At 48.1% G+C, this 70,599-nt stretch overlaps 2 protein-coding genes across 5 annotated transcripts in view; one reads left to right on the top strand and one right to left on the bottom strand.

Moving 5' to 3' along the window:
• The first annotated feature begins 10,064 nt into the window (after nt 1-10,064).
• NRBP1 (nuclear receptor binding protein 1) lies at nt 10,065-51,398 on the top strand. Of its 2 annotated transcripts, XM_082251308.1 has the most exons (18): nt 10,065-10,295; nt 21,748-21,870; nt 22,015-22,116; nt 22,428-22,517; nt 25,354-25,394; nt 31,035-31,129; nt 34,050-34,073; nt 41,674-41,757; nt 42,296-42,354; nt 42,965-43,063; nt 45,016-45,148; nt 45,264-45,366; nt 45,658-45,708; nt 45,954-46,089; nt 46,175-46,228; nt 48,348-48,411; nt 48,851-48,906; nt 50,741-51,398. In XM_082251308.1, exons 1-18 carry the CDS (start codon nt 10,107-10,109, stop codon nt 50,837-50,839), a joined length of 1,602 nt encoding a protein of 533 aa, XP_082107434.1. In that variant the 5' UTR covers nt 10,065-10,106; the 3' UTR covers nt 50,840-51,398. The 2 variants fall into 2 exon arrangements, with proteins under 2 accessions (XP_082107434.1, XP_082107435.1); XM_082251309.1 differs by lacking the exon at nt 34,050-34,073 and having other exon boundaries at nt 10,066-10,295.
• Nucleotides 51,399-66,927: 15,529 nt separating this feature from the next.
• Nucleotides 66,928-70,599, bottom strand: part of IFT172 (intraflagellar transport 172) — a 91,761-nt gene continuing 88,089 nt past the window's right edge. For all 3 annotated transcript variants that reach the window (XM_082249410.1, XM_082249411.1, XM_082249412.1), the window contains 3 exons: nt 67,403-67,556; nt 67,222-67,313; nt 66,928-67,136 (listed from right to left, as the gene is read on the bottom strand). In XM_082249410.1, the coding sequence (XP_082105536.1) occupies nt 67,047-67,136; nt 67,222-67,313; nt 67,403-67,556 (336 nt within the window). In that variant the 3' untranslated portion in view covers nt 66,928-67,046. The remainder of the gene's footprint in view (nt 67,137-67,221; nt 67,314-67,402; nt 67,557-70,599) is intronic.

Genomic DNA, 70,599 nt, shown 5'->3' with positions numbered 1-70,599 from the left:
CTATAGGAAAGGACCTCTTCTACAGGACCGATCTCCTTCTATAGGAAAGGACCTCCTCTACAGGACCGATCTCCTCCTATAGGAAAGGACCTCTTCTACAGGACCGATCTCCTCCTATAGGAAAGGACCTCTTCTACAGGACCGATCTCCTTCTATAGGAAAGGACCTCTTCTACAGGACCGATCTCCTCCTATAGGAAAGGACCTCTTCTACAGGACCGATCTCCTCCTATAGGAAAGGACCTCTTCTACAGGACCGATCTCCTCCTATAGGAAAGGACCTCTTCTACAGACACTGATCTCCTCCTATAGGAAAGGACCTCTTCTACAGGACCAGATCTCCTCCTATAGGAAAGGACCTCTTCTACAGGACCGATCTCCTCCTATAGGAAAGGACCTCTTCTACAGCACCGATCTCCTCCTATAGGAAAGGACCTCTTCTACAGGACCGATCTCCTTCTATAGGAAAGGACCTCTTCTACAGGACCGATCTCCTCCTATAGGAAAGGACCTCTTCTACAGGACCGATCTCCTCCTATAGGAAAGGACCTCTTCTACAGGACCGATCTCCTTCCTATAGGAAAGGACCTCTTCTACAGGACCGATCTCCTCCTATAGGAAAGGACCTCTTCTACAGGACCGATCTCCTCCTATAGGAAAGGACCTCTTCTACAGGACCGATCTCCTCCTATAGGAAAGGACCTCTTCTACAGGACCGATCTCCTTCTATAGGAAAGGACCTCTTCTACAGGACCGATCTCCTCCTATAGGAAAGGACCTCTTCTACAGGACCGATCTCCTCCTATAGGAAAGGACCTCTTCTACAGGACCGATCTCCTCCTATAGGAAAGGACCTCTTCTACAGGACCGATCTCCTCCTATAGGAAAGGACCTCTTCTACAGGACCGATCTCCTCCTATAGGAAAGGACCTCTTCTACAGGACCGATCTCCTCCTATAGGAAAGGACCTCTTCTACAGGACCGATCTCCTCCTATAGGAAAGGACCTCTTCTACAGGACCGATCTCCTCCTATAGGAAAGGACCTCTTCTACAGGACCGATCTCCTCCTATAGGAAAGGACCTCTTCTACAGGACCGATCTCCTCCTATAGGAAAGGACCTCTTCTACAGGACCAATCTCCTCCTATAGGAAAGGACCTCTTCTACAGGACCGATCTCCTCCTATAGGAAAGGACCTCTTCTACAGGACCGATCTCCTTCTATAGGAAAGGACCTCTTCTACAGGACCGATCTCCTCCTATAGGAAAGGACCTCTTCTACAGCACCGATCTCCTCCTATAGGAAAGGACCTCTTCTACAGCACCGATCTCCTCCTATAGGAAAGGACCTCTTCTACAGGACCGATCTCCTTCTATAGGAAAGGACCTCTTCTACAGGACAGATCTCCTCCTATAGGAAAGGACCTCTTCTACAGGACCGATCTCCTCCTATAGGAAAGGACCTCTTCTACAGCACCGATCTCCTCCTATAGGAAAGGACCTCTTCTACAGGACCGATCTCCTTCTATAGGAAAGGACCTCTTCTACAGGACCGATCTCCTCCTATAGGAAAGAACCTCTTCTACAGGACCGATCTCCTTCTATAGGAAAGGACCTCTTCTACAGGACCAATCTCCTCCCTATAGGAAAGGACCTCTTCTACAGGACCGATCTCCTTCTATAGGAAAGGACCTCTTCTACAGGACCGATCTCCTCCTATAGGAAAGGACCTCTTCTACAGGACCGATCTCCTCCTATAGGAAAGGACCTCTTCTACAGGACCGATCTCCTCCTATAGGAAAGGACCTCTTCTACAGGACCAATCTCCTCCTATAGGAAAGGACCTCTTCTACAGGACCGATCTCCTTCTATAGGAAAGGACCTCCTCTACAGGACCGATCTCCTCCTATAGGAAAAGACCTCTTCTACAGGACCGATCTCCTCCTATAGGAAAGGACCTCTTCTACAGGACCGATCTCCTCCTATAGGAAAGGACCTCTTCTACAGGACCGATCTCCTTCTATAGGAAAGGACCTCTTCTACAGGACCGATCTCCTCCTATAGGAAAGGACCTCTTCTACAGCACCGATCTCCTCCTATAGGAAAGGACCTCTTCTACAGGACCGATCTCCTCCTATAGGAAAGGACCTCTTCTACAGGACCGATCTCCTCCTATAGGAAAGGACCTCTTCTACAGGACCGATCTCCTCCTATAGGAAAGGACCTCTTCTACAGGACCAATCTCCTCCTATAGGAAAGGACCTCTTCTACAGGACCGATCTCCTTCTATAGGAAAGGACCTCCTCTACAGGACCGATCTCCTCCTATAGGAAAAGACCTCTTCTACAGGACCGATCTCCTCCTATAGGAAAGGACCTCTTCTACAGGACCGATCTCCTTCTATAGGAAAGGACCTCTTCTACAGGACCGATCTCCTCCTATAGGAAAGGACCTCTTCTACAGGACCGATCTCCTCCTATAGGAAAGGACCTCTTCTACAGGACCGATCTCCTCCTATAGGAAAGGACCTCTTCTACAACACTGATCTCCTCCTATAGGAAAGGACCTCTTCTACAGGACCAATCTCCTCCTATAGGAAAGGACCTCTTCTACAGGACCGATCTCCTCCTATAGGAAAGGACCTCTTCTACAGCACCGATCTCCTCCTATAGGAAAGGACCTCTTCTACAGGACCGATCTCCTTCTATAGGAAAGGACCTCTTCTACAGGACAGATCTCCTCCTATAGGAAAGGACCTCTTCTACAGGACCGATCTCCTCCTATAGGAAAGGACCTCTTCTACAGGACCGATCTCCTTCTATAGGAAAGGACCTCCTCTACAGGACCGATCTCCTCCTATAGGAAAAGACCTCTTCTACAGGACCGATCTCCCTCCTATAGGAAAGGACCTCTTCTACAGGACCGATCTCCTCCTATAGGAAAGGACCTCTTCTACAGGACCGATCTCCTCCTATAGGAAAGGACCTCTTCTACAGGACCGATCTCCTCCTATAGGAAAGGACCTCTTCTACAACACTGATCTCCTCCTATAGGAAAGGACCTCTTCTACAGGACCGATCTCCTCCTATAGGAAAGGACCTCCTCTACAGGACAGATCTCCTTCTATAGGAAAGGACCTCTTCTACAGGACCGATCTTCCCCTATAGAGACCTCTTTAGAGCTCAGAGTTTTAGTATCCCTTACTAGGGATGTGGGAGAGGCGGGCCGAGGGCAAAGGGGAAGAGGAGCGATAAGGAGGCGGGGCTTTCTGTCACTCTGAGAGGATTGGTCCTCCCTTGCTCCCTCGTTATCCGCTCCTCCCACTTTCTCCGTCCCTCTGTGAGTGGAGTCCCCGGGGTCCCGCCCTTCGGAACGTATTCCGTCATTTGCGTGTGACGTCACTCGACGGCGCTACACCCCACAGCTGTGAGGATAGAACCGGAGCACGGGGCGAGGTGCGGCCTACAGTGACCGAGTGAGAGCGGAAGGTGAGGAGACTACCGGGGTGCGCCTGTGTGACCGGGGACACCGAGTGTGTCTGCATTATACTCTCCTCCCCCTCTATATATGATATATACACTCCCTCCTATATATATGATATATACACTCCCTCCTATATATGTGCTATATACACCCCCTCCCCCTCTGTATATGATATTTACACCCCCTCCACCTCTATATATGATATATACACCCCCTCCCCCCTATATGATATATACACCCCCTCCCCCTCTATATATGATATATACACCCCCTCCCCCTCTATATATGATATATACACCCCTCCCCCTCTATATATGATACATACACCCCCCTCCCCCTCTATATATGATATATACACCCCCCTCCTCCTCTATATATGATATATACACCCCCCTCCTCCTCTATATATGATATATACACCCTCCCCCTCTATAATGATACATACACCCCCCCTCCCCCTCTATATATGATATATACACCCCCCTCCCCCTCTATATATGATATATACACCCCCCTCCCCCTCTATATATGATATATACACCCCCTCCTCCTCTATATATGATATATACACCCCCCTCCTCCTCTATATATGATATATACACCCCCCTCCTCCTCTATATATGATATATACACCCCCCTCCTCCTCTATATATGATATATACACCCCCCTCCTCCTCTATATATGATATATACACCCCCCTCCTCCTCTATATATGATATATACACCCCCCTCCCCCTCTATATATGATATATACACCCCCCTCCTCCTCTATATATGATATATACACCCCCCTCCTCCTCTATATATGATATATACACCCCCCTCCTCCTCTATATATGATATATACACCCCCCTCCTCCTCTATATATGATATATACACCCCCTCCCCCTCTATATATGATATATACACCCCCTCCTCCTCTATATATGATATATTACACCCCCTCCTCCTCTATATATGATATATACCCCCTCCCCCTCTATATATGATATATACACCCCCTCCCCCTCTATATATGATATATACCCCCCTCCCCCTCTATATATGATATATACACCCCCTCCCCCTCTATATATGATATATACACCCCCTCCCCCTCTATATATGATATATACACCCCTCCCCCTCTATATATGATATATACACCCCCCTCCTCCTCTATATATGATATATACACCCCCTCCCCCTCTATATATGATATATACCCCCCTCCCCCTCTATATATGATATATACACCCCCTCCCCCTCTATATATGATATATACACCCCCTCCCCCTCTATATATGATATATACACCCCCTCCCCCTCTATATATGATATATACCCCCCTCCCCCTCTATATATGATATACACCCCTCCCCCTCTATATATGATATATACACCCCCTCCCCCTCTATATATGATATATACACCCCTCCTCCTCTATATATGATATTTACACCCCCCTCCCCCTCTATATATGATATTTACACCCCCCCTCCCCCTCTATATATGATATATACCCCCCTCCCCCTCTATATATGATATATACCCCCCTCCCCCTCTATATATGATATATACCCCCCTCCCCCTCTATATATGATATATACACCCCCTCCCCCTCTATATATGATATATACCCCCCTCCCCCTCTATATATGATATATACCCCTATATATATATATATATATATATATATATATATTAGGCTTGTGACGGTATCAGATTTTCATGCTGTGATTAATTGATTAAGGTTTTGCCACGGTATACGGTATTATCACGGTATTCTATTATTAAATTTCCACCTCACTTCAATTTCATTGCTGAATTTAGGGGCTTTGGTTCACTTATGCACATTATTATATAGTCAGTCAGTACAGACTCTGTGAACCAGGCCTAAAATAGGTCATCAAGCAGTGTCTGGCCTAACTGGTGATAACTGGTCCTGGCGCTCGGCTCCGATCCGATGGCCTGGTCATTAAGAGGGCAAATCCTTGTGGTCAAGAAGTGGTTAAACCTGAAGGAGGTGTTGTTTATAAATTACTTTACTATTGCTTTAGGCCTGGTTCACATGTATGCGGGTTGGTGGTTCGCATGTATGCGGGTTGGTGGTTCGCATGTATGCGGGTTGGTGGTTCACATGTATGCGGGTTGGTGGTTCACATGTATGCGGGTTGTCGGTTCACATGTATGCGGGTTGGTGGTTCACATGTATGCGGGTTGGTGGTTCGCATGTATGCGGGTTGTCGGTTCACATGTATGCGGGTTGGTGGTTCACATGTATGCGGGTTGGCGGCCCACATTTGCACAGGCATAGCAGCCCATTGATTTGAACGGGCTGCTATGCCCTCATTTTCCGCAGAAAAAAGGTGCATGCAGCATTTTTTTTAAAATTCAGTGGCCTTGAAATCCATCCTGCTTTTGCACCATGCGACTAACCTGCAGTTCCTGCTCTGGCAAGCTTTCTGCATTTTTTGTATACGTGGGCACGGCATTTAAAAACAGTTTGCGTGTGCAGCAACGGCAGGTAAGTCGCATGGCGCAAAAGAAGGATGGATTTCATGGCCACTGCATTTTTTTAAATTCTGCATGCACCTTTTTTCAGCTGAAAACGCAGGCATAGCAGCTCAAGCCCATTCACATCAATGGGCTGCTATGCCTGTGCAAATGTGGGCCGCCAACCCGCATACATGTGAACCGCCAACCCGCATACATGTGAACCAGGCCTAAAGCAATAGTAAAGTCATTAATTGGTTAAACCTGCAGGAGGACCGGTGTTTTTATCTATTAATGACTTTACTATTGCTTTAGGCCTGGTTCACATGTATGCGGGTTGGGGGCCCACATTTGCACAGGCATAGCAGCCCATTGATGTGAATGGGCTTGAGCTGCTATGCCTGCGTTTTCAGCTGAAAAAAGGTGCATGCAGAATTTAAAAAAATGCAGTGGCCATGAAATCCATCCTTCTTTTGCGCCATGCGACTTACCTGCCGTTGCTGCACACGCAAACTGTTTATTTTTAAATGCCGTGCCCACGTATACAAAAAATGCAGAAAGCTTGCCAAAGCAGGAACTGCAGGTTAGTCTCATGGTGCAAAAGCAGGATGGATTTCAAGGCCACTGAATTTTAAAAAAATGCTGCATGCACCTTTTTTCTGCGGAAAATGAGGGCATAGCAGCCCGTTCAAATCAATGGGCTGCTATGCCTGTGCAAATGTGGGCCGCCAACCCGCATACATGTGAACCGCCAACCCGCATACATGTGAACCGCCAACCCGCATACATGTGAACCGCCAACCCGCATACATGTGAACCAGGCCTAAAGCAATAGTAAAGTCATTAATAGATAAAAACACCGGTCCTCCTGCAGGTTTCACCACTTCTGGATCGCAAGGATTTGCCCCTTTAAAGACCAGGCCATCGGATCAGAGCGCCAGGACCAGTCATCACCAGGTAGGCCAGACACTGCTTGATGGCTATATAATAATGTAATGTGGGCTGCTAGGCGTGTGTGTGTGTGTGTGTGTGTGTGTGTGTATGTATATATATATATATATATATATATTAGAGCTGCACGATTCTGGCCAAAATGAGAATCACGATTTTTTAGCTTGGAATAAAGATCACGATTCTCTCACGATTCTCTGTGTAACAAAAAAAAAAAATTGGGATAACTTTACTGTTACGTTTTTTTTTTTATTCATTAAAGTCTAATCATTGCGTTTGAAAGACTGCTGCGCAAATACAGTGTGACATAAAATATTACAACAATCGCCATTTTATTCTGTAGGGTCTCTGCTAAAAAAATATATAAAATGTTTGGGGGTTCTAAGTACTTTTCTAGCAAAAAAAAAACTGATTTTAACTTGTAAGCAACAAGTGTCAGAAAAAGATCCAGTCTTTAAGAGGTTAAACTTCCTTTCTCCCTGGCAGAGGGAAGGAAAAGATACAATGTAATCATTTTTGTTTATAGTTAGGAGACTTAATGCTGAAAGGTGTTAGCTGAGTGAGTGAATGAGTCATCCACCTCACTGAAATGTATCAATTCACAAGTCAGGCAGACTTGACAGAGAAACTCGGTATTTTAAAAATGCCACAATAACAATACCGTGGCTATGCAATACCGCGATATATCGAATTACCGAAAACCGGCATATGTCTAATATATATATATATATATATATTTATATACCCCTCTATATATGTGTGTGTTTGTTATATCCATGTATATCTCTATAGATTGCACTCCTCTGTTCCTTGTTTTCCTCACTCATAAAGGTCAGCTCCCCAGCATTCTCTTGGTTTCTTTTATTAGGGTGTGATCCTCGGGTTCTCTTGGTTCCTGTCCTTTATTAGGGTGTGATCCTCGGATTCTCTTGGTTCCTGTCCTTTATTAGGGTGGTATCTTTGGGTTCTCTTGGTTTGCTCTCTCTCTCTCATTAGGTTGGGATCTTTGGGTTCTCTTGATTCCTCTCCCTCATTAGGGGGTGATACTTGGATTGTTTTGGTTTCTCTGTCTCATTAGGTTGTGATCATTGGGTTCTCTTGGTTCATCTCCCTCATTAGGGTGAAATCCTAGAGTTCCCTTGGTTCCTCTCCCTCAGGGTGCGATCCTAGCATTCTATTGGTTCCTCTCCATCATTAGGGTGTGTTCCTAGCATTCTTTTGGTTCCTCTCCCACATTAGGGTGTGTTCCTGAGGTTCTTTTGGATTCTCTCCCTCATTGGGTTGGAATCTTCGGGTTCTCTTGGTCCCTCTTCCTCATTAGGGTGTGATCCTTGGGTTCTCTTGGTTTCTCTGCTTCATTATGGTGTGGTCCTTGGACTGTCTTGGTTCCTCTTACTCATTATGGTGTGATCCTTGGATTGTCTTGGTTCCTTTTATTAGGGTGCGATCCTTGGGTTCTCTTTGGTTCCTTTTCCTTATTAGGGTGTGATCCTCTCTTTTGGTTCCTCTCCTTCAGTAGGGTGAAATCCTCCGGTTCATCTGCTTCATTAGGGTGTGATCCTTGGAATGTCTTGGTTCGCCTCCCTCATAGGGTTTGTTGCTTGGGTTCTCTTGGTTCCTCTGCCTCATCAGGATGTAATCCCCAGGTTCTCTTATGCCTCGTTTCCACTGAGCGGATCGGTTCGGGTCGGTTTGGTACGGTACGCTAATTTGAGTGTTTCCATTATGAAAGTGGCCCATACAACTGAACCAAACCGCACCATTCCTGGTCCTGCTTCAGATGTAGGGCCATAGGAAATGGTACGGTACGGTTAGGGCGGAGCTACTGGCGTCACACGATAGAGTCCACTGATTGGCGGACAGGAAACCATCAATGCTCACGTCAAATGAAAGAGCAAAACAAACACCTCATTTGGTGTAAACCCCGCATGGTCCCTGGTGGCCCGACTTGCAGTGGAAACGCTCACCTGAATAGACCGGACCATTCTAACCCTTCCAAACTGTACCGACCCGAACCGTTCCGCTCAGTGGAAACGAGGCATTAGTTCCTCTGCCTCATTAAGGTGGGATACTTGCATTGTCTTGGTTCCTCTGTCTCATTAGGATGTGATCCTTGGATTGTCTTATTTCCTTTGCCTCTTGATGTGATCCTGAGGTTCTCTTGGTTCTTCTGCATCATTAGGGAGAGGTCCTTGGATTGTCTTGGTTCCTCTGCCCCAGGGTGTGATCCTCAGGTTCTCTTGGTTCCTCTTCCTCATTATGGTGTGACCCTCAGGTTGTCTTGGCTCCTCTGCCTTATTGTAGTGGGATCCTTGGTTTTTCTTGGTTCCTCCTACTTCCCTATGGTGTGATCTTCAGGTTGTCTTGGTTCCTCTGCCTCATTAGGGTGTGATCCTGTGGTTCTGGTTTATCTTCCTCATTAGCGTGGGATCCTTGAATTGTCTTGGTTCTTCTGCCTCATTGGAGGTGTAATCTTTGTGTTTGCTTGGTTCCTCTGCTTCATTGGGGTGGGATCCTTGGGTTCTCTTGGTTCCTCTGCTTCATTGGGGTGGGATCCTTGGGTTCTCTTGGTTCCTCTGCTTCATTGGGGTGGGATCCTTGGGTTCTCTTGGTTCCTCTGCTTCATTGGGGTGGGATCCTTGGGTTCTCTTGGGTCCTCTGCTTCATTGGGGTGGGATCCTTGGGTTCTCTTGGGTCCTCTGCTTCATTGGGGTGGGATCCTTGGGTTCTCTTGGGTCCTCTGCTTCATTGGGGTGGGATCCTTGGGTTCTCTTGGGTCCTCTGCTTCATTGGGGTGGGATCCTTGGGTTCTCTTGGGTCCTCTGCTTCATTGGGGTGGGATCCTTGGGTTCTCTTGGGTCCTCTGCTTCATTGGGGTGGGATCCTTGGGTTCTCTTGGGTCCTCTGCTTCATTGGGGTGGGATCCTTGGGTTCTCTTGGGTCCTCTGCTTCATTGGGGTGGGATCCTTGGGTTCTCTTGGTTCCTCTGCCTCAGTAGACTGCTTGTCAGATTCCTTTTGTTCGTCTACTTCTGTTTTCCTGAGTTCTCCTCAGACTTTTGTTTTATTGGTTTCTCCTGTGTTGTGCCCTCCTTAGGCTGCAGTCTTGTATTATCTCTGAGATCTGTGTGTTTTTGTGTTTTCCAGGAGCTGGTCCTGAGTTTCGTGGAAAAAATCTGTGAAATTTAAATCTGAGCGATGTCAGAAGGGGAGAATAAAGCGGCGGGCACAGGCTCTGACCCTAAATCGGAGAGTGTGGCGTCCATGTCCCCTCCAGTAAGTGCCCCGGCGGTGGCAGCCGCAGAAGAGGAAGAGGAGGAGAGTGAAGACGAATCTGAGATTCTGGAGGAGTCCCCCTGTGGACGCTGGCAGAAAAGGCGAGAAGAGGTGGGTGCCTGTCTAGGAATGTGAATGACTGTCAAGTGAGACATCGGTGTTGGTTTCTGTGGATGGATGGTCAGCTGACTATCAAGAGTTTGTCTTAAAGCCCAGCTCCAGCCAAAACTACTTTTTATGTTTTTTTTTTTTTTTCTTTAGATAGACTTTGAAAGAGTAAGTGCTGTCAATTTTTATTTCTGTTCTTTAACCTGTTGGGGAGATTTCACTTAATGTCTGTCCTTGACGGCCTGTGTCACCAGGAAAAAAAAGGGGGGGAGCTGTTGTCACTGGCATTGGAAGAGGCGGAAATAACTTGTTTAGATGTTCTGCCACCCTCCCCAGTCTGTGTCCAGACTGATGAGTTTCCCTGTTCCAAAATTAAATGGGGGCAAAACTTAATCTGCCTTGGTTTTTGGTCTAACCACTTGTCAACCAAGTTATGTTTATAAATGTCACCTTAGACAAGTGATTAAATAAACTCATGGCTGTGGCCAGCTTTAAGAGCCAGTGAAGGGCTTTCAAAGTGCATCTCTCTGTAGGTGGTGCCCACAGGGTATCCCGGGCTCTCCTTTTATTCCATGGAGCCCAGGCCTGCAGGAAACACACTTCCAGGGGTCATATCCGTCATTCCTTGACTAGTGTGGCCAAAGATGCAGCTTTTCAAGCATGACTTGTGTTTAAGTAGCTGCTCTGGTGGGCAGGGGAAACATTAGGAGTCTAATTAGACCCCTAATGTACTCCATGAAGGAACATGTTTCGAAGGACAACCCTTCTTTCTCCATACTTGGAGAAAGAAGGGATGTCCTTCGAAACATGTTACTGCCCAATAAAAGTGATCACTTTTATGGGGGCTTTCAAAGTGCATCTCTCTGTGGATGGTGCCCTTGGTGGTTCCCGGGCTCTCCTGTTACATCATGGACTGCAGGAAACACACTTCCAGGGGTCATACCTATCATTCCTTGACTAGTGTAGCCAAAGATGCAACTATTCAAGCATGACCTGTGTTTAAGTTGCTGGTCTGGTGGGCAGGGGAAACATTAGGAGTCTAATTAGACCCCTAATGTACATGTTTCGAAGGACAACCCTTCTTTCTCCAAACTTGGAGAAAGAAGGGGTTGTCCTTCGAAACATGTTACTGCCCAATAAAAGTGATCACTTTTTAATGGGGGCTTTCAAAGTGCATCTCTGTGGGTGGTTCCCTTGGTGGTTTCCGGGCTCTCCTGTTACTCCATGGAGCACAGGACTGCAGGAAACACACTACCAGGGGTCATATCAATCATTCCTTGACTAGTGTGGCCAAAGATGCAACTATTCAAGCATGACTTGTGTTTAAGTAGCTGGTCTGGTGGGCAGGGGAAACATTAGGAGTCTAATTAGACCCCTAATGTACTCCATGAATGAACATGTTTCGAAGGACAACCCTTCTTTCTCCAAACTTGGAGAAAGAAGGGGTTGTCCTTCGAAACATGTTACTGCCCAATAAAAGTGATCACTTTTTAATGGGGGCTTTCAAAGTGCATCTCTCTGTGGGTGGTGCCCTTGGTGGTTTCCGGGCTCTCCTGTTACTCCATGGAGCCAAGGACTGCAGGAAACACACTACCAGGGGTCATATCAATCATTCCTTGACTAGTGTGGCCAAAGATGCAACTATTCAAGCATGACTTGTGTTTAAGTAGCTGGTCTGGTGGGCAGGGGAAACATTAGGAGTCTAATTAGACCCCTAATGTACTCCATGAATGAACATGTTTCGAAGGACAACCCTTCTTTCTCCAAACTTGGAGAAAGAAGGGTTGTCCTTGGAAACATGTTACTGCCCAATAAGAGTGATCACTTTTATGGGGGCTTTCAAAGTGCATCTCTGTGGGTGGTGCCCTTGGTGGTTCCCGGGCTCTCCTGTTACTTCATGGACTGCAGGAAACACACTTCCAGTGGTCATATCTATCATTCCTTGACTAGTGTAGCCAAAGTTGCAGCCATTCAAACATGATCTGTGCTTAAAGTGGAACTCTGCCCAAAAGGAGAAGTTCTGCTTTAAGGAAGGACTCATCCCCCACTCCTTCCTACTTGCACAATTGGCACTTTTGGGCCCTCGGGGGGAGCAGGTACCTGCTTCTACGCGCTCGGCAACGGAAGTTCTCCTCCTTCCACCTGCATTCTTCTTGGACACTAACCGGTCCCAGAAGACTGCAGCCACCAATCCAGGATGCGGCGCGTGACTCGCGCATGCGCAGTGGGCCTCCGGCAAGCTGTCACATTAAGGTGCCCATAGTGAAGATGCCGACACCGCCGAGGGAGGATAAAGACGGGGCTGGGGTGAGCTCACTGCTGGACTGTGGGACAGGTGAATGGCTGTTTTTTTTAAAAAATCAGCAGCTACACTTTTTGTAGCTGATGGCTTTTATTTTATTTATTTTTTATAGGTGCCTGGAAAATAGCTGCTCTGGCGGGGCAGGGGAGACATTGAGAGTTTAATTAGAACCCCAATGTCCTCCATAAATGAAAATGTTTCGAAGAACAACTCTTCTTTCTCCAAGGTTGGAGAAAGAAGGGTTGTGCTTTCGAAACCTGTTACTGCCAACACGTGGAGGTCACCAGGGTCCATTAGGAGTACCTGTCACCTGCTCATGCTATCACTTGTGGGGGGGGGGGGGGGTTGTGCCACACGTGAGGTATTCGGAGAAGTTAGAGTAATAGGTCTCGGGCCAAAATTCACTGTTCACTCTAAAGGAATAACCTGTAAAGGCTTCTAAAGCGTCGCCTATGGAAAACTTTGGATGCCATCATTTTTCTGCGATTCCACAGGCAGATTTAGGACTAGACCTGTTTGGAATCTGTTTTCTTGGTTTCTTTTATACAACCCCCAATTCCAAAAAAAAAAAAAGGGGAGGGATCGAGATAAAAACGTAATGCAATGGTTTGTAAATCTCATAAACCCATATTTTATTCACAATAGAAAAAAGAAAACATAGCAAATGTTTAAACTGAGAAAATGGACCATTCTAAGAGAAAAATAGGATTATTGTGAAATTGATGGCAGTAACGAGTGTCAAAACAGTTGGGACAGGGCCTTGTTTAGCAGAGTGTGTCACAAACTTCTTTTACCAGCACTGTAAATGTCTGGGAAGAGAGGAGACCAATTGCTGAGGTTTTGGGAGAGGAATGTTGTCCCATTTACCCCCTTAATGACCAGGCCATTTTTTTGCGATTCAGCACTGCATTGCTTTAACTGACAATTGCGCGGTCGTGCGACGCTGTACCCAAATACAATTGAAGTCCTTCTTTCCCCACAAACAGAGCTTTCTTTTGGTGGTATTTGATCACCTGTGCGATTTTTAGATTTTGCGCTATAAACAAAAAGAGCGACAATTTTGAAGAAAAAACTATTTTTTTACTTTCTGCTATAAAAAAAACTCCCAGTAAAAAAATGAAAAAAATCGAATTTTTATCAGTTTAGGCCAATTTCTATTCTGCTACATATTTTTGGTAAAAAAAAAAAAAAAAAATCCCAAAAAGCATATATTAACTGGTTTGCGCAAAAGTTATAGCGTTTACAAACTATGGGATAGAATTTTTGGACTTTTTTTAGTTTTTTTAGTTTTTTAATTAGTAATGGCGGCAATCAACGATTTTTAGTGGGACTGCGACATTGCAGTGGACAAATCTGACACTTTTGGCGCTTTTCCAATGCATGGAACAGGTCGGTTTGGCTCGCTTTGGCGCTTTTCCACTGCATGGTACCGCATGGTACGGTGTTAGAACGGTTCGGTACGGTTTGGTACAGCGGCGCTTTTCCACTACATGATACGGCTCGCTTAAACAGTACCACCTCGGTTGTGGTTCCAAGTGTTCCGTACCGATACCATATCCCACAATCCTTTGCATGCAGCCTTGATTGTTTGTCACTACTAGCCACTGATTGGTTGGAGAATCGTTTTAATCCCACCCACTTACTACTTTAGTGTAAAAGCAAACCGAGCCAAATAGAGCCTGTACAGTGCTGAAAGGTGCCGACTCGTACCACGCAGTGGAAAAGCAAACCGGGCCGAGCAGTGCCGAGCGGAGCAGAGCTGGTACTTGCAGTGGAAAAGTGCCACAAGTGACACTTTTTGGGGACCAGTGACACCAATACAGTGATCAGTGCTAAATAATATGCACTGTTACTGTATCAATGACACTGGCAGGCTAGGGGTTAATACTGGGGGTGATCAAAGGGTTAAATGTATGCCTATTTGTGCTTACTGTGTGTGTGTGTGTGGGGGGGGGGGGGGCTCTGTGACAGGCACACAGCGATCAGTGTTTCAGCTTAGCTAAGACACAGGATCTCACTGTGCCTGTCTGACAGGAGAGCCGCCTGCTTTGTTTACATAGGCAGGTGGCTCTCCTGTCAGTTTCTCTGAAGATCACAGGAGGCTGGCGGCGATTGTGCCCGCTCCTCCCGTGGTCTGGCACCCGATGTGTTTAATCACAGCGGTAGCGCGGCGCCGATACCACATGCACATAATCGCGTAGGTCTACGTGATTATACGCAGGCGAGCCGCCTTGCCGCAGTAAATGTGCGTGGGGCGGTCGGCATGTGGTTAATATAGGAGTCTAACTGCTCAACAGTCATGGGTCTTCCTTGTCTTTTTTTTTTTTCGTTTGAAGATGCGCCAAATAACCCCCATCAAGTTTTGCGGCATGGAGGTCCAGTTCTTTAGATATTACTTCTGTACCTCATGGGCCATCTGATGTGTTGCAGTGACCATCCCAAAGTGGAATTGGGGGCTTCCACATCCTTTTTTTACATGACTTATTAGACTTTATAGGTGGCTGAATGATACAAAGTTAAAGTGTTTGTAAAGGCAGAAGGTTTTTTATCTTAATGCGTTTTATGCATTAAAAGAATATGTAGATTCCGCACTGGGATATGTGAATAAACAAGGGCTGCTTCCTACCTCAAATACCCCAATAATAGGAAAAAAGGGGGAGGATGCAGTGGCGCTGCCTATGAATTAAGTGTCATATGTGCAAAGAAGTGCAAAAAAAAAAGGGGATATGGTGGCGTAGTGTATAAATTTATAGTCCATAAATAAAGTGTCATATGTGCTTAACAATCTCTATATGTGAAGTATATAAAGATATACAATAACTAAATCAAAATCCCTCACTGCATACGAAGTTTACCCACTTATGGACCGCCCACCGTGTATTTACGTCGTTACTTTGATGTTAAATACCGGGGTTATGGCAGCAAATAGCTTCCAGAACTCCAGTTTTTTTTTTTTCTAAACAGCGGGCGGTCCACTTTAACATAAGGGTGGTCCCAGCGGCCGATTCGCCGCAGGATCACCCTTGTGGTCAGTGGGAGAGGTGCCCCCCCTCCCGCTGCTTCCTGGTCGTTTTCCCCACTTACTGGACCCGCCGGTAGCTGGGAAAATGATCCGGTCCTTTCTCCTCAAGTGAGGGCAAGATGACCTCCACTCTATGGCCTTGGAGGACTGGACGCAACGGATTTAACCACTCCCCCCTAGGACGACGTCATATGACGTCGTAAACTTTGCGGGGGTATATACCGGGATGATGCCTCTAGCTAGAGGCATCATCCCGGTACCGTTGTTTGAAGCCGACGGTCAGCTTTCCGTCGGTACCGATCGATGCGGCTCGGGAGCCGCTCGATCGTTACCCTGGGGGGCGGGAGGGGACGCCCCCCCCCTCCTGCCGCCTTCCGCGGCTTTTACCGGGGCTCCCGTCCCACCGGGAGCCCCGAGCACCCAGCCGGCACGTCCGCCGGCTGGATGGAGTCCCGATGAATGCCGGAAACGGCATCGATCGGGTCTCCGATGACGAAACCCGGAGGCGGCGTCCATGACGTCACTTCCGGGTTAGTGTGCTGCAAAACGGCGCCAAATTTGAAAAACGGCTGTATGCAAAAACGCCGTTTTCGGCGTTTTGCATACAGGGAAGTGTAGTGGAGGGGTCTAGGGTCTTTTAGACCCTGGATCCCTCCATAAAGTGTACCTGTCACTACATATTGGTGTCACAAGGGATGTTTACATTGCTTGTGACAGCAATAAAAGTGATCAGATTTTTTTTTTTTTTTTTAAAAAACTGTAATAAAGTTAAAAAAATAAATGGGAAAAAAAAAAAAAAAATTTAGCCGCCCCGATCACCGTTAGCTCGCGCACAAAAAAAACCGTATACGGAAGTCATGCCGCGAATGAAATTGCTGTTCAAACCACACATGTGAGGTATCGCCGCGATTGCCAGAGCGTGAGCAATTATTTAAAAAAAAAGAGCTACACTCTAACTCTAAACTGGTAACCGTTAAATAAATTTAAAGTGTCGCCTATTAAGATCTCTATTGACCGTAGTTTGTCGCCATCCCACAGGGGGGCGCAATTTTAAACCGTAACATGTTGGGTATCTATTTACTCGGCGTGACATCACCTTTCACAATATACAAAAAAAATGGGCTAACTTTACTGTTTAGTATTTTTTAAATGCAGTGAAATGTAATTTTTCCCAAAAAAATGGCGTTTTAAAGACCGCTGCGCAAATACCGCATGACAAAAAATATTGCAATGACCGCCATTTTATTCTCAAGAGTCTTTGCTAAAAATATATATATATATATATAATGTTTGGGGGTTCTAAGTAGTTTTCTAGGAAAAAATACTGATTTTAACTTGTAAACGCAAAGTGTTCGAAATAGGCCTGGTATGGAAGTGGTTAAAGAGCCCATTTTTTTTTTCATCATGGAATAAAAAATACTTTTTTTTTCTTTTTCAGTGTAGATGTGAGGTGTGAGGTCTTTTTGACCCCAGATCTCACATTAAAGAGGACCTGTCATGCTTATTTCTATTACAAGGGATGTTTACATTCCTAGTACAGGTGGTCCCCGGGTTACAAACAAGATAGGGACTGTAGCTTTGTTCTTAAGTCGAATCGGTAAGTCGGAACAGGTACGTTTTTTTCAATTTGGCTCCAGCCAAAAGAATAACTTTTAATTTTTTTTTTTTTTGTTAGCATAGGGAAGGGTTAACACCCCTGTACCATATGTTTTGCTGTCTGTACCCCCCCCCCCTTCAGAAGATTTCATCTCACTTTCTGTTCCTATGACAACTGGTATTTTGAAAATTTTGGGTTTTTGTGGAAACAAGGATTGGTGATAAAGCTTCAGTGGAGACATCTTTTTCCCATGAGAACTCTTCCAGGAGTGAATTTCCCTTCCTAGGGGGGAGATTTCTCCTCACTTCCTGTTGTCTCTCCCTGTTTGTAAGTCAGATGTTTGTAACCAGTGGACCGCCTGTAATAGGAATAAAAGTGTTTAAAAAATAAAAAATAGTGTCAAAATAAAAGATATAAAATAAATAGGAAAAAAAAAGAATTAAAACGCCCTGTCCCCGTTCGCTCGCATGCAGAAGCAAATGCATACGCAAGTCGCGCCCACATATGTAAAGGGTGTTTAAACAACACATGTGAGGTATCTCGCATACCATTGGCTCCTGCTGCTGTCAATCAGTCAGTAAGCCAATAAGGGGGGGGGGTAGGGCCAGGTTGCAGCTCTGTCTAAATCAGGGTTTCTCAATTTCTCAACCAGGGTTCCTTGAGCAATGGGCAATTTCTGCCTCTCGGATAACCTTCCAATGACACCATTGTTCCTTTGAGCTATCTGTAAGGGGGTAATTCTTCCCAATGATGACCAGAGTAAGGAGCATTCTTCCCACTGACTGTCACACTAATGTGTCATGCATTGTAGATTTTTAGCAGGGGTTCCTCGAGACCAGAAATGTATTTCAAGGGTTCCTCTGTGTTGACAAGGTTGAGAAAGGCTGCTCTAAATGAACACGGGGTTGCAGCTCAGCCCATGTACCCCCTTAGTAAGTTGTTTGCTGTGGGGACTCTCGTCAGGAAGGAAGGACCCGAGAAGAGGAGGATATGGGCTGCTCTGTGCAAAACCATTACACTGAGCAGGTAAGATTGGTGTTAAGCCCCATACACACGCGTCGAAAATCGGCAGGGAATTTTCGTATCTGTAGGTCTTTCCTCTATGGAAGCTTCTGGAGAGGGAATTTTTATAATCTAGAAGTCCTTCCTTTATAGAAGTCTCCGCGGAGAGTTAAGCCCTGTACACATGTAGCGATTGTCGGCCGTAAATATTCGGCCGCCGACCGATCTGCCGATCCTCGGCTTGTTAGTATGATGCTTCCGACAACCAACTCCGACTTTTCGGCCGAAAAAAATCTGGTGTGCAGGCTATAAAATTTTTGTCCGCCGTCAAAACACGTCCGATTTTCGTGCAGTCAGTACAGATTTCGACAGGGAAAAATCTAATGAGAAAGTCTGGGCATGCTCAGAGAAAAAAGAACACAAAGAAAGCAAACCAACACATGACATCACTTCTGAAGTAAAATTTTGTTGGGCGAGAAAATTCGTGTGCAGTCTAGGCACATTCCAACCAACAAAACACCACTCTGGACAAAAGACGGACGATCGGTCGGCCGATAATCGTTGCGTGTGTACTAGGCTTTAGTTTTTAGCAAAAATAAAAGATGTTGGATTCACTTTAAGGAAAAGCAAAGGTCTATGCTCTACGTATTTGCAAAAGTAAAGGAAAGCGGACTGCGGATGTGCAGGTGGGAAGCCAGGAGTGCAAGCCCGTGGATTTTCGAAGCGCTCTTTCATTGCTACCATCTGTGGGAAAGATTAGGGAGTGAACTTCCCCTTTTAAGAGAGTTTTATTACTGGTTTGGTATTATCCGGCCAAGCTGTCCAGCAAAAGTTAGTGAACTTTGCACTCTGTAGGTGTGTCTGTGTTGGGTGCCAGGTTGTGGTTGGTTGGTCGGTCTGTACAGGCTCGGGATGTGATGTGTCTGTGGGGATTTATAGCATTTTTCTGGTGTGTGTGGGGGGGGGGGGTCCGTCTGTAGTCATGTGGTGGTCGGTAAATGGTCACGTTCTGGGAGTTTTCTTTCACACATTTCTCGTTGGAGGAATTTTTTCCCCTCTTTTGGATGATTTTGTTTTCTTGGTTTGAGAATTTTTGTCAGGGATTTTTAGATGGAAAGGGGGGTGGTAAGAATTTGGGGGATGGATTGCTATTTGTAAATGTGTCCAATGTTACAGTGCCCACTTCTGTACTGTAAGGCCTCATGCATACGGGTCGTTTGAAAAAACGAGCTGCAAAGCCAGTTCTGACGCCAGGAAAAAGCAGGTACTGTAACGGAACTGCGACCCACACTGTGTTTGTGGGCTTCCGTCAGTATACAGTTTTCTTTTAGTCTTGAACATGGATATCAGATTTTCCAGCTGCCCCCATACAAAGCTAGCCGGCAACTTAGCTTCTTCTGGAACCTTCTCCTTTATTGAACAGTCACACCGTTTTTATACAGCACGGACCTCCCCCTCCTGATCATATTACCACACACAGATCAGGGGTTGCCAGATTACATTATCATATGCAGATGAAATTGTATACAGAAATAGAACTAACCTGAACTAATTATCTAGCCATCTGGACAGAAACAATATGTGAGTTAATTACCAATTAACAATGGGACAGACAGGCTTAACAGAATCCACATCACACCTCAATACACAGACAATAGGAAGAGACCACCAGTGAAAGATTGTCTCTCTGACATTGAAGTACAATACACATTATCATAAGTGTAAACACAGAACCCATTTGAAGCAATCCAAACCATATTCTCAGTGTCCATTAAGTATCTTGTCTTTCACTCCCAGTGACAGTGAGTACCATCACAAATGCTTTTGAAAGCATTTTGCATTAGCTTTTAGCCACGTTTAGCAGCGTTAGCGTTTAGCAGCCTTTCTCTGCCCTCTTCTATTTTCCAACCTCAAATCCAGCTACTACAGCTTAAAATGCTTGACATGGCTTAACGCTGTATACAGCATTTAGCAGCATCAGGCGTTTTTACAGCCTAATGCTGCTGCTCCAGAACGCACTGGCCCTGGGATTTGTTTACAGCTTGAAAAGGCCAATGCCACTTCCTAAAAGCCTGTGTGTGCATGAGGCCATAGAATGACATGGAGGGGCGTTTTTAAGCTGGACAAAAAAAAAAAAAAAGTCTAACGCTCCTAAAAGCAGCTATAAAAAATCCCTGTGTGCATGAGGCCTAAGAAGTAAAGGGAATCTGTCCATCTCTGCAAGGCAAGTGCAATTGGAGGTTCTCTTATGGCCAGTAGGGGGTGCTAAAAATGTTTTGCCTCGCTCTTTTTGTCAGCTTTTCATCCTCTTTGCTGGCCTCTTGCTCTCTGGCTGCTTTCCATTCTCTATCTCCTGACCGCTCTCGCTCTCCCTCGGCCCCTTGCTCTCGCTGATTCTTTCTCTCTCTCTTCCCCAGCGCCTCGCTCTCTTTCTCGTTCAACTGCGCACTCTTCTAGTCTTCTGGCCCCTCGCTCTTCCAAACCCTCCCCGCCCCCCTCACTCTTCCAAACCCTCCCCTGGCGCTCGGTGTCTCTCCCCTCGCCCCTGGCGCTCGGTGTCTCTCCCCTCGCCCCTGGCGCTCGGTGTCTCTCCCCTCGCCCCTGGCGCTCGGTGTCTCTCCCCTCGCCCCTGGCGCTCGGTGTCTCTCCCCTCGCCCCTGGCGCTCGGTGTCTCTCCCACAGCGGGCCCCCCCAAGGCCCCTTGCTCATTTTCCCCCACCCCCAGGCCCCTGCTCTCTGGTCCCCTCCCCCCCCCCGCCTCTTGCTCTCTTGTTTTTTTCCTTCCCCAGGTCTCTCGCTCTGTCATGCTCCCCCCCCCCGCTCCTATTATTCTCCCCCACCCCAGTACGTGTGCCTCTCTACCAGGATGTCTGTCTCCCCTTCTGCTGTTATTAAAGAGTTGATATGTCCAATCATTCATTGAAGTGGTTTAATGTGGTTGGTACAGAGTTAAGTACCATGCTGTTGGCACAGTGCCGCCCTCTCTTCTGAGTCATAGCTGCGTTCTTATACGTGCCAGTCATGTTCATCGTTCTGATGCAGAGACTCCTCCGCTGCATTTGCCTGCCCTGCCGCCCCCTCTTCTTCCCATGGTTCTCGCTGTATGGGGGGGTCTCCAGTGTAGGTGATGTGTGTGTATGGCTCCCTTTGGATACTGCTTTGTACACTTCTTACATTTTGTATCCGCATTTATTGATTGCTTATGTAGAATGTTGTGTCTGGGGAAGGGTGTGTATGGATCTGGTTCTCTGGGTGGTGTCCAGCACTGTTCAGAGCTGTCTAAATAAAGTGGCTGTTAGCAGAACTAAAGGGATATCAATGGAGAGATGGACATCTGGGGGTGCTCTTATGTAATGTCTCGGTTAGGTGTTTGATGTGTTGAACCAGAAGGTGTGAGAGAACCTGGGGTGGGGGGGGGCTCTGTTTTCCCATGTCACACCCTAACGATATTTACTGTAAATGCTTGATAAACCCTCGTGTTTACATATCTGTATAAAAATGTCCTCTAATGGTGTTCTATCTCTTTATTCAGGTGAACCAGCGCAATGTACCTGGCATCGACAGTGCCTATCTGGCCATGGACACGGAGGAAGGGGTGGAGGTGGTCTGGAATGAGGTCCAGTTCTCCGAGAGGAAAAACTTCAAGCTGCAGGAGGTGAGTGACTCCTATGTAGTGCAGCTTGGAATTTTCGGAAAAGTTAGAGCGCCAGATCCATGAACACCGGCTAAGTCAGGAGAGCCTGATCTATAACAGTTCTGCCTTGGTGAATTCTGGGTAATTTTCCCTCTTTTTCTGCAGGACAAGGTGAAAGCGGTGTTCGATAACCTCATTCAGTTGGAACATCTGAACATTGTCAAGTTCCACAAGTATTGGGCGGACGTCAAGGAGAACCGGGCACGGGTAAGTGGACTATATAGGATATTCTAATATTTCCTGTGTTGTGTTTCATCATAGAAGTTGTATTGTTGTTGTAACACACCGTACTGGCTTGCCCACAATTCACGTAGTGTGCTGTAGTGCCGCCACCATTCAGTTATAGGGGATTAAGGTAGAACGAGAGAGGGGTTCTGAAATGTTCCCTTCTGTTGCATGTAGCTTTATGTGAACAAACAATAGGATTATCACTATACTGAGGTGTGCTGGTGAAGATCCTTATTTTTCTGTGTATATCTCGTGTCTTCCATGGTGCTGATGAGATGTGTTCCCTGCAGGTCATATTTATTACGGAGTATATGTCTTCTGGAAGCCTCAAACAGTTCCTCAAGAAGACCAAGAAGAACCACAAGACCATGAATGAAAAGGTAACTGGTGACTTCTCCTTTATGCACTGTCCCCACCAGGGTCATTCTAGAACACTTGACTATTTTTTCTGCATACTGTCTGGTCCCCACCTCCCCAGTATGTCGCTGCCTGTCTCCTAAACACTCCACCTTGTCCTGCAAAAGACACCCCAACCTCTACATCATGTCCTATCGCTGCCTGTTGTCTCTACACATACTTGTCCAGTGCTTCCAACAAAAATAAACCCCAACCATCTCTACATCGTGTCCCTGTCTTCTCTAAACATTCTGCCCTGTCTAATACTTCTAACAGGCTACACACCAACAATCTCCTCTACATAATGTCCCATCTCTGCCTCATTCATCTACACACACTGTCCTGTCCAATACTTGTCCTTCAGAATGTATACAAAAAACGTGATGCGCCAGAAGTACACAAAAACTCTCAGGCTCGGTTCACACTTATGCGAGTGCGGGAAGGCTGCGAATCCGCAGCCTGTTCCCGCATCGCACACGCACCCCCCGGCAGTTCACACTGCCATATGCGATACGCTGGGGGTGTCAATGTAATCTTAACGACACCCCCAGTTTGATCGCATATCGCAGTGCGATCGTGCAGTTCGCACAGGATCGGATCGCACAAGTGTGAACCGATGTGCGATCCGATCCTGATGCGGCTAGAAAAAAGGGTCCCTGTGCGTGTTTGGTGCGGCTGCGGTGCGAATTTAGCCATACAAACTGTATGGCTAAACTCGCACCGCACAGCCGATCGCATGTAATGTCGGAGCAGTGCGCTCCGACATTACATGCGAACCCCGCACACGCACAAGTGTGAACCGGGGCTTAAAGTGATGATATATTATATTAATAAAGTAAATAAAGTCCATATAAACACTCCACAGTGCTCGTGCTCAAATCCAATGAATTGTGTATAAAGTGTCCAAAAAGGATTCAATCTTGTGGGAAATAAAGGACGTAAACACCAATAGTGTGAGATCCCTCCACCAGATGAATTAGCCTCTCACCTCAATGTAGGACCCAAACGGGCCAGCATAAGCGTATATGAGGGTATTAGACTCCTGGGAATGACTCTTCAGCCTCTCACCTCCGGAGGTCACGGGACATGTGATTGAAAAAATAAGGGCAAAATCTAGTGCTCTCCGCTTGAAAAACTTATAGGCTTTATTAAAGTGAATTACAATCAACTCACGTGTTAAGGGCACTCAGCCGTGCCTGCTGGTATGGCAAATAGTAGCGTGTATCACCAGAGAGATAGTCGGTGTCGGCCACGCAAGCTCCGCCCCCCCTACTAATAGTAGACACTTGGACACTTTATACACAATTCATTGGATTTGAGCACGAGCACTGTGGAGTGTTTATATGGACTTTATTTACTTTATTAATATAATATATCATCACTTTAAGAGTTTTTGTGTACTTCTGGCGCATCACGTTTTTTGTATACATATGAGTTTATTGTGAGGTGTGAACACGATTGGTGTATGCTGCCGGATATTTCTTTATACACGTTGATGGTTTATATTTATGCACTATTTATTTCACGCACAGTGATTTAATTTGCTTTAGTGTTTTCATCACTAATTAGGCTTGCGCTGATAGTTTATTATTTTTGTCCTTCAGAATACATACCAACCATCTTCCATCTCTGCCTGTTGTCTCCACACTTCATTCTATCCAATATTTCTGTAGCTCCTCAATCGTCTCCTCTCCGTCGTCTACCATTGTCTGTTGTCTCCATACGCTCCATGGTTGTCCAATACCTATACTACGGACTACAACTACTCTAGCCTCTGCACTCTGTTCCCGCTTCTTTCCAATAACCTTTAAATTGACTCCCTGCCTCTTTCCTAACCTCTACGCGCTCTCCTTGCCACTCTTCTTGTAACCTCTGCACTCTCTCCTTGCCACTCTCTCCCTGCCTATCTCGTCTAACCTCTGTACTGATTCCCTGCACTCTCTCCTTGCCTCTCCTTGTAAGATCTGCGCTCTCTCCTTGCCACTCCTCTTGTAACCTCTACGCTCTCTCCTTACCACTCTTCTTTTAACCTCTGCATTCTTTCCTTTCCACTCTTCTTGTAACCTCTGCGCTCTCTCCTTGCCACACTTCTTGTAACCTCTACGCTCTCTCCTTGCCACACTTCTTGTAACCTCTGCGCTCTCTCCTTGCCACTCTTCTTGTAACCTCTACGCTCTCTCCTTGCCACTCTTCTTGTAACCTCTGCGCTCTCTCCTTGCCGCTCTCTCCCTGCCTATCTCATCTAACCTCTGTACTGATTCCCTGCGCTCTCTCCCTGCCACTCTTCTTGTAACCTCTGCGCTCTCTCCCTGCCACTCTTCTTGTAACCTCTGCGCTCTCTCCCTGCCACTCTTCTTGTAACCTCTGCGCTCTCTCCCTGCCACTCTTCTTGTAACCTCTGCGCTCTCTCCTTGACTCGCTTCTTGTAACCTCTGCGCTCTCTCCTTGTCACTCTTCTTGTAACCTCTGCGCTCTCTCCCTGCCACTCTTCTTGTAACCTCTGCGCTCTCTCCTTGCCACACTTCTTGTAACCTCTGCGCTCTCTCCTTGTCACTCTTCTTGTAACCTCTGCGCTCTCCTCCTTGCCACTCTTCTTGTAACCTCTGCGCTCTCTCCCTGCCACTCTTCTTGTAACCTCTGCGCTCTCCTCCTTGCCACTCTTCTTGTAACCTCTGCGCTCTCTCCTTGCCACTCTTCTTGTAACCTCTGCGCTCTCTCCTTGCCACTCTTCTTGTAACCTCTGCGCTCTCTCCTTGCCACTCTTCTTGTAACCTCTGCGCTCTCTCCTTGTCACAAATTGTGGTGTGTTTGTCGTTGCAGGCGTGGAAGAGATGGTGCACCCAGATCTTATCTGCGCTTAGGTAAGTACCTCACCAATGTCTAGTATTAACAAGTGGAAGGCTGCAGTAGCCCCATTACAGGCAATGGTATGGATGTACAATTTGTAATGTACGATATACACTCGTACCATCATCTACTGCTCCTGTACACTGATCTCGGAGTCTGCCACTGACTACCCTACTGTTCCTCACCACTGATCGGTGGTGTTAGTTCTATCGCCATCAACCCCACTGCTTCTGTACACTGATCACCAGATCTACCAATGTCTACCCTACTCTTCTTGTTCACTGATCCCTGATCTACCAATGTGTACCCTTACTGCTCCTATAATCTGATCACCGGATTTACCCTATTGCTCTTGTATCATGATCCCGGATCTACCACTGTGTCTTTACTCCTCCTGTATCATGATCCCAGATCTACCTTTGTCTTCTCTACTGCTCCTGTACACTGATGCCAGGATCTACCATCGTCTACATTATTGCTCCTTTACCCTGAACCACAGTCTACTCTACTGTTCCTCTGCACTGATCCCCGGATCTATCACCGTCTACCCTACTGTTCCTGTGCGCTGATTCCTGAATCTACTACAGTCTACTGCTCCTATACAATGATCCCTGCATTACTGCTGTCTACCCTTCTGCTCCTGTACACTCATACCCCTATCTACTACCATCTACCCTACTGCTCCTGTACACTGATCCCTGGATCTACCATGATCTACCCTACTGCTCCTGTACATTGATTCTGAATATACCACAGTCTAGATTACTCCTCCTATACTATGATCCCTGAATTACCACTGTCTGCCCTACTGCCACTGTACATTGATTGCATATCTACTACCATCTATCCTACTTCTCCTTTGCGATTAAACCCCTGGATCTACCACTGTATTTTTCTATTCCTGTTTTTGATCACAGATGTACTACAGTCTACGCTAATGCTCCTGTACACTGATCACAGGTTCTACCGCCATCTAAATGATTGCTCCTCTTCTGTGATCTTCCACAGTCAACCCTACTGCTTCTGTACACTGATCCCTGGATCTACCATGGTCTACCGTATACTGCTCCTGTACACTGATCCCTGGATCTACTATGGTCTACCGTATACTGCTCCTGTACACTGATCCCTGGATCTACCATGGTATACCCTACTGCTCCTGTACACTGATCACAGCATCAATTACCATCTAATTTTACTGCTTCTGTACCCTGATCTACTACAATCTAGCTGACTCCTCCTGTACACTGATCTCTTGATCTGCCACAATCTACCCTGCTGTTCCTGCACTGATCTCTTGATTTGATACAGTCTATCCCACTGCTCCTGAACACTGATCCCCATATCTTCTACCATCCACCCTACTGCTCCTGTACACTGATCCCAGGATCCACCTCCCTCTAAATTACTGCTCCTGTACCATGTTCTGCCACAGTCTACCCTACTGCTCCTTTACACTGATCAATGGATCTACCACAGTCTACCCTACTGCTCCTGTATACTGATCCCTGGACCTATCACTCTACCCTACTGCTCCTTTACACTGATCCCTGGACCTATCACAGTCTACCCTAATTCTCATGTACACTGATCCCTGGACCAATCAGTCTACTGCTTCTGTACACTGATCCCTGGATCTACCATGGTCTTCCCTGCTGCTCCTCAACACGGATTCTCAGATATACCACTGTCTATCCTACTGCTCCTGTACACTGATCACAGCATCAATTACCATCTAATTTTACTGCTTCTGTACCCTGATCTACAATCTAGCCGACTGCTCCTGTACACTGATCTCTGGATCTGCCACAATCTACCCTGCTGTTCCTGCACTGATCTCTTGATATGCTACAGTCTACCCCACTGCTTCTCAATGCTGATCCCCAAATCTACTACCATCCATCCTACTGCTCCTGTACACTGATCCCAGGATTCACCTCCCTCTAAATTACTGCTCCTGTACCATGTTCTACCACAGTCTACCCTACTGCTCCTGTACACTGATCCCTGGATCTATCACGGTCTACTTTACTGACCCCTGGATCTATCATGGTATACCCTACTTCTGCTGTACACTAATCTCTGGATCTACCATGGTCTACCCTACTGCTCCTGCATATTGATCTCTTGATCTACCATGGTCTACCTTACTGCTCTTGTACACTATTATTATTTTATTACAGGATTTATATAGCGACAACAGCTTGCGCATCACTTTGCAGCATTGGGGCAGACAGTACAATACAATCCAATACAGGAGGAATCAGAGGGCCCTGCTCGTTAGAGCTTATAATCTAAGGGGGAGGGTCAAGTGACACAAAAGGTAATCACTGTGGGGATGAGCTGATGAAGAAAATAAAGTGCAGTTAGGTGAGGGCAGGATAGGCTTCTCTGAAAAATTTTCAGGGATTGCCTAAAAGTGGTTAGAGTTGAAGATAGACAGATTTGGGTAGGGGATTCCAAAGGATGGGAGGGGTACGGTAGAAGTCCTGGAGGCGAGTATGAGAGGAGGTTACGAGGTAGCCAGAGAGCAGAAGGACTTGGGAGAAACAAAGACTACGATTTGGTTCAAATTTTAAGACTAGGATAGTGATGTAGCTTGGGGCAGAGTTGTAGATGGCTTTGTAAGTTGTTGGTATTTTCAATTTAATTAGTTGGGAGAATGGAAGCCAAAGGAGGGATTGGCAGAGAGGGATAGCAGACGCTGAGTGGTTTGGAAGGTGGATGAGACTGGCAGCAGCATTCATGATGGACTGAAGGGATATAGCCTAGTTAAAGGTAAGCCAATGAGGGAGTTGCAGTAGTCGAGGCGAGAGATAACCGGGGAGTGAATCAGGAGCTTTTGTGCTTTCATTGGTTATATATTTTAGAGATGTTGCGGAGGATGAGACGGCAAGCCTTGGAAAGGAGAGTTTAGAGTTCAGGATAACACTTGATCTCTGGATCTACTATGGTCGACTCTACTGCTCCTGTACACTGCTCTCTGGATCTACTATGGTCGACTCTACTGCTCCTGTACACTGATCTCTGGATCTACCATGGTCTCCTGTACACTGATCTCTGGATCTACCATGGTCTACCCTACTGGTCTTGTACACTGATCTCTGCATTTACCATGGTTGCTCCTGTACACTGATTTCTGAATCTACCATGGTTGTTCCTGTACACTGATTTCTGAATCTACCACCGTCTACCCTACTGTTCCTGTACACTGATCTCTGGATTTACCACAGTATGCCCTACTTCTCCTGTACACTGATCTCTGGATCTACCATTGTCTACCCTACTGCTCCTGTACACTGATCTGTGGATCTACCATGGTATACCCTACTTCTCCTGTACACTGATCTCTGGATCCATCATGGTCTATCCTACTGCTCCTGTACACTGATCTGTGGATCTACCATGGTCTACCCTGCTGTTCCTGTACACTGATCTCTGGATCTACCACAGTCTGCCCTACTTCTCCTGTACACTGATCTCTGGAACTATCATGGTATACCCTACTTCTCCTGTACACTGATCTCTGGATTTACCATGGTCTACCCTGCTGTTCCTGTACACTGATCTGTGGATCTACTATGGTCTACCCTACTGTTCCTGTACACTGATCCCTGGATCCATCATGGTCTATCCTACTGCTCCTGTACACTGATCTGTGGATCTACCACGGTCTACACTGCTGTTCCTGTACACTGATCTCTGGATCTACCACAGTCTGCCCTACTTCTCCTGTACACTGATCTCTGGATCCATCATGGTCTATCCTACTGCTCCTGTACACTGATCTCTGGATCTACCATGGTATACCCTACTTCTCCTGTACACTGATCTCTGGATCTACCATGGTATACCCTACTTCTCCTGTACACTGATCTCTGGATCTACCATGGTATACCCTACGTCTCCTGTACACTTATCTCTGGATTTACCATGGTATACCCTACTTCTCCTGTACACTGATCTCTGGATCTACCATGGTCTACCCCAGTGTTTCTTAACTCCGGTTCTCAGGGCAAACTAACAGGCCAGGTTTTCAAGAAAACTGAAATACATCACAGGTGATATAATTTGCTGCTCAGTGATTGCAGTATTATAGTCTGCATTTCCCCAGTGTAATACTTAAAATCGGGCCTGTTAGTGTGCCCTGAGGACCGGAGTTGAGAAACACTGGTCTACCCTACTGCTCCTGTACACTGATCTCTGGATCTGCCACAATCTACCCTACTGTTACTGTACAGATCTCTTGATATGCTACAGTCTACCCCACTGCTCCTGAACACCGTTTCCCAAATCTACTACCATCTACTGCTCCTGTATACTGTACAGATCACAAGATTTGTCATGCTAGTAGAGCAAGAGAGAGCTGGCAGCTGATATTGTGCAGAAATCTGCAGTTAACATATTCTGTAGGAAGGCTGTCAATCGTCGACCTTTTTTGGCATTTAAAGGCAATGTACAAATTTTTAACATGTTGTATGATCTAAAATAATTCAATATTTTAGATCAGGTAGATATGTAATATAACGCAGTCAGCTGCCATCAAGTAGCACTCTCGGCTCCTGTTCACATTTTCTACTTTTTTTATTACTGTATCAAGCTTGTTGCTTACAGAGCGCAATAGCTGAAGATGATTTTTGACACACAAGTGAATGGGTCAGCATTAACTCCTCCCCCTCCTTCTGTGTGGGTCAGTTTTGAGATTTTTTAATTAGACACAACAAGCCTTAAGCAGGAGGTTTCTTTTTTAATCGGACACAACAAGCCTTAAGCAGGAGGTTTCTGCAGTTCTCTTTAGATACCCTGTGGTGCTGTGGGTATCCTGTGTTATGTATGAAATGTTTAACTTTTGCAGAGGCTAATCCACATACAGCAACTTGGTGGCATCCGCTTTCTTTATAAGCGTCCTTAAGGCTCCGTTCACATGTCAGCTTATGGATCGCGGGCGGAATCCGGAGATTATTGCAAATCGCGGGACGCCTGTGCGTTGCCCATTGATTTACAATAGCCCCCCAAACGCTGAGCGATGTTGCCGCGATTTCCGCCTGCCGAATCGCGGTAACATCGCGCAAAAAAAATCGCGGGACGCAATACGCTCCAAAGAAGCTCTTGTACTTTTTTGGACGTAATGCGTCCCGCGATTTTTTTTTGCGCGATGTTACCGCGATTCGGCAGGCGGAAATCGCAGCAACATCGCTCAGCGTTTGGTGGGCTATTGCAAATCAACGGGCAACGCACAGGCGTCCCGCGATTTGCAATAATCTCCGGATTGCGGGCGGAACCGCGGCGGTTCTGCCCGCGATCCATACGCTGACATGTGAATGGAGCCTAAAGTCTGAGGAGCTTTTATACAAATCTCAACTTTCTTTAGTATGTTGGTGCTTTTACCCACCCCCTCCCACATTGTTGGTCAGTGAACCTGCCAATCAAAAAAGGGGACAGCAAACTGGATAACGCAGCACCATACTAAACCAATGTTTTGCATTTTTTGGGTACCTTTTGAAGGCAGCTAATGCCACTTTCAGACCCCGGAGTTGCTGGTTCTAGATGTGGATTACTTTATGGTTGAAGAATAACGGAACTGAACCCTTTTTGATTGTCATTAAGCTGGTGATGGATCATTATCCTAGGTGACCCATCTGTTTCCCCAACAGTTATCTACATTCGTGTGACCCCCCCATTATCCATGGGAACCTCACCTGTGACACGATCTTCATCCAGCACAATGGACTCATCAAAATTGGATCTGGTAAGGGCCCAGGCTCCCAGCGTCCTCTTTGGTCTTTTCTCACGCACTGTGCCCGCATCCCTCATTTTATTGTGTTTGTCCCGCGCCCCCCCTCCCGATGTTTTTCATACAGACAACGTCCTGACTCTTCCTAAGAGATATGCAGTAGGGGGAAGCATTGCCAGGCCCGGCAGTAAGGTCCAGTGATTGCTGGCAGGAAGTGCCACTGTATAATGTCCCCAAGAATTTATTGGGTTTAAGTTTATTTGCTGTCATGTAGGCTTCCACTTTAGAGTAGTTTGGATGTTTCTTGGTCTTCTGGATTAGGCAGGTGGTGTGTTTGTGGGTTTTATTTAAGTGCAATGGGGTGAGGCTGTGTGATCTCTGGGGTGTAGTGTGGCTGCTGGGCGAAGAAGTTGTGAGGTCAGAAGGTGTAATGTGGGTGGTAAGGTTCAAGGGTGTAATGTGAGTTTGGGTGGGGAGTGTGTAAGGTCTAAGGGTGTTATCTTGTTGCCTTGTGGTGAGGCGCTGTGGTTGGATGGTGTCTTATTGGGAACCTGAGTGGAGCTGTAGTCAAGGAGTGTATGTTCTCTTAGTAATTGGTGTAGTTTGATATGTGGGAGTTAAGAAATTGTTTACTTTTTGGTTGAGGTTATTATTGGGAAATGGAGCCTGTTGGTTAGAATATTATGGAGTGACTCAAACGTAATGTGGGAAAGTGTGTGTAAGATGGGAGGATAGTAGGGTTGGGTGTCATAGGACGGGAATGTAGTCTGGCAGGATGTTGCTATATGTTTGGATAGTGTAACTGGTTATCACAGCATGGGAGGGAAGTGTGGTACAGTGTTGGGGGATGGCAGGGTGGTGGGGTAGGGTGTTAGGAGTTGGCTGGGTTAGTCGGTTGCCATGGGATGGAAGGATAGTGTGATGGGCTTTGCAAAATGGGAGGGAAGTAAGGGAGGAGTGTTATTGTGGGGTAAAGTAGTATGGTGGGGTGTCACAGGATGGGGAGGAGTATTTATGGCAGGATGATGTGGGATTGGAGCTTAGTATTGTGGGATAACATGAGATGGGAGGGTGGTACGGCAGGATGACATAGGATGGGAGGGTAGTACAGTGGGATGACATGGGATTAGAGGGTAGTACTAGGTTGAGAGGGTAGAATGGTAGGAAGACATGGGATGGTAGTAAAGCAGGATGTCATGGGGTGACATGGGATTTGAGGGTAGTGGCAGGATGTCATGCGATGGTAGGTATGGTAGGATGACATGGGATGGGAGGGTAGTATGGTGGGATGACATAGAATGGGAGGGTAGTATGGTGGGATGTCATGGGAGGGGGTTTGGAGGAAAGTGGCGGGATATCATGGAATTGGAGGGTATTATGGTGGGATGACATGGAATAGGAGGGTAGTGGTGGGATGGGAGGATAGTATGGTGGGATGAGCTTGGATGGGAGGGTAGTATGGTGGGAAGGGAGGGTGGGATGACATGGAATGAGAGGGTAGTGGCAGGATGTCATGGGATGGGAGGGTAATATTGTGGAATAACATTGGATAAGGAGGGTAGTGGTGGGATGTCACGGGATGGGAGAGTAGTATGCTGGGATGACATGGGATGGGAGGGTAGTGTGGGGTGGGATGTCATGGGATGGGGGAGGATAGTGGCGGGATGTCATGGGATGGTAGTATGGTGTAGATGACGTCTGATGGGAGGGTAGCATGGTGGGATTTCATGGGATGGGAAGGTAGTATGCCGGAACGACATGGGATGGTAGTGTGACGGTGAGGAAAATATGATGGGGTATCGCAGGTTGGGAGGGTAGATTGGAGGGTAGTGGTGGGATGTCATGGGAGGGTAGTGTGGTGGAATGATATGGAATAGGAAAGGTAGTGGTGGAAATGACATGGGATGTGAGGGTAGTATGTTGGGATATCATGTGATGGGTTAGTAGTGTGACAGTGGGGAAAATATGATGAGGTATCGCAGGTTGGGAGGGTAGTGGTGGGATATAGTGGGATGTCATGGGATGGTAGTGTGGTGAGATGCCTTGGGATGGGAGGGTAGTGTGGTGGAATGATATGGAATAGGAAGGTAGTGGTGGGATGTTATGGGATGGGAAGTTAGTATGTCAGGATATCTTGGGATGGGATGGTAGTGTGACGGTGAGGAAAATATGATGGGGTATCGCAGGTTGGGAGGGTAGATTGGAGGGTAGTGGTGGGATGTCATGGGATGGTACTATAGTGGGATGCCATGGGATGGTAGTGTGGTGAGATGACTTGGGATGGGAGGGTAGTGTGGTGGAATGACATGGAATAGGAAGGTAGTGGTGGGAATGACATGGAATAGGATGGTAGTGGTGGGATGTTATGGGATGGGAAGGTAGTATGTCGGGATATCATGGGATGGGATTGTAGTGTGACGGTGGGAAAAATATGATAAGGTATTGCAGGTTGGGAGGGTAGTATGGTAGGGTCTCTCCCCTGTTTTGGTAGAACCAGAAGGTTTTGATATAGGTGTCGTTAATTGGATTGTAGGGATGTTTTGGTAGGACAGTGGGAGAAGGGGTTCTGAGCGGATGCATTCTGAATGTATATTGCTGAAGGGTGCAGGGGGAGAGTTGGAGACACCCCAGTGAAGCATCTGTTGTGTGTGCTTGTGTGAGAACACATAAGGGAGATAGGATCTCATAATGTTGGTCCAGAAATACGCTCTGGGCTTGTGGTTTGCAGAGGCATGGCCTGAAATGATTATCGGTGGAATCATCGTAGTAATTGAGGGTGTCAGAGTTGGTGATGACATCCATGTGTGAGTGTGTGCAGCTTGTTGCTGTGTGGCAGCTCTGTATAACGATGACGTACCCCCACCCCCCACCCCTTCCATCCACTCATGATTTGTCTCGTTTTATTTCCTGCTTCGGCTGCTCTGTACCACACCAGTCTTTCATAGGATTTTTGCTAATGGTGAGATGAATTTTCAGCCTCTGTGTTCCTGTCGTTGCCATGTTTCTGTGTTCGGCCTGTGGCACTCACCCATGTAAGGTGCGCCGTCTGCTCCCAGGGAATTATGGGACACGGACGAACCTTTGTTACATGGGTGACTGCAGCTCAAAGGTCGACGGGTGTGCTTGCCTCACGTTCTCTCCCGGCTTAGCAGATTGGGGCTCCCGTCCCCGGGGGTGTGCGCTAGATGTTGGGTGTACTTAGCTCCATAGCATGTAGGAGCCCCCCCCCCCCCCCCCCCTCCGCTGTGTGCATGTTCCCTATAGATGGCTTCCTTTCCTCTCATCTTCATTGCATTCCTGCCTCTCCTCCTGCGGGCGGGCGGGTGACCGGCTTGCTTATTGACTGCTTTGTGCTTGAGGCGGGGGTAGATAGATATGTGATGATCATGTGACTTGTGTTAAACCCAGGCTTACTGGTTGCTCGATGGGGATTATGGCAAGTAGAGATGGGTCTGGGCTCTATGCATAGGGCACCTCCAGCATGCCTGGGGTACGGATATTTCTGCTCAGCTTGTGGCTCCATGATAATGCAGGAATATGCGTGCACCCTTCTGCCTCTCCTCTGCTGTCTGCCATAGTACAACAAGACTGTCCATAGACATGAGACGATTGAGAAACTACCATATGCCTGCAGCTACTCTGTGACCCCTGCAGACTTCCGGGGTGACCCATGTGGTGGTAATAAATTGGAGTGGATATTCCCAGACAATTCCCATAGTTTCCCCAGCATTGGGAATAGCTGTTTTAGTGCATATACAGTGGATATAGAAAAGAATCACCCCCCTTAAAATATTTTGTTGCTTTGCAGCCTGAAATGAAGACAGGAACAGTTTTTGTTTTATCCAGCTGTATTTAACTTATAAAATCCAATTGAAAGATATCTCCCCAACGTGTCAGTGAAAAAAAAAAAAAAAAATCAAAAACTGAATCCCTGAATTGGAAAAAGGATCACCCCCTCTCCTAAAAATGACTTGTAAACTCAATCAGGTGTAGCCAATCAACTTCTCAATGGCACACAAAGCCATTTGTTTTTCAGCTGTGATTATCTGTGGTCATTTTGATTAGCTCAGCATGAGAAGAGATTTCCTGGAGCATTTCAGTCCCTGGTAGTGCCACTAAAGCAAACCATCAACTATAGGTGGCAAGGCACTGTCACAGAGATCTCCGGGATAAAGTTGTGGACAGGCACAAGTCAGGAGATGTATACAAAAAGAAGTCAAAGGCTTTATCAATGCCTAGAAGCACGATGTCTATTAAGAAGTGGAAGGTATTTGGTACAACACAGACCCTTCCTGGATCAGGACGTCATTCCAAACTGGATGAAAGAGCTGGGAGGAAACTGGTCAGAGAGGCTACCAAGAGGCCTACAGCAACTCTGAAGCAGTTGCAGGAATTTATGACCGAGTGGTCATTGTGTGCATGTAAAATTAATGTCACAAAGAAAAAAAAAAAGAGCAACTCCTCAAAGGCCACATTCAATCACGACTGAGCTTTGCCAAAATGCACCTCGAAGATTCCGAGGTCAGATGAGACTAAAATGTAATTTTGGCTTCAACACTTAAACGATTTGAAATCCATCCAAATACCACCATTCCTACAGTAAAGCATTAAGGTGGTAATGTCCTGTTATGGGGAGGTGGTAGTGTCCTGTTATGGGGAGGTGGTAGTGTCCTGTTATGGGGAGGTGGTAGCGTCCTGTTATGGGGAGGTGGTAGCGTCCTTTTATGGGGAGGTGGTAGCGTCCTGTTATGGGGAGGTGGTAGCGTCCTGTTATGGGGAGGTGGTAGCGTCCTGTTATGGGGAGGTGGTAGCGCCCTGTTATGGGGAGGTGGTAGCGTCCTTTTATGGGGAGGTGGTAGCGTCCTTTTATGGGGAGGTGGTAGCGTCCTGTTATGGGGAGGTGGTAGCGTCCTGTTATGGGGAGGTGGTAGCCTCCTGTTATGGGGAGGTGGTAGCGTCCTGTTATGGGGAGGTGGTAGCGTCCTGTTATGGAGAGGTGGTAGCGTCCTGTTATGGGGAGGTGGTAGCGTCCTGGTTTGGAGTGATTCTCTGCAGCAGAGACTGAAGCACTTGTCAGGATAGAAGGGAAAATACCGTCAAATTCTTGAGGAAAATCTGCTGACCAATGCCAGAAAATTGTCAATGGGAAGGTGGTTTACCTTTCAGCATGACAATGAGCCAATGCACACAGCAAAAATGACCACACAGCATTAGGAGGAGAAAGAAATGAACGTCCTTGCATGGCTTAGTCAGAGCCCAGACTTGAACCTCACTGAAAATCTGTGGACTGACTTGAAGACTGCAGTCCACAAACGGTCATTGTAAAATTTAACTGAACTTGAGAAGTTCTTCAAAAAAAAAGAGTAGGCAAATATTGCAAAGTCTAGATGTTAAAGTTATTAGAGACATAACACAACAGACTAAAGGCTGTAATTATAGCAAAATTTGGTTCAACAAAGTACTGATACAAGGGGGGTGATCCTTTTTCCAACTCAGTGATTTCTGGTTTTTATTTTTTATTTTTTTTATATTTTTCCGACATGATGACGTTGATGTTCTTTCACTTGGATGTTATAAGTTGCACTGAGTAAATCTAGATGAAACAAAAAATGTGTAGGTCTTCATTTCAGGCTGCAAAGCAATGCGATTATCTTAAAGAGGGTGATTCTTTTCTATACCCACTGTACATAGCCTGTAAAAAGTATTTACCTCCCTTGCAGAGAAATGTTTTATTCGGGATAAAAAAAAAGAGAGCTTAAACGTTTGTGCTAACAAAGGACACGTTGATAGGAGAGAGCAGAGTGACCGATATCAGCTCATCAGTCTGTTGCTTCTCCATGCACTGTCCAATCACACAGGCTGGGAGAGTACTTTTTATAGGTCCTGTAGTTGCACATATGGTCAAAGTGGGCATTGACATTCTTGTAGTACAGAACAGAAGACCTTCCATGTACCGTCTCATGTCTGTGGCTGGTCTGAACATCGAGTGAGGGATAGAATCTGCCTTGTAGAGGGTTGTATGTCCATTTAGGATCCAGAAATTCCCCTCCTGCTTATACTGTTACAGCTCTATTAAGTATAATTGTTGCAGCAAAGTGATATAATAAAGGTAACCGTATAAATGTAGTGATAATGGTGAGTTCCAATAAAGGTAAAGTAGTGCAGCCTTGGTATTGGATCGTCTTATTACATGTACTTTGGGGAAAAAGGTTTCCATCTTGGGTCACATTGTGTATGTCCAATGTTCGTTTTATTGGCAAGTGGTTTCCTGTTCATTCAGACTTTTCAAAATTGTTAGTTATGAAAAGTAAAATTAAAAGCTTTTTGACAATTAGGATTCTAGACAATTCTCCTTATTAGGAAAATAGAACCCAATTTGACCATTAGGATAAATAAAAGTACCCAATTGGACCATTATTGGGGAAAAAAGAACCCAAGCTGACCATTACAGCGAAAAGAGAACCCAAGTTTACCATTATTGTAAAAGAGATGACCAAACTGAATATTATTAGTAAAAGAGAGCCCAAGTTGGTCATTTTTGGCAAAGGAGAGCCCAAGTTGGTCATTACTGGCAAAAGAACCCAAGTATGCTGTTATTGGGAAAGGAGACCCCGAGCTGACCATTACTTGGAAAGGAGACCCCGAGCTGACCATTGCTGGGAAAGGAGACCCCGAGCTGACCATTGCTGGGAAAGGAGACCCCGAGCTGACCATTGCTGGGAAAGGAGACCCCGAGCTGACCATTGCTGGGAAAGGAGACCCCGAGCTGACCATTGCTGGGAAAGGAGACCCCGAGCTGACCATTGCTGGGAAAGGAGACCCCGAGCTGACCATTGCTGGGAAAGGAGACCCCGAGCTGACCATTGCTGGGAAAGGAGACCCCGAGCTGACTGGCAAGAGAGAACCCAAGCTGGCCACGATTGGGAAAAGGGGAACCCAAGCTGGCCACGATTGGGAAAAGGGGAACCCAAACTGGCCACGATTGGGAAAAGGGGAACCCAAACTGGCCACGATTGGGAAAAGGGGAACCCAAACTGGCCACGATTGGGAAAAGGGGAACCCAAACTGGCCACGATTGGGAAAAGGGGAACCCAAACTGGCCACGATTGGGAAAAGGGGAACCCAAACTGGCCACGATTGGGAAAAGGGGAACCCAAACTGGCCACGATTGGGAAAAGAACACCCGGGTTGAAAAAAGATTTAACAGAGTTTGCAAAATGGAGATTAGTAATAAAGATGAAAGGTCAGATCAAAATGGAATCCACATTCCCAGCTCACTGCAACTCGCCACCCTCACATGACTGGAATATCTTCCGTTTGGCTGAGATGTCCAAGTACAGATGGCAGCAACTAACCTACTCATTCTGGTTTCCGGAGAGGTAAAAGAGTTCTGGGCAAAGCGTGGAGTTTGAGTTGCTGCTTACTCTTGCATTGTTTGGCAGAGGGGCTAACCAATCTTTATTTGATTTTGGCTTGATGGGGCTAAAGGACAACACGAATTGATGCAGAATGTTGTGAACTTCGAGAAGCCCAACCTAAATTCAGTGATGGGGATCTGTCTATTGGCTGAGAAAATGGAAAGAAGGCTTTATGGATGCCAAGATAAATACATATTCATCAAAATCTCCTGGATTCGTAACTTCTTTCTAGTTGCTTCTTTCTGTCATACATGTACTGGAGCTCCGGATAGATCTAAAGTGGAAGTAAACCTGTAGTTAGGCTTTACCTTGGTGTCTGAGGACAACTCCTAGGGGTAAAAGGTGTGAGGACTACCTAACTTACTACCTGAACCTAAGTAACCATGGCTGTAATAAACATAGTGCCCTGTAGTTGTATACAGGATTCTGTTTTGTGTTGCTGTTATGCATACTCTGCATCATGGGAAATGTAGTTCCAAAACATCTGGGGTGCCAAGGTTCGCCATCACTGCTCTAGAGACTGTTAACCATGGGACTCCCCAATGTCTTGCTCTTGGCTTCCTAGGACCCTCATTGTGTGCTAAGGTTTTGGAACTCCCTTACTGAGGGTCCTTTAGATTGGCTCTGCTGTTCAGGCTACTCTGTGCAGTTTCTAATATAGAGTGTTGGACAATAGTCAATCTAGACGATGGTAGCAGATTAGAAGAGATGAAGCATTGCTCTGTTAGTGCAGATCTCGACTGTAGCACTACACCTTCATGACGCATAACAGAGCTGAAGACTCTGAAACCTCGCTGGTCACCAATCGTAGAAATTATTCAGTCTCTGTGGATAAGAGGTCCTGTCTACAAACACATCCAAACCGATATAAAAAAAAAGGATCTCCCTTTTCCATGGGATTATCCAGTTTATCAGGCACTGGTCAGAAAGTCTAAAATGGTGTTACTGGGTCCAATCACTTCCTCTACCAGCCCTTGTCTTCCATAATCCTTTGTAGAATAGTGTCTGATAGGCCAGGATCAACTGTAGCAGCAGCTCTGTGACTTCCATCCTGTGCACACAAGACCGAGCAGCTAGTGAGCTTCTACATCTGGAAGTACATACCTGGGCCATTTAGCACTAGAACTTTGCAGTGATACAGATACTGGCCGGATGGAGCATAGAACAGTGTCCCTGGGCCTCTCAGCATTAGGCCTGTGTGATGGGGAGTACACTGTTCCGGATGGGGCATGAAACTGCTAGGTAAAGTTAGTGTCAAGTAGAGTCCTTGTTTTTGGGCCCTTTAGAATTAGATCCATATGATGATGGGGGGGGGTTAAGTGGGGAGCAAAGTACTGTGTGTCCCTTAGTGTCGGATATTTGTGATTACTAAGATGGCGCATAGAACTGGGTTATGTTGTTAGAGAAGGCTATGTCCATGGACCTCTTTCTCTGGGCTCCGCAGTGTATGATTTGTGTTATAGAGAATGCTGGCCAGGATGGAGCATATAACCGGGCAATGTTGGCATTAAAGAAAGTGGTGTCCTTGGACCTCTTCCGCATAGGATCTGTGTGATATGCAGGATACAGACCATGATGGCGCATAGAACAGGTTAATGTTCGCATTAGAGAAGGCTGTGTCCTTGGACCTCTTCCTCTGGGCCCACCAGCAGAGGATCTGTGTGATATAGAGAATGCTGACCAGGATGGTGCATAGAACTGTGTAATGTTTGCATTAGAGAGGACCATGTCCCTAGGACCCCTCCTCTGAGCCTCTTGGCTTAGATCTTTGTAATGTAGAGGATGCTGGTCAGGGTGTAAAATAGAACAGGGTAATGCTAGTATAGGCGAATGCCTTGTCCCTGAGCCCCTCCGCATTAGACTGGTGCGATGGAGAGTGTGCTGTTTTGATGCAGCATAGATAAGGGGTAATGTTGGTATTAGAGAAGGCAGGGTCCCTGGGACCCTTGGCATTAGATCTGTGTAATATAGAGAATTCCGGTTAGGATGGCGCTTAGGACAGTGTCATTCTAGTATTCAAGAAGGCCTATTCGAGTAGGTTGTGTCCTTGGGCCCCCAATAGAACAGTGTAAATTGGTCTTGGAGAAGACCATGTCCTTGGATTCCTTCCTCTGGTCCTCTTATTAGATCTGTGTAATATAAGAGGATGCTGACCTGGATGGCACATTGAGCAAGGAAAATTTGGTATTGGAGAAGACCATGTCCTTGGATTCCTTTCTCTGGTCCCCTTATTAATATATCTGTATAATCTAATGGCTCGTTTCCACTGAGCTTTCTGGTACGGTTCGGTACGCTTTTTATGCCGTTTCCATTATGAATGGTACCCTAATTCTGAACCGTACCGTACCACTTTTTTGGTACCCTTTCGTTGTGGTACCAAGCACATTAGTACCGTACCAAAAGGGTGGAGCTACACTCTGCAGAACTTTGGTTGACAGAGAATAGTCTATCACAGCTTTCCTGCTACACCACGCCTATCATGAAAGGGTACTATTGGCAGTGGAAACGCAATGTGTACCGTTCCGAACCGTACCGTACCGAACCGAACCGTACCACTCAGTGGAAACGAGGCATAAGAGGATGCTGAGCAGGATGTAGCATAGAACAGTGTAAATTGGTTTTGGAAAAGACCATGCCCCTGCCCCCTCAGAATTAGATTGGTGTGATGTAGAAGATTCTGGCCAGAATGGAACATTAGATCTGTGATATGGATAGGGCGCTGGTCCACATAGGGCATTGTGCAGTCTAATTTTGTTACCTGTTTGTGGACACATGGGGTGCGTCCTGGGTGGTTTTTCTCTAGGAAAGAGATTCTGCACCGCGAACCCCCCTCCTCCCCCCCCCCAGCTAGTCCTGGCATCGCAGCAGCCGGCTGTTCTATGAAATGCTGACAATTATTGCTCTACCTTCAGGGACTCCTACTGTGCCCAGTGTAGGGAGGGCGCCATTCTTAACCCATCTCATGAGGTTCCTGTATGCTGACAGCAGGACTTTTAATCCAGACATGTGCCTGGTGGGGTGGGGGCTCGGTCAGGCTCTGGCTGTGTGTTGAATGTTGTAAACATTATTATACATTCTTATTAGGGCCAGTGATGGTGAGATTGGGGCGTGGACATGTAATGACCTGTCTTCTCTTTCCAGTGGCTCCGGACACCATTAACAACCACGTCAAGACCTGCCGGGAGGAACAGAAGAATCTACATTTCTTTGCCCCAGAGTATGGAGGTACGAGGGTCTACCTGGGTAATGCTGTGACCATATGTGGTCTACCATGTATAATGCTGTGTGGTCATATGTGGTATGCCATGTGTAATGCTGTGTGGTCATACGTGGTCTGCCATGTGTAATGCCGTGTGGTAATACGTGGTCTGCCATGTGTAATGCCGTGTGGTCATACGTGGTCTGCGATGTGTAATGCTGTGTAAACAGACTCGGTCTGCCATGTGTAATGCTATGTTGCCACTCGTGGTGTGCCGTGTGACTAGGCGTTGTTTGCCACATGTAACGTAATATCTGACGGCACAGCTCCTAATCCTACATGACTGCACATAATCCTTCATGTTTAATTCTCACTGTGTCCAGTTTTAGAAGAGAGTGTGAAATGAGAACTATCTGTGCTGTCTCTTTACCATCCAATCATTCTTTCTCCCCTTCAGTTTTTTTTTCAGGCACGCAGTGAGTGACGTCCCTGAGCCGTGCGCACACTGCCTGTTGCCGTGTGATCTGGGTGCAGCGCTCACTATGTCTAATATCTCTTTTCTAGAGGTGACCAATGTGACCACAGCGGTGGACATCTACTCGTTCGGGATGTGTGCACTGGAGGTGAGGCATAGTGGGGCACTGAGACACAGCTTGTCCTCACAAAAGCCCACATTTGTTGGTAAAAAAAAAAAAAAAAAGTCAAAGCAATAGAAGGGTGTGTCTGGCCTCCCACCCCTGACGTGTTGCGTCCATATTCAGGCGGTGAAGAAAACACTAAAAATCTTTATAAAAATCGTCAACGTCCCTCTATAAAATTAATCTTGGCCAATGATTGCCGTTTTGGTGCAGAATGGCGGATCATCGTTAGAATGTCTTCTTGGGCACCATAGAGCAGCCTTCCCTCTCCTGCGTCTGTCGCAAATTACAGGAAACCGCTGGGCCACGGGGGAACCTAAATTGACCACACAGGTGCGGGATATCCTCCTGATCTTTCAATACCTAGTGACCTGGGATGAGAGAGAGAGTTCAAAATTAACTAAATCATTCCAGTTCAGTGTCCGGACCTGTAGTGAATGGCAGTGACAGCTCGCAAATCTCCATGTTTCCCTTTAGGTAGATGCAATGCAGTAAGAAGTAAGCTGCAGGGGAACTCCACCATGGCCTGACCTATGCATGTTTCTGTCTGACATCAGTTGGTTGATTTAATCTTGACTATGTGTGTGTTCTACAGATGGCTGTGCTGGAGATCCAGGGAAACGGAGAATCTTCATATGTCCCTCAGGAAGCCATAAATAATGCAATCCAGTTTCTGGAGGATCCACTACAGAGGGTGAGTGCCTGGTGGGGAGTTAGGTTAGTGCAATTTAGCAAGGTCCATGGAGGTCCTATATTGGGGAGCCAGCAAGGCTGCAGGATGGATAATTGGGCAATCTAGTGGACTACCTGTGAGATAGAACCATGCTCGGGTTACCCTCCAACCCCATTTTATCAACTGTCTGGTTTCTTACATCTCTTGCGTTCTCCCCCACCATACCTCTATGGCCCCGCCCTTTCTCGGGTGTTCATGCTCACCTTTGGTGTGTTCCAGCTCTTCCTTTTACATTCTTCATAATCTAAAATAAATAAAAAATGCAGGAAGGATAATTGGAGCTCCTAATAATGGGTACAGCAGGTGTAAAGACCCAGAAACTCAGCACAGGGATGGTGGGTGTGCAGAGCAGAGAACCTAGCACAGGGATGGTGGGAGCGGGTGTGCAGAGCAGGGTATTTGGCACAGGGATGGTGGGAGCGGGTGTGTAGAGCCTGGACTTCAGTGCTGGGAGTGCGTGTGCTGAGCTGGGACCTCAGTGCAAGGATGCTGGGAGCAGGTGCGCAGAGCTGGGACCTTAGTGTGGGGATGCTGGGAGCGGGTGTGCAGAGCCGAGACTTCAGTGCGGGGATGCTGGGACCTTACTGTGGGTATGCTGGGAGAATGTGTGCAGAGCTGGGACCTCAGTGCTGGGATGGCTGGAGCGGGTGTGCAGAGCTTGGACCTCAGTGTAGGGATGCTGGGAGCATGTTTGCAGAGCTGGGACCTCAGTGTAGGGATGCTGGGAGCGGGTGTGCAGAGCTGGGACCTCAGTGCAGGGATGCTGGGAGCGGGTGTGCAGAGCTGGGACCTCAGTGCAGGGATGCTGGGAGCGGGTGTGCAGAGCTGGGACCTCAGTGTAGGGATGCTGGGAGCGGGTGTGCAGAGCTGGGACCTCAGTTTAGGGATGCTGGGAGCGGGTGTGCAGAGCTGGGACCTCAGTGCAGGGATGCTGGGAGCGGGTGTGCAGAGCTGGGACCTCAGTGCAGGGATGCTGGGAGCGGGTGTGCAGAGCTGGGACCTCAGTGCAGGGATGCTGGGAGCGGGTGTGCAGAGCTGGGACCTCAGTGTAGGGATGCTGGGAGCGGGTGTGCAGAGCTGGGACCTCAGTTTAGGGATGCTGGGAGCGGGTGTGCAGAGCTGGGACCTCAGTGCAGGGATGCTGGGAGCGGGTGTGCAGAGCTGGGACCTCAGTGCGTGGTGCTGGGAGTGGGTGTGCAGAGCTGGGAGCGGGTGTGCAGAGCTGGGACCTCAGTGCAGGGATGGCTGGAACGGGTGTGCAGAGCTGGGACCTCAGTGCGTGGTGCTGGGAGTGGGTGTGCAGAGCTGACCTCAGTGCAGGGATGCTGGAAGCATGTTTGCAGAGCTGGGACCTCAGTGCAGGGATGCTGGGAGCGGGTGTGCAGAGCTGGGACCTCAGTGTAGGGATGCTGGGAGCGGGTGTGCAGAGCTGGGACCTCAGTGCAGGGATGCTGGGAGCGGGTGTGCAGAGCTGGGACCTCAGTGTAGGAATGCTGGGAGCGGGTGTGCAGAGCTGGGACCTCAGTGCAGGGATGGCTGGAACGGGTGTGCAGAGCTGGGACCTCAGTGCGTGGTGCTGGGAGTGTGTGTGCAGAGCTGGGAGCGGGTGTGCAGAGCTGGGACCTCAGTGCAGGGATGGCTGGAATGGGTGTGCAGAGCTGGGACCTCAGTGCGTGGTGCTGGGAGTGGGTGTGCAGAGCTGACCTCAGTGCAGGGATGCTGGAAGCATGTTTGCAGAGCTGGGACCTCAGTGCAGGGATGGCTGGAACGGGTGTGCAGAGCTGGGGCCTTAGTGCGGGGATGCTGGAAGGTGTGTGTGGAGCAGGGAGGGTGGGAGTGGGTGTGCAGAAGAGGGATGGGGGGAGATGTTGTACACCTGGTGGGCCACAACTAATTTGCCATTTCTGGCACAGGAATTCATCCAGAAATGCTTGGAAATGGACCCTAGCAAACGCCCAACTGCCCGTGAGCTCCTCTTCCACCAGGCTCTGTTCGAGGTTCCATCTCTGAAATTACTGGCCGCGCACTGCATTGTGGGACACCAGCGTAAGTATAACTTTTTATGACCTCTTATAGAATATGGAATGACCCCCCTCCCTGGTAGTGTAAGTGGAGTACTCATTTATGGCTACTTATCCATGTCTCTCCTTTCCACCGGCAGACATGATCCCGGAAAATGCTCTGGAAGAGATGACAAAGAACCGCGATATGAGTGCAGTCATGGCTGAGATACCGAATGCCGACCCTGAAGGTGTCCGGATGATGTGAGTGGCTGGAGTTTGGATGGTGAAGTGTATGGAAGAGGGTTCAGTGCCCCCTGGGAAGGGATGATGATTTGTGTGGGGCAGAGCGCCTCCTAGGAAGAATATGATGTAAACTGTCAAGTACTTGGTAGAGGGGCAGGAGTGGGTGTCTTTTATGGTTTATTTTGTCTTATTTGTGGTTCAGTGTGTTGCTCATTTTTTTGGATAAATATCCTCTGATCCGATTAACCAAACGTCACAATTTCTGTATAATGTGTGTGCGCCATCCTGACCGCGCCATCTCTTCCTCAGATACTCGCAATCCCCGGCGCTGGAATTAGACAAGTTTCTGGAAGATGTCCGGTAAGGAGTGGGCAGGGGATACACCACAAGTGTGTGTGAATGTGCGATGGGTGCGCTCTATGTACATACCACAAGGTCTAGTAGCGGAGGGAAATACATTCAGCTGGTTGGGTGCTGTACATGTGTCCTACATGTCTGCGGTATATGTGTAACGCATGTTCTTGTTAGGCTATGTGGTATGTGTGTGGTATATATGGCGTGTTTGGTCCTCTGTTGTGTGGTCACTGACTCTCCCCGACCTCCAGGAACGGTATTTACCCCCTGACCGCCTTCGGGGTGCCGTGTCCTCATCAGCCCCAGCAGGAGGTGGTGAAATCTCCGGTGGTTCCACCATCAGTGAAGACCCCAACACCGGAGCCCGCAGAGTTGGAAACCAGGAAGGTGCGTTCTGGAGAAGCCTAGTTCATGTGGCTATAGCCTTCTCTGTCTGTCTGCAGAGCTGACAATCTATTTCTCTGCCCTGTAGGTGGTTCAGATGCAATGCAACATCGAGACAGTGGAGGAAGGGGCCAAGCATCATGTAAGGGAACGGGTAGGATGATCTGTGTGTTGCTAGATTCTAGTATTCTCTTCTGTGCCCTCTCCCTTTCTACTGCATAAACCTCTTAATACACCCCTGTGGGCTCTTCCCTTCAGGTCCCCCCCCCCACACACACACACCCACCCTTTTCTTAGGTTCTTGCCTATCCTGCTGCCCCAACCTCAGCCCTCCGGACTCCCTTCAGTGCCCTCCTCCCCACTCATAGAAAGGCTTTGACTCCTCCCCAACTAAACCAGCCTTACCTCTCTGGGTTTTTCCCTATAGTTCTCCCGACCCTTTACCTTTCTTAAAAACGATTTATGGGTGTTGGACACAGGAATGTCATGGGCTTTCTGGACACTGGTGGTGCGGTAGGGGTGAGAGGCCATGGGGTGGGGAGGGTGTGAGGCCATGACTTTTCTTGTATAATACACCCATGAATCGTGTGTCAGAATGCCCCTGGATTCCTATCCCCTTCTTCCCCATCACTTGGTATCTCCTGTCCCATAATTCCAGGTTCTCTTTCCCCATGACTTAACCCAGGACTCCACCTCAAACAAGCAGTGTTCATCTCTTGACCTATTGGTCTGTGTCCTCCTCCCTTCTATTCTATTGGTCTGTGTCCTCCTCCCTTCTATTCTATTGGTCTGTGTCCTCCTCCCTTCTATGCTATTGGTCTGTGTCCTCCTCCCTTCTATGCTATTGGTCTGTGTCCTCCTCCCCTCTATTCTATTGGTCTGTGTCCTCCTCCCCTCTATTCTATTGGTCTGTGTCCTCCTCCCCTCTATTCTATTGGTCTGTGTCCTCCTCCCCTCTATTCTATTGGTCTGTGTCCTCCTCCCCTCTATTCTATTGGTCTGTGTCCTCCTCCCCTCTATTCTATTGGTCTGTGGCCTCCTCCCCTCTATTCTATTGGTCTGTGGCCTCCTCCCCTCTATTCTATTGGTCTGTGGCCTCCTCCCCTCTATTCTATTGGTCTGTGGCCTCCTCCCCTCTATTCTATTGGTCTGTGGCCTCCTCCCCTCTATTCTATTGGTCTGTGGCCTCCTCCCCTCTCTTTTATTGGTCTGTGGCCTCCTCCCCTCTCTTTTATCGGTCTGTGGCCTCCTCCTCTCTTTTATTGGTCTGTGGCCTCCTCCTCTCTTTTATCGGTCTGTGTCCTCCTCCCCTCTATTCTATTGGTCTGTGTCCTCCTCCCCTCTATTCTATTGGTCTGTGGCCTCCTCCCCTCTATTCTATTGGTCTGTGGCCTCCTCCCCTCTATTCTATTGGTCTGTGTCCTCCTCCCCTCTATTCTATTGGTCTGTGTCCTCCTCCCCTCTATTCTATTGGTCTGTGGCCTCCTCCCCTCTATTCTATTGGTCTGTGGCCTCCTCCCCTCTATTCTATTGGTCTGTGGCCTCCTCCCCTCTATTCTATTGGTCTGTGGCCTCCTCCCCTCTATTCTATTGGTCTGTGGCCTCCTCCCCTCTATTCTATTGGTCTGTGGCCTCCTCCCCTCTCTTTTATTGGTCTGTGGCCTCCTCCCCTCTCTTTTATCGGTCTGTGGCCTCCTCCTCTCTTTTATCGGTCTGTGGCCTCCTCCTCTCTTTTATCGGTCTGTGGCCTCCTCCTCTCTTTTATCGGTCTGTGGCCTCCTCCCCTCTCTTTTATCGGTCTGTGGCCTCCTCCCCTCTCTTTTATCGGTCTTTGTCCCCCGCTTTTTTCGCTCTTTGTCCCCCTTTCCCCTTTAATATCAGTCTGTGTCCCCCTCTCCCCTTTAATATTAGTCTGTGTCCCCCTCTTTTAATGCTCTGTGTCCCCCTCCCCCCCTTTTTTTTTTTGGTCTGTGTCCCCCTCCTCTTATCGGTCTGTGTCCCCCTCCCCTCTCTCTCCTTCTGGTCTGTGTCCCCCCTCCTCCTTTTCTGTTTATCTGTGTCCTCCTCCTTCTGTTGGTCTTTATCCTCCTCTCTCTCTCTTCTATTGGTCTTTTGCCTCCTCCCCCTCGTCTATTGGTCTTTCCTCTCCTCCTTCGGTCTTTCTCCTTCTCCCTCTCTTCTATTGGTCTGTCCCCTCCTCACTCTCTTCTGTTCCTCTGTCCCCGCCTATATTTTTATTATGGTTGCCTGTCTGTCTTTAGCTGACTTTGTTCCTGAAGCTGGAAGACAAACTGAACCGACATCTAAGCTGTGACTTGTTACCCAGTGAGTACAGAGGAGTGGTTTTAATGTGATTACTATTTTGGGTGGGTTTCTGGAGAATAGGGGGAGGGACTAGGTTTTCGGAGTATAAGGGAAGTGGTGGTCTTAGTATGGTGGTTGGGTGGAGGGGTTGGAGTACAAGGGAAGTAGTGATTGTAGTAAGATGGTTGGGGGGGGTTGCATGGAGTGCAAGAGAAGGGGTGATTGTAGTAATATGGGTGGGTGGGGGGTTGGAGTACAGGGGAAGGGGTGATTGTAGTAAGATGGCTAGGTGGGGTAGGGTTTTGGAGTACAAGGGAAGTGCTGATTGTAGTATAGTGGTTGGGTTGGGTAGGTGGGGGTTTGGAATATGATTGTGGAAAGGATGGGGGTGAGGACTAGGGTTTTGGACTGGAGGAGAGGCATCTTTGTGGAATGATTTTCTCCTTTCTTCTCTCCACAGATGAGAATATTTCGGAGTTGGCGGCGGAGTTGGTGCAGTTGGGGTTTGTCAGTGAGGTGAGACGAGACGGTTTTATGAAGAAATGGGATATAGGGAATCCCACTCTTGTCCTACAATCAGGGACACCTTCCTGTGAATTTTTGCGAGAATAAAACATTTGGGAGGTGGTGAATCTTGTTTAATCATCACTTGTCAGGCGGGGGGCAGGGTCAGTAAATGTGGAGAGGGAGTAGGTGACGTTAGTACATGTGGGAGAGAAGTAGACAGAATTAGTAAAACTGGGAAGGGAGTGGTGAAATCTGTGAATATGGGAGGGGAGGGTAGGTGGGATCAGTGAATATGGGGAGGAAAGAGGTGGCATCAGTGAATGTGGGAAAAGAGTAAGGGGTGGGGTCAATGAATGTGGAAAGAGAGTAGAGGGTGGGATCAGTGAATGTGGGAGGAGATTAGAGGGTGGGGTTTAGAGAATATAGGAAGGGAGTAGGATGTATCAGTGCAGAAAGAGAGTAGGCGGGGTCAGTGAATGTAAGAAGGGAGTAGACGGGATTAGTGAATGTGGGAAGGGATTAGGCGGAGTCAGTGAATGTGGGAAGGGATTAGGCGGGGTCAGTGAATGTGGGAAGGAAGTAGGCGGGGTCAGTGAATGTGAGAAGGAAGTAGGCGGGGTCATTTAATGTGGGAAGGAAGTAGGCGGGGTAATTTAATGTGGGAAGGAAGTAGGGCAGGGTCAGTGAATATTAAAAGGGAGTAGATGGCATCAGTTAATGTAGGAATGGAGTAGATGGGATCAATGAAGGAAAGGTAGGTGGGGTCATTTTATATGGAAGGAGAATTGGTAACCTTAGAGAAGTGAGTAGGTGGGGTCTGTGAAAGTAGGAAAGGCTATAGGTGGGGTGAGAGAGGGGAGTAGGCAATGTTGGTGAATGTGGGAAGGGAGCAAGTGGGGGCAGTGCTTGCGCAGAGTAGGCGGGATCGGTAAATGTAGGAAGAGAGTAGGCAGGATCGGTAAATGTGGGAAGAGAGTAGGTGGGATCAGAAAATGTAGGAAGAGAGTAGGCAGGATCGGTAAATGTGGGAAAAGAGTAGGCAGGATCGGTAAATGTGGGAAGAGAGTAGGCAGGATCTGTAACTGTAGGAAGAGAGTAGGCAGGATCGGTAAATGTGGGAAGAGAGTAGGCGGGATCGGTAAATGTAGGAAGAGAGTAGACAGGATCAGTAAATGTGGGAAGAGAGTAGGCGGCATCGGTAAATGTGGGAAGTGAGTAGGCGGCATCGGTAAATGTGGGAAGAGAGTAGGCGGCATCGGTAAATGTGGGAAGAGAGTAGGCGGCATCGGTAAATGTGGGAAGAGAGTAGGCGGCATCGGTAAATGTGGGAAGAGAGTAGGCGGCATCGGTAAATGTGGGAAGAGAGTAGGCGGCATCGGTAAATGTGGGAAGAGAGTAGGCGGCATCGGTAAATGTGGGAAGAGAGTAGGCGGCATCGGTAAATGTGGGAAGAGAGTAGGCGGCATCGGTAAATGTGGGAAGAGAGTAGGCGGGATCGGTAAATGTGGGAAGAGAGTAGGCGGGATCGGTAAATGTGGGAAGAGAGTAGGCGGGATCGGTAAATGTGGGAAGAGAGTAGGCGGGGTCGGTAAATGTGGGAAGAGAGTAGGCGGGGTCGGTAAATGTGGGAAGAGAGTAGGCGGGATCGGTAAATGTGGGAAGAGAGTAGGCGGGGTCGGTAAATGTGGGAAGAGAGTAGGCGGGATCGGTAAATGTGGGAAGAGAGGCGGCGTCAGTTAATGTGAGAAGAGACTAGGGCGGGGTTAGTAAATATGGAAGTGGGTGGTATCTGTGACATGGGCATGTCCTCTGAGTAACGCCCGCTTTGTTTGCCCCCTTTCAGACCGACCAGAACCGGCTCACCTGTTTACTTGAAGAAGCATTCAGCAAATTCTTCTTCGCTCGGAACGGAAACATAGCGGCGGTGACGGTGTCCTCCTAGCAATCACTGGGTCCTGCCGTCACTGTGCTGCCGAGCCTCCACTCCACGCTTTATGGAGGTCTTCCCGGCTGCTGGCAGATACCTCACCCTGTACATCCACCACTAGGAACGCCAGACTCTGCCGGCAACGTGGCCTGGAATGGTGGCAGCCGCTCCGCCTTCTGTTTACACAAAGAAAACGTTAGGATAATGTCCGACACAAACAGCAGCGCCCCCTGTTGGAGGGGAGGGGTATGCATGGGAATGAACCAGATGGAGGCGTGTCTTCACGCCGCAGCCCCTCCCACATATCTTCTCTGTTGTGTCATTGGGTGATGGGACATTGGTTTCTCTATGGGCCCTGGTGGAGGCGTGCATCGCATCATACATTTCATCTAGTAACGGTTTAGCTCTGCCGCTGTAGTAGCGCCTCCTTGTGCTCAAGCCTTAGCTTATCTGTGTAATGTTTACAGCTGAGCGGGGATCGGACGTTTTGGATCCAGCGGGCCTCATCCGTTCTCTGCCAGTGTCCCGGCGGAGTCGGGAAGCCATGTTGCGTTTAGGTGGTTGTTTTATGAATGTTACAAGCAGAAGACGGTTACAGACGTTGCGAGTGTTTTGGCGCGATGGCGCGACGTTGGAGGAGACTTTGTCATGTATGTGAAGTAGGCGATGATGGTGTGGGTGTGGACGGTGGCGGCTCAGTGGGCGTGGCTCCATTTCTCGCTAGAGGTTTGTCTGCACTTAAAAACATTGACGGCTTGTGGCGCGGGTCACATGATGCGCACGCTGGATCATAGTATCGCCATGCTGTGAGGGGGAGAACCCGACCTATACGATGCTCTTAGCTTTGCACAGTAACCGAATTTCCTTACGTGATGTCATTTTTATTTGTAACTAATAATGTTTAGTTTTCATTTTTTTTTTTTTTTTCTGTAAATAAACTTGAAGTTTGTTGTATTTAATTGCTGTGTGTCTGTCACCTCATGGGCCTCCATCTCCTGTCACTGCCAACTGGGATATCCATGAGGGTTTCAAATGCTGCTCTATAGGTTCTTCTGTAGAAGTCTGGGGGGGATGATGATGATCTATAGAGGTCCTTCCTCTCTAATTAGGTCCTTCCTCTATAAAAAGCTCTCGAAAGGGGAAATATTTGATGATCTATTGGCCCTTTCTCCATAGAAACTACAGTATCTCACAAAAGTAAGTACACCCCTCAAATTTGTGTAAATATTTTATTCTAACTTTTCATGTGACAACACTGAAGAAATGACACTTTGTTACAATGTAAAGTAGTGAGTGTACAGCTTGTATAACAGTGTAAATTTGCTGTCCCCTCAAAATAACTCAACACACATCCATTAATGTCTAAAGAGCTGGCAACAAAAGTGAGTACACCCCTAAGTGACAATGTCCAAATTAGGCCCAAAGTGTCAATATTGTGTGTGGCCACCATTCTTTTCCAGCACTGCCTTAACCCTGTTGGGCATGGAGTTCACCAGAGCTTCACAGGTGGGCACTGGAGACCTCTTCTACTCCTCCATGATGACCTCAGAGATGGTGGATGTTAGAGACCTTGCGCTCCTCCACCTTCCCTTTTGAGGATGCCCCACAGATGCTCAATAGGGTTTAGGTTTTGGAGACATGCTTGGCCAGTCCATCACCTTTACCCTCAGCTTCTTTAGTAAGGCAGTGGTCGTCTTGGAGGTGTGTTTGGGGTCGTTATCATGTTGGAATACTGCCCTGCGGCCCAGACTTCGAAGGGAGGGGATCATGCTCTGCTTCAGTATGTCACAGTACATGTTGGTATTCATGGTTCCCTCAGTGAACTGTAGCTCCCCAGTGCTGGCATCAGTCATACAGCCCCCAGACCATGACACCCCCACCACCATGCTTGGCTGTAGGCAAGACACACTTGTCTTTGTACTCCTCACCTGGTTGCCGCCACGCACGCTTGACACCATCTGAACCAAATAAGTTTATCTTGGTCTCATCGGACCACAGGATATGGTTCCAGTAATCCATGTCTTTAGTCTGCTTGTCTTCAGCAAACTGCAGGCTTTCTTGTGCATCATCTTTAGAAGAGGCTTCCTTCTGGGATGACAGCCATGCAGACCAATTTGATGCAGTGTGTGGCGTATGGTCTGAGCACTGACAGGCTGACCCCCCACCCCTTCTACCTCTGCAGCAATGCTGGCAGCACTCATACGTCTATTTCCCAAAGAAAAATTCTGGTTATAACACTGAGCGCATGCACTCAACTTCTTTGGTCGACCATGGTGAGGCCTGTTCTGAGTGGATCCTGTCCTGTTAAACCGCTGTATGGTCTTGGCCACTGTGCTGCAGCTCAGTTTCAGGGTCTTGGCAATCTTCTTATAGCCTAGACCATCTTTATGTAGAACAATAATTCTTTTTTCAGATCCTCAGAGAGTTCTTTGCCATGTTGAACTTCCAGTGACCAGTAAGAGAGAGTGATAACACCAAATTTAACACACCTGCTCCCCATTCACACCTGAGACCTTGTATCGCTAATGAGTCACATGACATTGGGGAGGGAAATATTGGGCCCAATTTGGACATTTTCACTTAGGGGTGTACTCACTTTTGTTGCCAGCGGTTTAGACATTAATGGCTGTGTGTTGAGGTATTTTGAGGGGACAGCAAATTTACACTGTTATACAAGCTGTACACTCACTACTTTACATTGTAGCAAAGTGTCATTTCTTCAGTGTTGTCACATGAAAAGATAGAATAAAATATTTACGAAAATGTGAGGGGTGTACTCACTTTTGTGAGATACTGTATGTGGGGAATTTAGTGATGATCTATAGCTCAGTCCTCCATAGAAGTCTGTGGAGGGAATTCTTCAATTTGTAGATCCTTCCTCTATAGAAGTCTTTGGATGGAATTCTTTGATGAGCTGTAGATCTTTCCTCTATAGAATCTTCTGGAGGAAATTCTTTGATATGTAAATCCTTCCTCTATAGAAGTCTCTGGAGGGAATTCTTTGATCTGTAGATCTTTCCTCCATAGAAGTCTCTGGATGGAATTCTTTAAATATTTGTAGATCTTTCCTCCATAGAAAGTCTCTGGTGGGACTTCTTTGATCTATAGCTCCTTCCTCCGTAGAAGTCTTTGGAGGGAATTCTTTGATGATCTGTAAATCCTTCCGCTATAGAAGTCTCTGGAGGGGAATTATTTTGTAATCTGTAGGCCCGTCTTCCATAGTCATCTATAGGGGGCATTATTTGATCTGTAGGCCTTTCTTTCATAGAAATATATAGGGGATCTGTAGGTCCTTCCCCTAGAGAAGTCTATGGGAGTAATTATTTTGTGATGAGTAGGTCCTTCCTCCATAGAAATTCATAGAGGGAATTATTTGATGATCTGTAGGCCCATCCTCCATAGAAGTCTCTGGAAGTTATCTGATGATCTATTGGTCCTTACTCTCTTAGGCCTCCGGGCCGGTGGGTTATATATTTTATGATTCATAGCGGGGGTGTTAAACTCCATGGCATTGCGGGGCGCATCAGCTTTATGCTTGCCCTAAAAGGGCCGGTTGTATCTGTAAAACTAGATGTCCAGAGCACCCTACATGCCTTTACATCAGATGTCAAGAGCCCCCGCCACCATCAGAAGTAAAAAAAAATAATAAAAAGCCCCACCATTCCTTACATCACAGTGCACTCCCCCTTACCTTTGTGCTGCTGCTGGAAAGAAGTTAGGGGCAGAGCCAGGAAGCAGAAAGGGCAGGGTCTGGAGGAGGACCAGAGAAGGGCTTGAGTCAGCTGCCAGTCTGCTGAATGCTAAGACCAAGGGAGGCGGAGACAAGGGGGGTGCTGCGGTTTCGCCGAGACGTGCAGGATCTAGTGGAAGAGTTCTGTCCTCCTCTCTGCTACCGACTTCTGAGACAAGGTGGGGACAGAGACTAGGGGGTGCTGCAGGAGTAGTGCGAGGGCCACATGAAATGGCCTGGCGGGGTAAATTTGGCCCGCAGGCCTTGTGTTTAACACTTGTGATCTAGATGTTATTCATCTTTAGAAGAGTCTGGGAGAAATTATTTGATATATAGGTCCTTCCTCTATATAAGTCTATATTTGATAATCTATAGGTTTTTCCTGTATGGACATATTTGGGGGGTAGACTAATAATTATGAACCTCCCTCCACAGAAGTCTGTCTCGGATATACTGTATTTGGTGATTTACACTCATCGGCCACTTTTACACCTTGCTAGTACCGGGTTGGTCCCCCTTTTGCCTTCATTCTTGGTGGCATAGATACAAGGTGTTAGAAACATTCCTCAGAGATTTTGGTCCATAGTGACATGATAGAATCACACAGTTGCTACAGATTTGTCAGCCACACTCACCACATCCTATGTGGTGAGTGTGGAGGCCATTGCAGTGCAGTGACCTCATTGTCGTGGTGAGATGATTGGAGCTATGTGACATGGTGCATTATCCTGCTGGAAGGAGCCATCAGAAGATGGGTACTCTGTTATCATTAAGGGATGGACATGGTCAGCAACAATACTCAGGTAGGCCGTGGCGTTTAAACGATGCTCAATTGGTAGTAAGGGGTCCAAAGTGTGCCAAGAAAATATCCACCACACTATTACACCACCACCAGACTGAACCGGTGATCTATGCTTTCATGTTGTTAGACGTCAAATTCTGACCTTACCATATGAAATTGAGACTCATCAGACCAGGCAACATTTTTCCAATCTTCCATTGTCTAATTTTGGTGAGCTTGTATGAATTGTAGCCTCAGTTTCCTGTTCTTAGCTGACAGGAGTGGCACCCGGTGTGGTCTTCTTTGTTGTGCATTCAGACATTATATTCTGCATACCTTGGTTATAACGAGTGGTTATTTGAGTTACTGTTGCCTTTCTATCATCTCAAACCAGTCTGCCCATTCTCCTCTGACATCAGCAAGACATTTTTCTCCACACAACTGCAGCTCACTGGATATTTTATCTTTCTCTTACGTCCTCCGACAGTCGCCGCCTCTTCATATTCGTCACATATGGGGTATTAGACTTTGCTCCGAAGGAGTAGCTAGGCAACAGAATATGTTGACATTAAAGCTTTTAACATATCCCACCCTCAAGGGGTGGTCCCCTCAGTCAATACCCTCCTACTTCCTGCAACCATATCTCAGTTTCAATGTCTAGCTTGTCAGGAGTGGCTGGCTCTCTCTGTGCTGGGGCTTTGTGCCCCAGACTCTTTCTTCTTTTTTGATTTTTTGTTTGAGTTTTCTCTCTACCTTTACTTAGCTGTTCTTTTTGTCAGCGTTAGTTCTTCGGATGAAGAGGATCATGCGGGCTGGGTCTCGGGCTGATCCCCCTGGTCGCAGGTCGTGGGTCAGTGGCTTCCCAGCCTGCCATCGAGCGTTCAGCCAGGTAACGCTCCTGGCACAGTGAACGACCCATCCCTGTTCGGTGCAGGGATGATTGGTGAGGTGGCTAACTCACTGGACGCTGTGCGGTTTCTTAACCCCCATTCTGTGCGTCTTGTATGCGACTCTCCCAGCCTCATGTGCAGCGGCTTGTTCGCCTGTGCGGGTCCCCCACGCCATTGTGAGGTAAGTGTATCTATGTGGGGACCTGTCTGTCTGGGGGGGTGTCAGTCTGGGACTGTGTAACCTGCCTCTGTTCACACTGTTTGTCTCCCTATCACTCGGCTGCATGCTGTGGGCTGCAAGGGGGGGGGGGGGGAGCTGTGTGACACTGTGTGTGTCAGCCTTGTCAGTGTGAGAAGCTGTGTGCTGTGGGGCATGTTTTGGGCATGTTTGGGCACTATACAGCGATTGCTGCGGCGATCTGACATGTTTTTTTATACATGGATGACATGTGTGCATTACTGTACTGTGGAGCGGCGGTTTCGGCGCCAAACGGTGCCATTTTGCCTACACTCGCTCCGGCCGCATGTTCTACATGCATGGCGGCCATTTTCTTGTAGCCTCCCATAGGCTTTCATAGAGCGCCCTGGCAGCATCACTTCCTCTTCTCCAGGAACACCGATCGAGGCAGCAGCAGCGGCGAGGGTCTCCTCAGGTTATATCCTTCCTATCCATTGCCTGTGTCAGTTTTATTGTCCCTGTGGGGGTCTCATTGTGCTTGTGTGTGGTGCGGTGGGCTGCGCTCGCCGCGCTTGTTAAAGGGGCAGTTAACCCTTTATTATCCGGCATTTGTAATAGGGGCAATGAATTCTCAGGAGGGCAAATTTCCTACCGCCTTGGTGGAAAGCCAGGGGACTGCTGTTTCCCCCCCAGGGGGGGATTTAGCCACTATTGTGGCTGGCCTTGCTGCTCAGGTGCAGATGCTGGTGGCTGCTCAATCTACTAAAAGACCCAGAGTTTCTCTTTCCTCTTATTCTGAGGGTGAAGGTGATGAGGCTGTTATGGCGGGGGCCTCCTTATCGGGGTCCCGCTCCTCCCTGGATCTAGTGGGGTCCGAGGTGGAGGCTGAAGTTGAAGGGGTTGATAATTCTCCCCCTGGCTCGCCTGAAGAGCTTGCAATCATGGATGAATTGATTGCTTCCATAAAACAAACGCTGCGTTTGCAGGATGAAGTGTGTCCCCCCGCTGCCTTGGCGGCTTATGGGACGCAGAGAAAACGCAGGACGCCGCAGGTTTTTCCCTGCAATGATGATTTTCAGCGCGCTGTTAAGGAACAATGGCGCAATCTGCGCAAACCTTTTGCTGTACCAAGTAGGTTCAAGCTGCGTTATCCTTTCTCGCCTTCCACTGATGAAAGGTGGTGTGTGCCACCCCCAGTGGATCACGCAATTGCGGTTTTAAACAAATCCACTGCGATTCCTGCAGAGGATTCCCCTGTGTTCCGTGATGCCACGGATAGGAGATTGGAGTCTCTTGCCCGTCATACTTATTCTGTTACGGGTTCTATGCTTAAGGCTCTGTTTGCCTCTCTCATGGCGGCCCAGGCGGTCGCAAGTTGGACGCAGATGCTTAGGCGCGTCCTAGTGGCCGATTCGGCCTCGCCGGCGACCCTGGATATGGTGGATCAAATCAATCAGGGTGTCATGTATCTGTGTGATGCGGACTTGGACCTAGTCCCGTTGGCTGCACGTGTGCACAGCGTGGCGGTGTTGTCTCGCCACCTGGTTTGGTTGAAATGTTGGTCGGTGGACCAGTCTTCACGTAAGACCTTAGCCAATCTGCCTTATGATGGGTCTCGCCTTTTTGGGGAGTCCTTGGATGTGTTGATTAAGGGGATCACCGGAGGTAAGAGCACTCTCTTGCCCCATTTCCCCAAGGCTAAGGGGGCTTCTGGGAAGAAGCATGCTAATTTTCGGCCCCCTCAGGGGTCCTTTCGTGCCTTTCGGTCGCACTACAAGGGCAAACCGTTCAAAGGTCAAGGCTCTCAGAAGAAGCCCTGGTCTGGAAAACAGAAGTCCGGTCAATCCGGATCCGCAGCCCATAACAGTGCGGCTTGAAGGGGCGCCCTCACCCAGTTTTGGGGTGGGGGGACGCTTGCTCGGTTTTCTTCAGCCCTGGTTGGCCCGCGTGCGGGACAGATGGGTTCAGGAGATCGTTCGATCTGGTTACAAGATCGAGTTTCTCTCTCGGCCGGAGAGCAGATTTATTCCCTCAAATCTATAACTGTCTCCAGAGCGTTTACGGGACCTGCACCTGGCGGTGCGGGACCTGAGGGCTCAGGGAGTGGTAGTTCCAGTGCCTCATCGGGACAGATTTCGGGGGTTTTATTCCAATCTGTTCACCGTGCCCAGAAAGGAGGGCAAGGTTCCTCCAATTCTGGACTTGAAGGCTCTGAACCGCTCTGTGCGGGTTCGCAAGTTCCGCATGGAATCCCTGCGGTCGGTGGTGGCTGCCCTGGTTCCGGGGGAATTCATGGCCTCCATCGATTTGAAGGATGCGTATCTTCACATCCCCATTTTCGAGGGTCACCAGAGGTACCTTCGATTTGCCATTGCGGAGGATCACTACCAGTTCGTGGCGTTGCCTTTTGGTCTCGCCTCGGCGGGTCTTCAACAAGGTGCTTGCACCGGTTCTGGCGTTATTGAGGGCCCAGGGCATTTCTGTCCTGGGGTATCTGGACGACATTCTGGTTCGGTCTGCGACCAGCCAGGGTCTGGAGAAGGACCTGTCTGTCACGATGCAAACTCTGCAGGAGTTTGGTTGGACGATAAATTTTCCAAAGTCGACACTGAGTCCGTCGGTTCGTCTTCCCTACCTGGGAATGATTCTGGACTCGGTGCAGGCGAAGGTCTTCCTGCCGGAAGACAAACTCAGAACTCTTCAGGAGGAAGTCCGGTCCCTCAGGGACGTTCCGCACTCGTCTCTGCGGACGTGCATGAGATGTCTGGGATTGATGGTCTCGGCCTTCGAGGCGATTCCCTTCGCCCAGTTTCACACGCGGGGTCTCCAAGCGGAGATCCTGTCCATGTGGGACGGGCGACCTCAATCTCTGGATCTTCAAATCTCGTTGAGTCATCGCACCAGAAGAGACCTTCTGTGGTGGCTCCAGTCCCCGATGGTGTCCGGGGGCAAGTCGTTTCGTCCTATCTCGTGGACGGTGATCACCACGGATGCCAGCCTGTCGGGCTGGGGTGGTGTTCTGGGCGTTCTGTCCGCCCAGGGAACTTGGTCGGAGGGGGAGTCCTCCCTTCCGATCAACATTCTGGAATTGCGTGCGATAAATCTGTCTTCATCGCTGGACGGACCGGCTGCAGGGCTGCCCGGTTCGGGTGCAGACAGACAATGCCACGGTGGTGGCCTACATCAACCACCAAGGGGGCACCAGGAGTGCCCGAGCGGCTCGGGAAGTGGCCGACATTCTGTCTTGGGCCGAGACTCATGTCCCGGCGATAACGGCGGTTCACATTCCGGGGGTGGAGAACTGGCAGGCGGACTATCTGAGTCGCCAGACCCTGGATCAGGGGGAATGGTCTCTCCACCCGGCTGTCTTCCAGATGTTGTGCGCGAAGTGGGGTCTTCCAGATGTGGACCTGTTCGCGTCTTGTCTCAACAACAAGGTGAGAAGGTTCGTGGCAAGGACGCGCGACCCTCGGGCAGACGCGTCGGACGCGTTAGTGGCCCCGTGGCATCAGTACAGGCTGATGTACGCGTTTCCACCGATTCAGTTGCTGTCCAGGTTCCTTCGCAGGTTACACTCGGAACGCAGCACAGTGATTCTTGTGGCACCGGCCTGGCCTCGCCGGTCCTGGTACGCAGACCTCGTGAATCTGGCGGTCGACGCCCCGTGGCGTCTGCCTCTTCGAGACGATCTCCTGTCTCAAGGACCGATATGCCATCCTGCTTTAAAGTCGCTGGCTTTGACGGCCTGGCTGTTGAGACCGAGGTCCTGAAGGAGAAGGGTCTCTCCCCAGAGGTCGTTCATACCTTGATCAACGCGAGGAAGTCTTCCTCGGGGAGGGTTTATTACCGTACTTGGAAGGCCTATTTTGCCTGGTGTGAGCCCAGGGGGTTTTCACCCTGCACGTACTCGGTTTCCCGAGTGCTGTCCTTCCTTCAAACGGGTGTCGATCAGCGTTTGGCGCTGGCTACGATAAAGGGTCAGGTGTCTGCGCTGGCCGTTCTGTTTCAACGTCCCGTGGCTTCCAACTCCTTGGTTGGCACTTTTGTTCAGGGAGTGCGGCATCTGGTTCCTCCTAGGAGGGATCCTCTGCCCCCTTGGGACTTGAATCTCGTTCTATCGGTGTTACAACGTGCTCCTTTTGAACAGATCAGGGAGATCTCGTTGTCTATGTTGTCCAAAAAGGTTGCCTTTTTGGTTGCGATCACTTCGGCTCGCAGAGTGTCGGAGCTGGCGGCTTTGTCCTGCAAGTCTCTGTATCTGGTTGTTCATTTGGATAAGGTGGTCTTGCGACCTAATCCTTCTTTTCTTCCGAAGTGAGTTTCGGAATTCCATCTTAATGAGGATATTGTCTTGCCTTTGCTGTGCACGAAGCCTAAACAGCCGAAGGAGGTGAGATTACATTCTTTGGATGTTGTTCGGGCGATAAGGGTTTACCTTACATCGACTGAGTCTTTTCGAAAGACGGACTCCTTGTTTGTTCTTCCAGAGGGTCCTCGGAAGGGCATGGCGGCGTCGGCCTCTACCATCGCCAAATGGATCAGGCAGACCATTGAACAGGCCTATGCTTTGCAGGGGAAGGTTCCCCCTGTGCCTGTGAAGGCGCACTCTACTAGATCTCGGAGTACGTCTTGGGCCTGTCGTCATGGGGCTTCTGTAGCCCAGGTGTGTAAGGCGGCGACTTGGTCGACCGTGCACACTTTCACAAAATTCTACAAAGTAGATGTTCAGGCATCGGCGGATGCTTCCTTTGGCCGCAAGGTTCTTAGTGCGGCAATTCCCTAGGGTCCCTTGTTGGGGACCTCTGGCTGTTGGGATAAGTTTTTTATCCCCTGGTTATTTGTCTTTTCCTGGGTTGTTGCTCCTGTTGAGCACTTGTTTTTCCTGTAGCCCAGCTGGTTTCCTTCCTTTGGTAAGGTTCCTTTCTTTGATGCGGAGAATATGAAGAGGCGGCGACTGTTGGAGGACGTAAGAGAAAACGGAATTTTTGTAAAATCTTACCTGTAAAATTCCTTTCTCTGAGTCCTCCGACAGTCGCCGCCCCCGCCCCTCTTTTGGGGTTTGGTTGTATACTCTACTGCTATTCCACTGAAACTGAGATATGGTTGCAGGAAGTAGGAGGGTATTGACTGAGGGGACCACCCCTTGAGGGTGGGATATGTTAAAAGCTTTAATGTTAACATATTCTGTTGCCTAGCTACTCCTTCGGAGCAAAGTCTAATACCCCATATGTGACGAATATGAAGAGGTGGCGACTGTTGGAGGACTCAGAGAAAGGAATTTTACAGGTAAGATTTTACAAAAATTCTGTTTTTCCCCACCATTCTCTGTAAACCTGAGAGATGGTTGTGTGTGAAATTCCCAGTAGACCAGCAGTTTCTGAAATACTCGGACCAGCCTGTCTGGCACCAACAACCATGCCACATTTAAGGCACTTAAATCACCTTTCTTCCCTTTTCTGATTCTTGGTTTGAACTTCAGCAAGTAGTCTTCACCAAGTAGGTCCTCCCATCTATAGGTTTATTTGATGATTTATCTTTTTTCTATGGTCCCTTTAAGAAATTAGGGTGCAATTGGATGGCAATGGCTGCCAAGGCCCCTATATCATCCTCCCTCTCTACAATGTGTGGGTTTCTGTCTCCATTCCTGGACTGTAGGAGTGAGCTGTGTGCAGAATCGCAGGGGATCTTTGGCATGCATCGCCTTCCTTGCTCTGGTCTTCCTGTGCTGTGGCCCTTTGCAATATGCATGGAACCTGACTTCACAAAAGCTAGGGTGGCAAACAGAGAGGCTTGCCTTCCTCCCCATAGTCGTTATTTGTAAAAACTGGATGTTCATTGACTGACACAGCGACAGGTATTCATTAGTCAAATGGGTTATGCTGCACTTCCTAAGAGTAGGACACTAGGTGGAAAAGGGTTAACAAAACTTTAACTACATCAATGGGGCAGTGCCAGGTGGGTATATTCCCACTTCCTGCTCTAGGATTCAGTTTAGTAACAAGCAGTGTCAGAAGAATACATAACTCAACTCCACAGAGGGTTAGGTGCTGTGTCCATCAATAAACAGAGAAAAGGATTTTACAGTAAGACAAAAGTCCAGTTTTTCCTCTTTCGTTTACTGACGGACACAGCGACATATCTTCATTAGTGGAATGGGACGTCCCAAAGCAGTATCAGCATGAGGGGGAAGGAAACAAACACGGCAAAAAAAACAATTCCCAACAGGGCTAAATATAGGCAACCAGGTAACCCAGGAGCTCAACCAGCAACCACTGAAGCTCATCTGACAAAAGTACACCCTCAAGGACGACTAATTCTCTCTCAAACAGAGGCCTGCAAACTTTTGTAGCCAAAAGGAGGCATCCGCAGATGCCAACACATCCACCTTATAAAAATTTAGTGAAAATGTGTGCGGACGACTAGGTGGCCGCCTTGCAAGCCTGCACCACTGGCACCCGATGATGAAAGTCTCGAGAGGCATTAAGCGCTCATAAAAAATGAGCCATAACAGGGAAGGAGGATCCTGACCCTTAATGGAATAGGCCTGCACCACTGTCTGCCTATCCATCTGGAAATGGTCGCAGCAGATGTGGCAGAAACCATCCATAAGGACAAATAGGAAATCTGATTTTTGGAACCACTCATTCGTCACCAGGTACGTCCTGATTGCCCGAGCCACATCTAAAGAGTAAATTACAATATATCAAAGTTGCAAATTAAATATATAAATGAAGTTCAATACAATTTATAATGTGGGGGATGTGTAAGGTGCTACTGTCCCATTAGTGCTCAAAAAGTTGGTATATAAAGCTCATGATAAAAGTGACTTTTGTGTAAACAGTTCAGAATTTCTTTAGTGAAAAAAGTGCAAGTGCTCTGTGCCTGACTTCCAGAATGGCCTTTATGATGAAACTCGATTTCCACTGTGAAGGATAATAGAAAAACTCACTCACCAGAGGGAATGGGTCTTATATGCCTTATGGCACGAAGACCGGACAGTGCTTGTTTGGCCACCAGGGCCAGGAGGGATCCCGCTTTAGGGTTCAGCAAGTGTAGCTCTCACTCCTCTCCATCTATATATATTCGGCGACCGGTTTGGGGGATAAAAAGAAAGCTCTGGATGGTGTATTACCATTTTAAAAAGTTTATTTAGTTTCCACGATAAAAGTATAGACGGTACAAGCACGGTAAAAACAATGAGAAGTGTCGCAGAGGGAGCCCTGGAATGGAGAGCGGTGATCACCGTATGCGTTCCACTTGGCTCCCATGACGTCACAGCGTCAAGTTCTCGAAGAGCATAGACATATATCCGACGATACTGGTCCCATAAGAGCCACCAGTGCGTCTGTGGCATCGGCCAGAGGATCCCAAGACCGTGCTACAAACCCAAGCACCTTCCTGTTGAAACAAGAGGCCAACAGGACCACCTCAGGAGTACTCCACCGGAGACGCAACTGATGAAACCCCTTCGGAAGAAGTGACCAGACCCCCTGAGCACAAACCGTGCCAAAAAACGTCACCCTACTCGGACAGGCTGGCATCCGTGGTTACCACCGTCCTGTACAGGGAAGTAAGATTTACCTCTTGAAGCACCGAATAGTGAAGCCACCATGTCAGGGACCCTTTTGTACCCCGGCTCAACAGGATCAGAGTGTCTAGACACTAGATTCTTGCCCCACATGACAAGAATCTCCCCTGCAGACGTCTCACGTGGACAGAGTTTGAAACCGGTCCCATGGGAGGAACACCCTGGCTGAGGCCGAGTCCAGAACAGACCCAGATAGTCCAATTAGGTTTACAAAACAAGAGCACATACCTGGAAATTTAATTTCTAACCAAACTGATGCAGAGTCCCCACAGTAATCACCCGGTTGTCCTTCAGAGCAGTTAGAGACTCTGCTTGCAGAAGAAGATCATCCACTTACTCCAGTATTGCAATCCCCCGCTGGCACAACAATGCCAATACTTTAGAAAAACCCGTGGAGTTGAGGTGAGACCTCTTGATAATGTTCCTCGCCCATGGCAAATGGAGGAAACGCGGAAGACCGACATATCTCGGAATATGAAGGTAAGTGTCCTTAATAGCAATAGAGGCCAGAAGAACCTCCTGATATAGGGATGCCACTGTCGCACAAATAGGCTCCATTTGAAACATCTGTACCCGCACAAGGCGGTTCAAAGCTTGAGGTCCAGAATTGGGCGTACCTCGCTTTTACGTCTACAGCACCTGGTATTCCCAGGCGGTCTCCCATCCAAGTACTAATCAGGCCCGACCCTCCTTAGCTCCTGCGATCAGACAAGATTGGGCGAATTCAGGGTGGTGTGGCCATAGGCTCCTGCAAACATAAAACAAACGTTCTAATTCTGAGACTGGAACAATCCCCCTTCGTAGTAGCAAGGCTCGCACTGCTACGAAAAGACCTCGCATGCGGTCTGGGAAAAAAAAGCAGGTTGGAAGGAAAGAACCTCTCTGGAGAAGAGGACCGATAACTCAATCTTGTAGCCGGACTGAAACAGCTCGTGGACCCACTTGTCTTGAATCAGGGAGATCCATGGTTCCAGAAAAAGGCAAAGACGTCCTCCCCCACCCCAGATACGGGTGAGAGCGCCCCTTCAGCCCGAAGGGGTGTTTGCAGGTCTGTAAGGCCTCGGCAGCATACCAGACCAGGCCCTCATGGAACCTCGGGAGGAGATCCTGCCAGGTAGGCTCCGAACAGAAGATTCCCCACCAAGAGAAGATCACATAAGGCCATCTGGAAAGTCCGGTCCGCAGACCAGCATTTTAGACATAGCGTGCGCCGAAGGATCATTGCTGTCACAGACAGCCCAGAGATTAAGGGAGCCGCAGCTAGAGAGGCATCACAGACTAACTGCAACCCCTGGACCAACTAGTCCACCAGCTCTGCAAAAGCTTTGCCCACTCGGGAAAGCCAGGGGACACCATGCACCACTGGTGAACACCGGCCGAAGGATGGAAGCGGCCACAGAAGACATGTGATGGACCAAGTCTTGGCTCTCCCACCAAAAGGATGTTTGAAAACCGTAGACTCCTGCACCAGAAATAGGACTGAATTATTCAGCCTGGAAACCTGAGAATCCACCACAGGTGGGACTGCCCACGTACTCAACAGAGACTCTTCAAGGGATAACGTCTATTGAAACGTTCTGACACCGCCATTTTGCGTTTAGAACAACTCCACTGACTTGCTACAATTTTGTCACAGTAGGCGGGGAAAAGGAGTACCCTGCCACTTTAGGGGATCTGCACCTCTGACGCAGAAGCTGCATCCCCCATGTTTAAAGTTTCCTGCACCAATCCAATCAGTGCATCCACCAGCGCTCTTGCATGCGCATGCAGAAATAGTGCAGACACAAATTCTAAAATCTCGCTGCACCAAACCACACTACTGCGATACTCTGCATTTAGCCGGCTGCGAACACATGCGTGTTTGCCAGCTGCGTCGGGGGACTATTAGGAATTAATGGCACCCCCATGCAGCTGCAGTAAAAAGAGAAATCATCCTCACCGCAGAGCACCCCTCCCCAGCCTATAACCACCACAGGGAGCCCAAAGGACATCCCTGCCCCAGTCACTAATTCTTAGGGGCTGTGAAATTGCTCAAAGGCTCCCGTGTGCGATCCGGACAGCCCAGTCAGCAACAACCACATCCACCCCTTGCACTTACTGGAGCAAGCTGCAACGTGGGGGTAGGTTGGGGCCAAAGGACCACTGTGACTGTTAGAGGGGCTGGGGGGAATGGAAGGGAACCCGGGGGTCCGACCATTCCAAGGAGGAGCCCATGTCCACCCCAAGGGACCACAAAGAGAGAGGGGGGGGGGCACTACTTACCACACCATGGAAGTGGGTGGGCACTACTCCGGGTAAAACACCTCCTCATCTTGGAATGGGGTGTTGCGGGCTAGAGGTACTCTGCGACTCGGGCCGTGACCATCGTGTGCGTCCTTGTGAGGTTTTTTAGCCCGTGGTGTGTGAACACACTCGAACTTACACCCGTGCATAAAAAAGTGCACGCACGCAAACGTGAGACACACAAAAAGTGCACTGGGCATACACATGGCCCTCCTCTGAAAAGGAAGGGCCCTCACCCTGATCCCCCGGGGCGCGAGGCTCCTGACAGGGACTGAGGTACTCACTTGGTCCTGCCTGGCCGAAACCAGGCAGACCCCGTTCTCTGGGAGGACTGCCGAAACAGCCCACCCCAAGTACTAGGTGGGGCTCCCCCGAAGGGAGACCCCATGAGAGAGGGCGAACTAAGCCAGAAGGCCATATCCACCCCCTCCCAAGACTTTCAGGGCAGGCCCGAGGACCTACGCCGTACTAATCGTGCAGCGACAACCAAAAAGGACAAACGTGAACGCACAACAAACAAGAGTGGGGAAGGGGAAGTGCTGGTAGTGTCAAGGTGCAAGACCTTGACAGGCCCCTCTGTGTAAAGGAGCTGAGAGCTCCACCTTCTGGCTGGACAAAATTACACACAATATTGGATTCATTATTTATTTTAATTTTTTTAGTCATGTCCATAATAACAAATATAAATATGTACAACCAATATATAAATATTTCCCTTTAAAAACTTTAGAGGCATCATTTTACAGATGGGGAGAACTCCGCTCAGGGTTGGTCATTGGAAAGAGAAGCTGGTATTTGGGAGACCTCCGCACCATTGACTGATGAACCTCAGGACGTCCTGACACTCGGGGCTGTGGCTGGTCTGGTAGCAGAATAGAAAAAAGATTAGTTGGCGGAGGTGAGGCAGATCTAAAGGATGGGAGAGCAGGTAACGGAGGGGAAATCACCTTAATGGCCATGAGGAATTTATTCCAGTCTTCCTTATTAGCAGCTTTTCCCGGCTGTTTAAATTCCACCTTATTCCTCAGGACTGGATACCCTGCAGACAGCCGACATAAAAAATATATGATGATTCCAGCTGTTATTCTGATAGTAAGAGGTCACCATATACACTGATAGAGATCTCACCGGTGATCAGACACGACAGGGAATGGATTCCACTGTTTGTGGCTACAATCGACCCTTCAAAGGTGCCCCGTTCATCCAGAGGAAGAGTCTGCTCCACTCTCTGATCCATGGACACTGCCAACACCCACTCCTTAACCTCCTCCCGCTTATCCGCCTGGCAGAGGAGAAACACCAAGTAATACAGCTGGTAAGTGTGGACGGAGGGGTACAGTGGGCAACAGAGCAGTAGATCGTAGACAGTGGGGAAGAGAAAGTGGCCAAGTGTGAGCAGTGGAGCATAGACAGAGGGTACAAAAGGAGGGAGACAGTGGGCGAGAGAGGTAGAGCACAGACATTGGTGAGGAGGGAGCAGAGAGAGTTGTAGAGGGCATACAGTGGAAAAGAGGGAGCAGTAGAGCACAGTAGGGACGAGAGAGGTACAGTGTAGACAGAATACAGGAGGGAGGAAGACCGTGGGAAAGAGAGCAGTGAATAGGGAAGAGAAAAGAGTAGAATGCAGAAAATGGGGAAGAGGGAGCAGTACAGCACAGACAGTGCAGAAAAGAGGATAGACGGAGGGAAGTAGCACACAGGTTGAAAAAAAAAGTCCGTCTGGCTCAACCGATAAAAAACAGTAAAGAAAACACAACCATACCATCTCCACAGTTGATCCAGTGGAAGGTGAAAACCCCCCAATTTGATACAGCAGGAGAAAAATTCCTTCCTGATCCCCTGGGAGGCAATCTGATATTCCCTGGACCAACTTTACCTATAAATATTAGTACCCATTTATATTATGTACACCCAGGAAAGAATCCAGGCCTTTTTTAAAGCAATCTACTGAGCTGGCCAGAACCACCTCTGGAGGGAGTCTATTCCACATTTTCACAGCTCTTACAGTAAAGAAGCCTTTCCGTATTTAGAGACAAAATCTCTTTTTCTATAGACATAAAGAGTGCCCCCCTTGTCCTCTGCAATGACCTTAAAGGGAATAACTCAACACCAAGTTCACTATATGGACCCCTTATATATTTATACATGGTGATCATATCCCCCCTTAATCTCCTCTTCTCAAGAGATAAAAATTCAGTTCCTCTAATCTTTTCTCATAGCTGAGATCCTCCATGCCTCTTATCAGTTTGGTTACAAAACCAAAAAGGAATTCCCCTTGGGGTGGGACTTTTTAGGCACCAAATTAATATATGAAAGACTACAAATATAGAAGATCAATTCTTTATTAATTTATACAAAAAAAGGATAAAAGCATGGAGGCAAGCTGTAAAATACTTCACATCTGACAGTCGAACTTAAGACCACACGACCCCTGGGTTGTTAACTGACGCGTTTCGGAGTATAATTGAACTCCTTCCTCAGGGGTACCCTTGGAGGGTGGTATAGTTCACTGTAGTGATAGTGAAGAGAGCTCTCTTGCCGGACACACAGGTCTTTTGAGGCTTTCTGCCCTCTGTGAACAACATATTGCCGAGTTCTAAGATTTGCTGTCACATGAGGTTACAGCCGCTCCCACCCAGCCTCTAATTTAGACTGGCTAGTATACAAATTCTGAACACCGTACTATCTAGGACTCTGGCTAAGACCCTAACATCTTGAAAACGGCACCCTTGATGGACAACATCGATATGCTGACCATTTGTTTTTAACTGCCAGGCAGGCCACTCATACCTATCACTACAGTGAACTATACCACCCTCCAAGGGTACCCCTGAGGAAGGAGTTCAATTATACTCCGAAACGCGTCAGATAACAACCCAGGGGTCGTGTGGTCTTAAGTTCGACTGTCAGATGTGAAGTATTTTACAGCTTGCCTCCATGCTTTTATCCTTTTTTTGTATAAATTAATAAAGAATTGATCTTATATATTTGTAGTCTTTCATATATTAATTTGGTGCCTAAAAAGTCCCACCCCAAGGGGAATTCCTTTTTTGGTTTTGTAATCACTTTTTGGGATGTGGCACCATGGGGATACATACAACATGAGCAATTATTTACTTATCAGTTTGGTTGCCCTTCTCTGCACTTTCTCCAGTTCCCCAATGTCTTTTTTGAGAACTGGTGCCCAAAACTGAACTGCATATTCCAGATGAGGTCTTACTAATAATTTGTACAGGGGCAAAATTATATCTCTCTCTTTGGAGCACAGATGGTAGGGAGGAGTGGAGCACAGACAATGGGGGAAAAAAAGCAAAATGCAGACAGTGGTGGAGTGGGAACGGTGGATTGCAGACAGTGGGGATAAAAGAGCAGAGAGGGGAGGAGCGAGCGGTAGAGCAGATATCATGGGGATGTGTGAACAGTAGAGTACAGAGGGAAGGGTAGTGTGCAGACAGTAAGGAGGAGGCAATGGGGAAAGAGAGCAGTAGAATGCAGAAAGGGGGGAGAAGAGTGCAGTAAAACGCAAACCATGGGGAGGAGGAAGGGGTAGAGCTTACTCAGTGTGGAGGAAACGGGGGGGGGGGGTGAGCTGTACAGAACAGTGGGGGAGGGAGGCAGAAAGTGGGCAACTGGGAGACATACAATTTAGATAGAATAGAGGAGGGAGGAGTAGAGTGCAGAACGAGGGGAGGAAACAATAGGGAGGAGAAAGTGGTGGAACTCAAAGTAGTTGAGAGGGAGCAGTAGAGCGCAAACAGTGGAGAAAAGAGGGTAGACAGAGGAAAGGAGGGAGGGGTAGAGCACAAACGGTGGGAAGGAGGGAGGAGTAGAGTACAGAGTTGGAAGGAGACAATGGGGAAGAGTACAGACAGTGGCAGAGAGGGAAGGGTGTATTGCAGACAGTGGGGATGAAAGAGCAGTAGAGTGCAGAGAGGGGAGGAGTGAGCGTTAGAACAGATATGGAGATGAGGAAAGGGTAGAGTGCAGATAGTGTGGAGGAGACAATGGGGAAAGAGACCAGTAGAGAGCATACCATAGGGTAGAGCGCAGACAGTGGGGAGAAGAGAGGGGGCACATAGCAGAAGAGCGCAGACAGTGGAGGGGAGGGAGCGGCAGAGCATAGACAGTAGGGAGGAGGGAGTAGTAAAGCAAAGTACCTGGGGAGGAGGGAGTGGTGGAGCGCAGACAGTGGAAGGAGGAAGCAGTAAAGCACAGTACCTGGGGAGAAGGGAGCGGTAGAGCGCAGACAGTGGGAAGGAGGGAGAAGTAAATCACAGTACCTGGGGAGGAGGGAGCGGTAGAGCACAGTACCTGGGGAGGAGGGA

The sequence above is a fragment of the Pelophylax lessonae genome, assembly GCF_965119305.1.
Source record: "Pelophylax lessonae genome assembly, chromosome: 3".
NCBI lineage: Eukaryota > Metazoa > Chordata > Amphibia > Anura > Ranidae > Pelophylax > Pelophylax lessonae.
Note: the sequence above shows the minus strand (reverse complement) of the source record. Positions and strands in the feature narration are given on the sequence as shown.

Bases quoted from the DNA above. Each gene is read 5' to 3' on its own strand.
- NRBP1 (XM_082251308.1), top strand. From the start codon at position 10,107: ATGTCAGAAGGGGAGAATAAAGCGGCGGGCACAGGCTCTGACCCTAAA. The intron at 31,130-34,049 runs GTAAGGGCCCAG...GTACCACACCAG, and splicing joins ACTCATCAAAATTGGATCTG to TCTTTCATAGGATTTTTGCT. The intron at 34,074-41,673 runs GTGAGATGAATT...TTCTCTTTCCAG, and splicing joins TCATAGGATTTTTGCTAATG to TGGCTCCGGACACCATTAAC.